The 60,948-nt window shown below is 40.9% G+C and overlaps 1 protein-coding gene across 2 annotated transcripts; it reads right to left on the reverse strand.

The window, feature by feature from the left end:
* Positions 1–8,079: 8,079 nt before the first annotated feature.
* On the reverse strand, positions 8,080–60,299 carry LOC122401002 (homeobox protein dve-1). Of its 2 annotated transcripts, XM_043402851.1 has the most exons (8): positions 60,177–60,299; positions 59,637–59,879; positions 46,221–46,491; positions 15,002–15,144; positions 14,579–14,881; positions 9,751–10,302; positions 9,107–9,487; positions 8,080–8,399 (listed from the first exon to the last, which is right to left on the reverse strand). In XM_043402851.1, exons 2-8 carry the CDS (start codon positions 59,709–59,711, stop codon positions 8,223–8,225), a joined length of 1,902 nt encoding a protein of 633 aa, XP_043258786.1. In that variant the 5' UTR covers positions 59,712–59,879; positions 60,177–60,299; the 3' UTR covers positions 8,080–8,222. The 2 variants fall into 2 exon arrangements, with proteins under 2 accessions (XP_043258786.1, XP_043258783.1); XM_043402848.1 differs by having other exon boundaries at positions 59,637–60,228.
* Between the last annotated feature and the right edge of the window lie 649 nt (positions 60,300–60,948).

Raw genomic sequence — 60,948 nt, forward strand, 5'->3', positions numbered from 1 at the left:
GACACCCGCGGATTCACCGAAGCCCTGGAACCGACCACCACCTAGCCCCCTCCTTCCTTTTCTCCCTCCGTCTTCTTCTTCCGCAGCAGTTTCGTTTCTCCTCGTCCAAGGACGAGTTTCTTCTACCGTATTCCCTGATCCTCGTTTCCTCGATTCCCGCCATTTCTGCGTCACAGTGCCACGAATTTTCCACGCGGTCATTATTTATTGAGATTGCGTGCACACGGCGATTACACCCAGTCGCGGATTAAGGGGGGATTACTACTTCAGGGAAAATGGTTTTATCGTCTTCCACGAAGTCAAAAATTCGACGAATAACTTCATACCGGATGCGGGTGGAATTCTTGTCGAATAATCGAGCAATTATTTATTGCATTCGCGTCACGGTTTCTTTCTAATCCACAAAGATACCAAGCACCGATGCTGTTTTATTAAATTTTGATCTGTTCGTCGCGAAATGCTTCGTTTCATGATCGAGACTTTTATTTCCTGTTATTGTACAGTAATTGGTGTAATCGGAAATAAAATAAGATTCTTAGAATTTCCACGTAAACGTCTTAAATGATAAATATAAATGAAGTTGAGATAAAAATATATTTTGCATCGTAATAATTTTCTTTTTCTCGGTCGCTTCGTCTTTCGTACAATCAATAATTAGGTTAATTGCGGGGCGTGCACCCTCCGCGACTTCCGTTATCTGTATGCGAAACGAAACCACTGTGGCCCTGCTTTTATCCGTTTATCAATTGAGTCTCTCCCGCGGAACTACCCCTGCTAGCCACCTCCGTTCACCCTCCTTTGCAGAGAACGTCGACGGGTCTGTGTTTCGATATTTATGGCTCCCTGTATATTACACGCGAGCTTCAAAGCTACCACTGCCGTTATATATTCGACGTAAAATGTACACTGTCTTCGATTTACAGTCGATCCATACAAACGTTTTCATGGTACAAAAAAGCAATTCACGCTATCGACCTAAAATATAGGAATTAACTTTACAGATATCGCTTTTCTTTCCATAGATTTACAATTTTCAAAACTATCTGAAACTAAGACTTTGCGAAAAAGAGCCCCCAAGAAAGATTCATTATTTGTCAGAGGAATATTTCTTTCGTTCTTGAAAAATAATTCGCATTTCCTCCATAAAATCGTGGTCGAACGCCTAATTTCTAGCTAAATATGATTCTCCGTAAGGGCTGAAAAAATGTTCCTTTGATCCAGTGCATCCAGTTCCCAAATAGCGAAGCTCGGTCGGTTGTTGGGTGCCGATTACGCCGTTTCTTGCGGGGGTGTCTGTACCCGCGTTTCCACGTTCACGTGTGCAGGCATGTATCGGTGATCATGGTCGTGTAGGTGTAGTATAAGCTCCTCCCGTGCTGTGCAAGGCAATACAGATTTATGTAAGTATTTAGCGCAGCCTCTTTGCTTTATCGCGAGGCGCCCAGCTAAGACATCGTCGGCGCGCTACCCATCCCGTTCCTCTGACCGTCCGAAAATTTTCAATTATTTTTTCCATCCCCCCCTTCCAACGATCCTTCGTCCCTTTTCCCGACCAGCATGTCCCGCGGGATCACCGTTGACCGTCGATTATCTTATATCCGTATGTCTGTGGAGAAAGCATCTAGAAACTGATAGTCATCGATTCGTCCATTTTCGCCAAATTCTAGACAGAAATTAAAATCTGATAGTTTTGATATATTTAACAAAGAAGGTTCGAAGCGCAAGAAGTTCATTTTTTGATCGTTGAATAATTTTGGACGGTTTCATCCCCTTTCACGATGGAAAGCACGGATCCCCTGACGTTGTAGAAAGATACATGCGTGGCTTGTCTGCGGTTACGTCCTCCGTCGCGGTCTCAAGGATACGTGTATCGGATCAGGAGGACACGCTTGTACACCAGAACAGGGAGAACTCTGTTTGGCCAATCATGAAAAGACTAAAAGCCATTGGTATCGTATCAACAACCCCTCTGTCGAATCCTGACCTTCCAGCAGAGTGGAACTTAAGCTGTATGGAATTCTAGCTGATCCTCGTAAAAGGGGAACTAATCAGTGTTCTTGAGTCCACTAGACGACACTGAGCCTCATCCGTTTTTGCGTTTCATCGTCGATAACTCTAACAACATCCGTCATCTTTCATAGAAACAAATCTATAAGATTCGAAAATTTCTCACAAAATCACTTCAAAGATCCTGTAATTCCCAAAATTTTATTTTTTAAATCACCACGTTCCCCAGGGCCTCGATCGGTTGTCTTTCAGCCCCCAATCGTCATTGATGTCTCTCGGACGGATTCTCAGACTCGCGAAGATATATAAGTGGTCACACCACGCGAGAAGCGTAAGGAATATAGGATGTTGGTGTTCGGTCGATCTTAATACTGTCTTAAGCCCACCAGAGCACAACATAAATTATGTATCGCTTTGGCGTAAGATGCCTCCAAGATCCCAGGAGCACCTGGTATTCCTACTTCGGTTCACGGTTTCTCTAAGACTTCCTCCGCCTCCATCTTTACCCCTCCGTCTCTGTGGCAGTTTATGCGTTCCGGCACCACCTCCTTCCGCGGGGGTCCCTAAATTTTCTCGAAGTCTATAAGGGTTAAGGAATTAACTGCGGCTGCTAGCCGGACTGCTGCGAGCCTACGGGGTTCTGATACGACTTGGTGCAGGGTGGCTGCTGCCTCCGGGAGCTTAATAGCTCGTGCGAGGGGCAAGCGAAACTGGGATAGGGATGGAGGGACGAGGGCAGCCAGGATCTTCGCCGAAAGCCATTACAAGGATTTCTTTTATTTACGGTCGCGAAAAGAGCTCCTTTGCTGGCCGGGCTAAGTGGTATGATCTTCTCTGCTCGTGACTCTTCTTCTACGATAGATCTTGCCCAATGATCGACTAAGCGGCCACTTTTGGAGGCTTAATGTACTGTCCGATCGTGTAATATTTGGCTATAGATCAATTAAGAGACGGAGCCGGCTTTTCCGCTACCACCGGGATCATTGCGCCACTGGATGGAACGTAACTAGCCAATCTAGGACGTGGCCCGTTAGTTCGTTAATTGTGATTTAAAAATTCTCTCCAACCTGTGACGTAGCTTAAACCGCTTAACCCAGATGAAACATGGACAATTATTTTATTTCAATTCAGTCTCAAATAGTTTACACGTAACAGCGAACAATCGAAATTAATAGTAAAAATCTATCGTCATATATTTATATATTGACATTTTAAGAATGTATTATGCATGCAATTGTAAATAAAATAGTGCAAAAAATAAATTTTTACTTAAAATCGAGCGTATCTTCGCAGATCCACGGTGCTCTTAAAGGGTTAAGAATTCCCGACTGGTAGACTCGGGTCTTCTCCCCTCGGTCTTTGTAGGATTAGAGTTAGCGATTCCGTATGGGTCGATTGTTATAGAAAGGGTTGAAAGTTTCTCCATGAATTTTTTTCTGTCCACGAAATCGTCTCGGAACGATTTTGCGATATTTAACAAACAGAAATGCAATCTTTTAAACGAAATTGCTCGAATACGCGGTCATTGCTATAACAGTTTGAATGCATGAACGCGTTTGCAGTCGAGTCACGAGCGTCGCATGCATCATCAAAAATCTGTCCCCTCCCTGCGGAACAGTTTGAGCAACTTTCTTCCAAGAAAAACCTTTTTCTTTCTTTCGCGCGTGGTCAGGGGCGAGTACCGATAAATTAACGGGATTAATTATCCGACCTTCGGATTAAACGGAGCCGAGGATACGGCCTGCCATTCTCGGCGATCTTCCTGCCACGGCTCATTACTTTCAATCGCTGCTCTTCAACCTTTCTCTCTTTCCTCCCCGCTCGTAATTTTTGCCATAGCTACCGAGGAGGTTCGAGTGGAATTAAAGAATAAGAAAGAGGGGGTCAGGCTTCGTTTATATGACCTCATCTACTACCTCATCGGGCAAAGAAAGACGAAGATTAGGGATAAGCGAAGAGAGAGCAAGGGACGAGGAGAGAGTAGCTGCGTCGTCGACCTCGCCATCCCTTAAGGATTATAAGGCCAATCCTGCGGCTAATTTGCGAGCTCTCGAATTCTCCCTCCAACCGTTCTGCGACTTCGTCTTAACCGAGCTATCGTTTGCCTTTTAACCGTTTCACGGTTGTCTTCTTTGTCTTTCCGCTCTTGCGCCTCGCTGTCGAGGAAGCAGCCGAAATACGATATATTCGCGGCTAACGTTCCGATTTATGAACGTCTATAGCGCGAATCTAGCGAAATGGGCTTCGAATGTAGAGTGCGATTAATTAAAAAAAATCCTAGAATATAAAACTAAGTTTAGGATCAATCGTTTGTATGAAAAACAATGTTAAACATTACGATTTAGAAGACGATAGATTAGCTCTTTTTTTTTATTGGAAATTGCAAAATAAATGTGCAGAATTCATATAGTCGCGTTTACCAAGCATTCGAACCGCACGCCCATAGGCGTTCAACGCAAGGGCAGGAGCGATCGATTCGAGTACCAAGTACACGCAACGCAGAGAAGATAAAATAAATCTTTCTAAGTAACGTACGGAAAGTTTTGTACGTACTTGGGAATAAATAGGTAGATTCGCGTAGCTCCGTCAGCGACAAGGATACGTATGCACGTAAAATAAATATATTCGACGAACAAAAGGGCATATCGATTACCCAGACTCGTGTCCCAATTCTCCTGATCATTATTTCGACTGCACGGTACGGTAGAGCGTAAGATTAGGACACTTTTACTGTTTCCACTGATCGCTTCCAGCGATCTAACCATCCTGGACAACATTATCTACGACGAAACGTCCGGCAGCTGCATGGAAACAGAATAGTTAGGCATATCCTAACCACGGCTGATAGGAGAACAGCGTAGCTCCGCGTTTTCTCTTTCTCTCGATCTCTCTGTCTTGTTCCCCGTTATTATTCAGGAACTTTGCTGACAGCTCTCCGGATAGGCAGATAAGAACGTCCTCTGAATGCCGAAGCGCGCACAATGCTCCTTTGGAACGACGTGTACCCACGTCTCGTGGTTACTTTCCTACCGTACAATCGCGCCGGGGCCAGAGTTTAGTGCGTATCGTGTCGAACCTTGTCCTGAAATCCCGAATTTTCTTTGGTCAGACAGATTCGTCGGCCGTTTCCTGAGTCCTGAACCATTTACCCGATTTTATCGATTCACCGCTTCGCGACGCTCAAAATGGCACGGCAATTAAAATAATACACACAACGACATCGAGTTTTCTGTTTCTTGCGCTTGGACGTCTCGACGAAACAGCCACGATATCTTTTCTTTAAATTATAAACGCTCGAAGGAATTGGGAGCAGAAATAATAAGAAATAAGTAAGAAATTAGACAATGTAATGATAGCGAAGATGAGAATGGTTTGGACTGTATGGATTCAAAGATATATTCTGAAAAATAATAGATAGAAATAATAGAGAACGATAATTACTTAAATAGATAGAAAATACGAGTAATGACAAATGTGATATTTTCTTTTATGGAAAAGTAGTTTTAAAACGTGTTGATCAGAAACCATTGTGTTTACTATGTTCGAATAAAGAGAACAGAAAAGGAGAAATTACAGAAATTCGTCGAAGTTGCAAATGAAATTTTGACACGTTCAATTATGGCAGGGTTGGTTAGTTCGAATTGAAATAGGCGAACGTTAAGAAACTGAACAGAAAGGGGCAGAGTGTCGGTGAAGCATTTCTCATAACGATTTACTACCGAGGGTGTGGTCTAAATTGGTCCCGTGCCAACTGACAAATTAAGATCAGATAGAAGGATGATCCTCGAGGCTGCTGACTTTTAGATTTTCATAAGGCATCGGCCTGCCACCCTACCCAACTTCTTACGTTTCCCTCTGTCCTTTTCGAGCTCAATTTCCTTATCCGTTCAACCAGGCCGCCTTCTCTTTCTCCACCGTCGGATCCTTCTTCTGGATCTCGTTCCTCGAACACGAATCTCTCCGAGAGAAAGACAAATTATCCTGCCAATTAATCAGCGACCACGTGAACCCTAATCGCGAACCAATATATCGAATATTTCTCTATGAAGAGAGAAATCTAAGGAAGGAAAACTTCGTTGAATTTTTTCAACTCGATGATTGTTGAAGATCTTATTCCAAATTCTCGCCCATCCTTTCAATGATACGCTCGATTCAAGAGGCAAAGCTCGATACCAATAACAATAGAGATAACGGCTTCTGGTTTGCGTTCGTATAGACTAGGATAAGAAATGGTCGTAGCAGTCAAGTCGAAATTCGATGTTTTGCGAATGAACGGCAGTCGACCCGCGCGGATCTTTGCAAGTCACTTTAATTGGACAAATCCGCCTATCCTCATTAAATCCAGCCCGACTTTGGTACGATCTCCTCGACGACATCCGTGAATCTCATAAATGACAAGAACAACCCGCTTCGTTTTCCCGCGGCAATGTCGATTCAGACAGAATCCGAGAGTTTCGATATCTTTGCGGATGTAATATCGCAACGGGAGCGAAACATTACCAAAACTTTAAATAACTATATCATTTTATTTAGCTCCAATGCTTTTGTTAGCCTGCATTTACTTAGCTAAACCTTTCTTTTCTTTTTGATAAATAACAAATGAGGCAAACAATTTATTTTATTTTTTAATAGACTCGGTACTTTGTTTTATCCATTTATTTTCAATGGAAATGCACGGATGTTAGTTTCCAAAAATCTTTGGGTGCCCCATCATTTTGTCCAGCAGCGTAACGAACGTTTCGCACGGTTAATTGTGTAACACATAGATTTTAGACGCGAATACTGATAATTTACCATCCGTGTAACCGGTACGTCCTTCGGCTCCTTTGGGAAAGGACTCATTGACTATTGTGACGCTTGAGTTAGGGTTGACTCGACAACAACGCTACGGCCTTATCTTAGAGCGAGATTTCGACTCGGCAGTCTGCGCGTTTCCAGACTTGGAGACAGTATCACATATTTCCACTGTTACGTATACGCGTATCACATCTATTTAGGTTCTGAATATGCATACGAATATTGTATTCGACTGTGTATCGTATTCAATTCTACGTGAAAATGTAGACGAGATCCAGCGACGATATCGGTGCGCGAAACTGTACCAGAGTTCGATCGAAAAGTGAACAAAATCTTGATTAGACGAGATAGGAAAATACGACGTCCATCAGTCTTTGATCTGAGAAGGATAATAAAAGCTTAGATGAAACTGACGACTTAAACATCAGTATGAGGACAGTATGGCGGCGTTTGGAATTTAAAAAACCGCCTTCAGTGATTGGTAAAAGAGTGGTTCAACATTTTAGCGACAAAAATAAATTTAAATAAATGCAAATTACTAAAATAAATCGGTTACTGAAATTTACGACTCACTTTTTCGAAAATTTACGATTCGTAAAGTTTATTTGTTTAAATATACTGAAATATAATTTATGTACTACATATTTGGATTCGAATATTTGGTATTTGAATATTTTATGCAGTGACTACGTACCTGAATATGCGTAATTCTTAAATAGTATGATGTGGACTATCAATCGAGTTCTTCAAATTCTAAATTTTTTATTTTTGTGTGGGATAAAATACTACTTACATTTTTCAACTGTACGTAGGTCATTAACAACAATATTTTTATGAATTCAGATAAAGAGGATAACAAAATCGATAATTGTAACTTGGATGATGAGAATGATGGTAGTAATTATTTTTTAATCAATTTTTAAAAAATATGTGAATAAGCACATTGGGAGGAGATTCTTCTAAAACTGTTATTTCCATAACATAATCTTTGTTCAAAATTTCTCTTAATTACAGAACTCTTCTTCGTTATAGATTCGAAAATGAAAAAGGTTCCAAGGCTTATTTAATTTTTCACGAAGGAAGAAAATAATTAACAAAAGGAACACAAAGATTGGTATGTGAGAAATAGGAAGGAAAGGTAATAGAGGCACTGTGAGTCGTGACATATAGTTTTTATTCGACGTTATTCTCATATGTACATTCATCGAGGTCCATAATAATTATATTAATCGTTATGCAATAATTACAATAAAACTGCAACCCACGAGCGTGGTTACAAGTCAACGATATTAAGGTATAACAGGTCGATTAACGATGTTTACTTCTTCTCCTTCGTTCTCCATTCGTGTTGCGGTACATGGTCGTAATGCATTCTGGCTTCATGGTTGCTTCTAATTTACGTTACTTGAGGGAACGAGCTAGTCTGCATGATACGGATGCGGTTGCGGCGATTCGCCCTCGAACAGCGCCATTTTCAAGCGCTTGCACTTGGCCCGGCGATTCTTGAACCAGAATTGCACGTTTTTTGGCTCCAATCGAGGAAACTTCTGTCGGTAGGGCATCCGATTCAGCTCCTCTGTATATTTCAGAATTAGCTGTGAATTAAGCAGACAGAATCTTCTAAGCAACTTAACTCTTTCTATTTATATCATATTTTGCATACTTCCTCAAAGTACATTCGCGTGTATAGACATGCCTTTCCAAGTTACTTTCCACACACTTTCCATATATTTGCGCGTATATTTACATTAAAAATATAGTTCAAAGCTTTTGAAACATTTTTATACATTTTATATCCACTCTATTTTCGCGTGCTTTTATTAAATTTCACAATTGAAGATACAGTACGTAAACGATATTTGCTATCAATCGTATAAAAAAGGGTAATTGTAGCTTTGTGACCTCTGTTATAATAAAGAATAATTGAAATTGATTAACACGGAAATTCCTGTTTGGGCTCCGTGTCGGAATATTTATTTTTCCAAAGGCGAAATATGATTGGATCGTATAATATTGAAATTTTAATTCCGGAAAGTGAACATTTTTTAGTCGCAGCGTACATATCATAGAAAACTACAAAATTAAAGCGAACGAATTATTATCTACGACGATAAATATTCAATTACCAAAAAGAAATAAATATTGAACCAGGTAAAATCGGTGTGAAATAAAGGTTTTCGAAACACGCAATATTTTCCATCGAACGCGTTACAAATTACTCGTATTGCTACTCGGCCGATATTAATGCGCGACAGTGGCAAATTAACGAGTCGATAGTTAAAAGTTTGAGCGTTCAACTTACCGCGTGACTGGGGTGAGTATTGTTGGTGAACCAAGCCTCGAGCCTCGGCACTTCCGTCACCGGATCGATGAATGTCCGGTTTCTCTTCCTCCTCTCGTCTAGCATGCTGGTGGAACAACCGGCAGGCCCGCGTGGCGGCAAGTAAGGTGACATATACATAATTCCGTGACCGAACATCGGACTGGGTACCAAAGAGAATCCAGGGGGCAGAGGACCGGTCGGTCTGGCCTCCTCGTCCTCTGAACCAGAGGATACTCTAGCGTCCTCTTGCTTCACCGACGATGGCGTAGATGGCGGTGGTTGCTGATCCTCTGGTCTGGTCGTCAAGGATAATGGTCCAACCGGTGGACTTCCGGGCGGGCAGGGCGAGGGAGAGGTAGACTGAAATACAGATTCAAAAATTTCCAAATTAACGCGTTAAACTATCCAAATTTATTTCCCTCGACATCTCAACTTGAGAATTGATTTATGGGTGACGTAACAGTCAGAGAGTCAATAAAAAAATCAGTTCCATTTGAACAACAGAATAGGAGTGGCTAGAGTAGCAAAAGTACAACATTCTAGGAAGTACATTAGGTGTAAAACCTTTGTTTCTCAGAAGAACGATGGTAACGATCACCACTCGTCGATGTTTTCACGCGTACCTGATGCCTGGAATCCTCTTCCTCGTCCGTGCAATCCTCGCTGACGATGCTAGCGCCTCTGGGGCTGAGCCCAGGAGGGCTGTAGCCGTTGACGCCCCTGTTCTCAGCCCTCTTTTGAGCGGCTCTGGCGTTTTTGAACCAGTAGACGACATTGTTGACGTCCAAGGGTTTCCTGCCACGGCGGGACTCCAACGCGTTCAATTCCGAAACGTAGTGTTGTATCTGTTGCCGCGACGGGTGTTGATTCTCCCCGAACCACCGTTGAAGACGCGGTAGCTCCAGTTCGGGATCGAAACTTGTCCTCATCCTAGTTTTATGCGAGTATTGGAGCAACGCCGGATGCGGGGGGCCAATGGCGCTGCCTGCAGGCCCGATCGTGCTACCCCCCTCCGGCTGAGGACTCTGCGTGTGATGATGATGGTGGTGATTCGAGGAAGGCACGATCGGGTTCAGGCCCAAACCCAACTGTTGCTGCTGCAGCCACGACTCGAAGTTACGCTTGGTCTCCTCCGACAACTCGTTTCCACCTCTACATAGAGATAACAATGTCATCTGAAACGGAAACAATACATTGCGCTTGAGTACCAGGTGAATTATTCTGCAACGAGCGTCGGTGTGATTCATCATCCTTAGCCCTTAGTTCCACGATACGTTCATCGATTGGGATTGGAGAAGGACATACATCGCGTAATTATATCGATAATAACGTCGACAATTAGGCTAGATAACAATGCTATTTACAACAACAAACAAAGATTTATTCTTACTTTGTATCGCAACAAATGCTTCTTTATTCTAAGAAGAATTTATTCTCAAAGATAAAGAAAATAAATTTAAAGAGGCTTCATGAATTTCAACGAATTTAAAAAACTGAGTAACAAAGTGTAGGTTATATATATATTCCAGTTGTTTAGAAATAAAATGTGTTGTTGTCAGGTATACAGCATCTAAAGGAATATACAACAGATCCTATAAGTAAATCTTAGATACGCATAAAATAAAAGAAAAAAATACTGAATCGTTTATTTTAGAAAATGTCACAGATACTTAACGACTAGTAAGAAACATCTACAAATTTTTATACATCAATATAATCAATAGTTTCTTGGCAAATGGGGTGTGAAAGATGTACGTCAAAAAAAAAATTGCCGGTCAACAGCTGGAACAAAAATACAAAGAAAATCTTGTTAAGTGTGAGTTTACTCGTACACAGTACTAGAATAAATTTGGAAGATACAGAAGTCACAAAGTAGTGTATCGTTAACGATCTTCGCTAGAATCTTTTTAAATACTAGGCGCTTCTTCGAGAAAAAAAAAATGGGATTACATATCTTAATTATGTTCTTGACTTTGTATCTCTAATCAGTGTAAATAGTGTAATAAACCTCGGTAAACCTCCTTCGTTTCATGATCGTCGTTATAATATGGTGACGAAGTTCTCAACATTCTCAATCTCATTATCCACGTTTCTCATCGGTTTTTACAATATATCTTGTATCTAGACGCATAAATATTCGAGTGAAATTTACATTTAGGGAATACTCTAACGAATAACGAATAGACGAATAGATGCATCCTACGAGCAAAGTTCATTTCATATTTTTGATTGATATTTTCACGAGGAATTCAGCCCTCTGCGACGGGTCGTGCCACGAATAACGAGACGCTCGATATAATCGGAACTCTTGTTTCGTATAATAACGCGGTGGGCGAGCATTAAGATATCGTTGCGATACGTTCGTCTCCGAGGCATTAAAGCGCCCAGATTACGGAAAAGTTTAGACTCGTAGGAAATAGTACGTGGTTTAAGAAACGCGTGCCTTATCTGGACGATGATTTACAAGTACAAACATCTCCGCCCGCGAGGATCAAGCTGCTCGTCGCCACTTTAATAACGCGGTAATCCGTCGCGTATCCGTGGCACCGTGGTAGCGTCAGAAACGACGCAGAACAATTGTTATCCGCCAGGCCTGTCAACCGTTTAAATTCTCATCCGGCGAATTTTACAACCCGGGCACTTAATCATTCAGTCAGCCGCGCGAGACGCTAGGCGGCTGACAGGGCCACGAGATTTCAGAAATCGGTTGATAAACATGTAAACACCGTCGAAAAGACGAGGACGAAACGGGAAAGAAAGAAACGGCCCATCCCGGCTTATCTGACGACACAGCGCTGTAATTCGTGGCCTGATTTGCGCCTATTTATTATTTCCCGATGTCGTAGCAGGCATCAGCTGATCATCCGAGGGGTAGCAGTAAATCAATCGTCGTGGCGAGAGCTGATCAAACACGCTACAACGAATTTCGCGGCGTCGTCGGCACGACGTTCTAGCTCAGACTTCTGCGTAACGAGGAGATTCTTCGCAGATTAGAAACCGGGGACGCGAACTAGGAAAAACAGGAAGAACGTTAGTTCGAGGTTCTGACCTTGTTCCGAGGTCACTGGGTCTTTGAAAGCTTAATTTTTAATTCACGCCGTTCGTAGCATTTATGACGATTTCTGCAGTTTGGAGGCTTCGATTATTTAGCGCTATTTATCCTTTTTTTTTGTAGAGATTAGTGTCGTAATTATGTGGTCGTTAGCGAGTTCTCTATCTTGTATTTGTTTTGGAATACATCGTGTCTTGAGAATAAAAATTAGAAAATGTAACTCAAGATGTAGCATTGAGCCGTTCGTCTCGAAGAAAGGGAAACGTAGATTGTTTTCAGGCGATTTAGTTGCCACGAACATAAATAGTTAGTTACTTATTTCAAATTACAAATAAAAATTAAATTTCTCTAGTACATTTACTTTGAGTAAATGTTTGATGTTAGTTTAGAACAGAAAACTTCCGAACGCGATGGAAATTAGATGGAAGCTGATGGAATTGTCCCCGTTACAAAAGTCAGGAGGACAGTACACTCTGTGGAGAGGCAAAAACGAGTGGTAATCGTGTAAATTCGTCGAGACTTGGTAAATCCACCCGTTGTGTACCGTTGGCTGTAGGAACGGCAGTCTTCGTCGAATGATCGACAGATTAAGTCTCACGTACCTACACGAGCCGGCGGTTCTTCATCACAGCCGTTCGCTATTAGCCGACGGGCCGAAACTCGAACAGGAAACGTCTGTCAGGGAAAATTGGTAATCATAGACCACCGCGAGCGGCATTAAAGTTCGGGGATGGGCAAGTATAGCAGAATCTTCAAAGAGAGTGCACTTAGATAATGCCCGCCCGTAGTGGGGGTGGAACACCCTCCCGCCCTTCTCCTTCTTCCGATATCGAGGGGGCTTTTGATGAAGGCTGCGAATTTGGTTGAGTAAAGGGTAATCCTATCATACGCTATGAGATCTTCATTGCCGTCGAAAGGGCACGCCTGGCGCTGCCCTCGTATGGAAACCGTACGATGATGCTTAAATCTTTCGAGAAACGAAACCCGAACGGATCTTCCTTCTGGATGATCTCCACTTCTTGACGACTGACAATCACAAAAAATTTTCAACGATTTCGCGGATCGTTCAGAACTGGGTTTCGGCGGAGTACTTTTTCGTGGCGGTGGTTCTCGAATTTTGCCTTCTCGCGGACGCTCTTGACACAAATAAAATATGGGGGGGAAATCAGAGGGTTGGTAGAGGATAAAATAAGCAAAGCTATCGTATGAATATACACTTTCGCCCATCAAACATCAGATACATCGGATGTTGTGAAATAAATCGAAATCAATTCTTCGCGTTGCAGAAAAAATACAATATATATTTCAATATTTTACTGAATTCTCTATTAGAACCTCCAGTGCATGTGTACACTTTTTGAATAATTGCCTTTTCTTTCAGTTTTGTTATCAGCCGCCCCAAAACCAGCTTTTTGTTTCACCGTGGGCCGCGTCGTTGTTAACAATAGTGTTTTAATTATCGAAGAATATTCTAAACCGTAAAAAGGAGGGCGAAAAAACGTCATCGCGGTGACTCGAAACCGAGAAAACATTTATTTAAGACGAAGATCAGCGACTTGCGAGCAAGAGTCTACCAAAGATTACCGCAGTGGTTTTCAAAGGTGGAACAAGCGCCAGCGGGAGGACTTCTTAATGAGATTAGGTGCCCCGACGACAAACACTCTCTGGTTAGATTTACATTTTATACATTTTTAAGAGGTCTTACAGCGGGAGTCCTTTCCTCCGCTTGATCCCGAATCATCCTTAAACTTCTCGCTTTAACAGGTTACTCGATCTTAATCTTCGTTTTAAATATCGATTCTCTGCTGATGCACCCATTTTGTAGAACCATTTTTTTGGTCAGTTTAATCGCATGAAAAATATTTAGAGAAAAGAAGACTAGAGATGTATAATTGTAAGGAAGTTCGAAATACAATCGTACTGTCAAATAAAATATACATCGAACTATTCTTTGTTCTACGCCACATTGTGACACATTCGACCGTGGAACAAATGATACGGTGTGAAACAATTAAAAGATCATTAAACTTCATTTTGTTGACCATGCACCAATAAAAGAAGCAGACGAAAATAACGTTGGCTATTTATATAAATATTTCGGAGACGAAAGCTGTCGACGGTTGGATAGAATGTTCCAAAAAAATAATAAAATTAAACGTTCAAACTATTAAGATGTTGATGCAAATTTGGGGACGCAATATTTACTCTTCGACGAATGGTGACAAAATTCAGTTCTAGTTTCATTGAATCGAGGTAACCTAGTGTCAACGCCGCTCAGCTACATTAAAATGTAGCAGAGATAATGTATTCGTGTCATCGCACGATACTCCAGATTGCCGGATGAATTTACAACTCCTCAACGAAATGCCATGCTCTAGAAAAGTGCTAATGAAACTTACCTCGTCTAGGGGGCAACCAGCTGATACTAGAAGCGCGTGACTGTGCAGTAGTAGCAGTCTTAACAATTTGTTTCTAACTTCGGCTGCCGGACTAGGCGGAGGCGGTCTCGATCTGTACACCTCGATCTTCAAAGTCGCAACCGACGTCAGTTCGGCCAAAATGTCGCCCACTGTTAACAGAGGCCCTTCCGCGACCTTCTCCATCGGCAAGGGCTTCCAGTTTCGTATCACGATGCTTCCTCTGGCGCTTGGTATCAGGTCGCTCGAATAACCAAGACGCACCAACGCCTCGCCCACTAAATCCTGCGAAAAAACAAATATTAATAATCTCCTCGCGACCGAAAGATACGAAAGAATTAATTTTTCTCGATAAAAATAGAAATTTAAGACGTAAATTCGAATTTAATTTAAAAATATATTTACTTGGAAAGGCATGGCCACGGGGATGATAACGTACGAATCCGTTTCTACTTGAGGTCTCCGCCAATTCTCACGGGAGTTGCTCACATGACTCTCTACGATGTTGTGAATCGTTTCGACTACACAATGCACAGGTAGATTCTTTCCTGTAACAAAAGTATGCACACATAAAGCTACAAGTTCCGTTTAATAATTGCCTCCTGACGCTTCCGAAAATATTTTAACGAATTTGAAATAAATTGTCGTCGGCGTCTCGGTCTATTTCAAAGAATTTTAGTAATTAATAATTTACGAAGTTTATTCGCGGTAGGCAACGTCGACGAAAACGGATACAAAGGGCAAAACAAGATGGCGTTGCGTATCCTAAGACCACTCGAAGAATCAAGCTAGTTCCGGCTTTGCAGAATTCGACTGACAATAGGCGCGCGCTTTCGCGTTTCGGGATTTGAATTCGAGGGTCCAGATGATTCGCGGAGCTGAAGATCGTCGAGAGAAGTCTAACTCCCGTGCTAAGCATATGCAGATCCACTCGTCTATCCCGAGACAATAAGAGCCGGGCGATGGCACAATAGCTGCGATCCTTGTGTAACCCTGACTTAAGTCCCGGAGTCTATCCCACTCCAGGTCATAATCCCAGACTTCTGCGAAACCGAGGAAATGGAGAACGAGAGGAAGCAACGAAAGAAGGGAAAGGAGGGTATAAACTTGGTTTCGCCGATTCTGTTCGTGGAACGGGCGAAATACTTATTAGCGAAAAATCTCCGCGTCCGCCAATCGAAGAAGAAACGCTATCTGATGGTTTAAATCTCTCTGTAAATCGTACGTTTCGTGTTTGTACGGGGTACACGTGCCTTTGCAGCTTACATCGTGCTTCTGTGTGTTACGCGTTGATATCGAACGCTCTCAGCCAAGCACTGACAAGTCGCCTTACTAAAATTAATTTTAGACGGAAGAAATTTTTATTTTTAACCACGGTTACTATTCGCGTTTATATAAATTACAAATTTATTAAATACCTCGATAATAACGATAATAGGGGGGGGGGGCCCAAAACTATCCATAAAATTCACTAAGGAAAGTTATTTACTTTGTGCATCATTAATTCGAGCATAAATATTCAACGAATATAAATTTCGAAAACTGATGTAAAATTCACGCGATAGAGAGCCAACGCGTTATTACACGACGATAATTCTCGTGGAGTATAATGACAGTCTTCCACATTGCGTCCGTACATATAAATGAAATATAAACTTTAAATATGTGTTACGCGTTGGTTGGCCCATTTAATACATATTATTCCGAAATAGGGGAAAGCACGAATAGCGTTAAATAAAATTACTACGAACGTTCCAAACTGAACGGTGGATAGGTTTTCGAATAATTGAAAGCGCTGTAATAATTTCCATTCTTCGTTGACGCGTGAAACGATTTACACGTTATATCATAAACTGTTAAAGGACGTTATCGATGCCCGGTGATGTAAGGTGCTAAGTCTCCTAGGAAGATGACCAACAAAGGATTTACTGCCGGTGGCGCGATATTAGGTATTAATGCCCTAAACTTCCATCTAATACGCTGGTCACCATAGGATCGACCCCCAGGTTGCATAAGACAGGTCGTACGTAGCGAGCCCGAAGGCTGACCAGTGGCCACCTTAATCCAGAGACGTATAGTTTTCATTAAGGTGCCCCGTCCTGGCGTTGTCTCTGTACCGGGATCAGCTGGTTCAAGGTAGGCTTTTACTCCGCAGATTTGGCCACAGGAGACCGTATTATGCGGTCTGTTTATTAGCGACGTTCCTTGATGCGCAAAGATCCCTCGCCTAACCCCGCTCTGTATGCTCTGCTATTTCTTTCGCCAACGTTCAACGCCTCAAACTATTTATTTCATCGTTACCAAACCATTTTAACCCTCCTACGTTCCTCGATTCAACGTTTGAGGTCTTCAAAAATGTCCCAAATATGGGGTAATTAGTTCTTTCGATTTTGCAATTTAGCTTTACAGTACTTCTCATATCCCTTGTTTCAAAAAAGTTTTATGTCGTGTTAAAATGTTTTTTACAAATTTTGTTTTTGTACTCTTTTTAATCTATTAATCTAATTCATGTATCCTTTTTATTTCTCGTTCTTTTGTTACAACATCGTAGTTTTGGTTTACATGGATCCATCATCCGAAAGATTGATTATTGCATATTTCAACTTTGTCTTCCTGTTAGGAATAATCGTTCTACCGAATCACGAGGAACGAATATAAAAAAACTGCTGATTAATAGTTACGTGTATTAATATTGGTATCGTGTGCTGTAAATCACGCTGTTAACGAACCTTTAGACGAAGATTTCTGCCTCGACTTTGGTACATTTAAAAAGAGAGGACGAGAAGAAAAGTGTCAACCACTCGTCCGCGAAATCTTTAATCTCCACAACCGCAAAGACATTTCTCATTTCTGGTGCAGGCCCTATCGGTCGTCTGGTTATCTCCCCGTTTACGCTGTGAAGGAAGCACGACGGAAGCGTCAGGACGGTTCCTCTTTGACAGTTCTCGCTGCAAGATAAGATTCATCCGAAGGACAACCCTTGAAGAAACGAGACCGTTGCTTCCCTTGATAGATTTCTTTCGTTTCGCGAGGACCGTTACATTTTCAGATCATTAAACGAACAGCTCCTCGCATTCGTAATTATTTTTCAACGATAAGCAAAATCTTTAAAATAACTAAATAGGTATCGTTTCGTTTCCATTGTATTTGTAACAAATTTTGGCCACTATTTACATTTAATAAAAACCATTATATAACGAAAGTCTTCTGTAGGGAAAAGAATACTTACATAAATTTAATAAAGAAATAGATTCCCATCGCGAGGAACATTGTTTTAGAAATTTAGTTGCTGGACGTTGAATTAAGCTGTTACGTGGCGGGGAATTTCCTTTAAATACACTTCGCACGGTTAACGAAGGCCTCGCTCGATAAATTAACGGACTGGTTCCTGCACCCATTGCCAAGTCAGCGGTGCAGATACAAGATAAAAAGTTAGAACATATTTTTCGACACCGCGAGATCACCCTCTTCGTGCTGTCGTGATAATGGGTTCTTTAGTCGTGCACGGGGCTGGCGCGGAAAGAGACGAAAAATCTTTACCGAATAACTTCGTTCCGCGTCTTCGATTCTCCCTTTTGGACGATAATTACCCACAAGATTGGCGAAAGCCTCTCCGAAGCATCCACCGGAAATTCCCACCGCCATTTTAGATTTATCCACATTAATCTTTTTCTACCCTTCGTTTAATAATTTAACCAGATTTCTATACAACACGATGTAGTTCTTATAAAATTTCCAAATCTATTCCCAAATATGGTATTTAAATATTTTGGTGAGTTGAGAAAATTGTTATTCCAATAAAACAATTCGATCGAATTCTAAAATCAGATTTAGCGAGACAAAAAAATTTATAAAGTTTATCCATAATTGATTGAATAATAAATGAACGTATCTAGGAAACACTGCTGGCGATTCGTGCACAATAATTTATTCTTATTCAATTTTCACGAGATCAGGAAACGTCTAGACCGGAATATTCCCTTAAATGCGAATAAATACATCGTGCCTGGAAACTATGTTTAATCCGAAATCGCGTGCAGCAGCGTCGCGTGGATTAAAATAATACATCTGTTCGGATTTTCTGCGAGCACGAGCGGCTGGGTAATGTATGCTCGATCTCGGGGACAAAAATTTACACCTAATCTAACGTTCGACTTCCGGAAGAGGAACGCTATGCAGATAAGTCGTAGCACGACCGGGACTTTGATCCTAAGGTTTCCCCTTCGTCTTGGTGACTCGGTAATCCAAGACGATTCCGCTTAATCTCTCGAAATCGAATCAAGCTATGCTCCGAAGCCTCGTACTAAAGCACAAAACTTGTTAGAATTTCTCTTTTCCAAACTGTCTTTATAAAATTCACCCCAGAAACACTGCAATTGTTCGTAGAGTATCCAAACTCATCGTATATTCGAATACAGAGAAATTTGACGATCGATCCAGTACTGCAAACAGGTGTTTACAGTTACTTATGCTAGATGATATTATTATCTACCGTGAATTCTTAATTTGCGCGACTCGATTGCCGGGAGAAACAGTCTTCTCTTCGCCGTAAATCAATGCGTATTTGTTCAACTGATAATTTCGCTCTATCTGTTATTTTCCAAAAATTGTAAGTCATCAGCATACTCGCGCTCCCGAAGTCTACGTTCGAACGAATCTGTTATTCGCTCGTTTAATAATTGCGAACAATAGTTTAGCTTCGTTCGAAGGTTTCGAAATGCCTCGTAGCGGTTTAAAAAATGAACAAGGTCGCTTACTTCCTTCGTGGATATCTTTAGGAGTTTGAAAGGAAACAGCTTGTACGACTCGTTACATGGATCGCCCTGTACATCGTCCCTTTACACGCATACTAAAAAACTATACTTCAGTTAGTTACTTATTACTAGGTGCCCTGCAATAAGAACTATCATCTTGGTCCTCTACTCCGATGCGCTTAGTCCGCTCAGTTTAGCCTAAAAACTTGGCTGTCGTATTCCATACTGTATCAAGGAACAGTTACCTAAATATTTTATATTTATTTTGTTTATTCAATACCTTCGTTGCTCAAACTTTGAGAAATATGCAAATACAGGGGGTAAAAGTTCAACTAAACTGTTTTTTTAAAAAACTAACCTCAAATCAATTTATCTGCGATTCGTTCTAGAAAATCTAAATTATACGAGTTATAACGAATCGTACAAATAACTGTTAGAGGTTCTTTTTTATATATGAAAAAGAGCGAGGCGAATTTGAAAAATATTTGTAAAAATTTAATAGCGTTTAACGTTAAAATATTTGAAGGGGTTAATGGATAAGCGTTTAACAATTATAATGCGTAGAAGTTACATAGCGATAAATCACGTGACCGTTGGCGCGTGGTGGAAATCACAATCCCTGGAAGTCAACAGCTCTTGGAACTTAGCCTAAGCGCGTGGACCAGAAGGAAAGTGTGGGTGGTTTCGGTATCTGAGGCTGATCCGGCGGATGCCGGCCTTTACAGATAAACGACCAACTCTTTCGAACTCTTTATCTGCTACACCCGTCCTCTCTTTTTCTCTCTCTTTTCCCTTCGACGGTCTCTGTACGACCTTCTTGCGTCGGGCTTTCAATTTCCCTTCTTTCGACGAAAATCCAAACATTTTTTGCACAAAATATTACGTCGCTTTCTTTCTCAAATTCTTGAGTAGTACTTAAATATTTGCAACATTTATAACCTGTCCAGAAATATTCTACGTACGTTACCTCGTGATTATATGTAAACAATATTGTACGATATGATATAGAAACGAACGAAAATGAATGCTTCTAGTGTCGTTTAGATAAAGAAAGGCGATGGATCCGTTAGTGTGTATTTTATAGAAGCCATAAGATATTTGAATATATAAAAGAAAACTTTAAGGGACAGAGCTGAGAAACTGCAAAAAAGCAATTTAAGTACATATGAATATTATGAAGATAACGACGAAATGTAACTAAACGCTTAATCTTGTTAGCTTGCAAACTTAGGTCGTTTTTAAGCAAAATCATCTGTTTTTTTAGTAATCATCTTCATCTAGTTTTATCGTTACGGGGTTTATCGGAGTGATTCTTCATAAAGTTTGCGACACATAGTATTAGAAGTTCGTTTTGCATCGCGCGTGCTCCATTCGCGTGCAAGCAAAGACCGTGTCCGTGAGCTTGCGTGCGATTTAAGCTCTACGGCACCGCTAAACCCGCGTTGGGGCGAAAGCACCAGATAAGACGTAATGAGATAACCTCGCAGCTAGTGTAGCTTATAAGATCACCAGCCACGCGACGAAACCTTCTAAATCTAAGTGTTAGCCGATTCTTAGGGTCCGGATCACGCATCGTGCTGAAAAACACATCTCAATACTGTCTGCGGAAAGCTCACGAATCCCTTCTATTTCCATCAAAACTACAAACGAATCGTCGCTTCTGCACTAAAGACTTCCCATTTTCTAAATGCACAATTAATACGTAAAATCAGAAACCTCAATTTTCTCGCTGGGGTAGATTTAACCCCTTAACATGTTATCAGCACCAAAAAAAAAAAAAAAAACAAACTGGCTTTTTATAAGCGTCGAAGAATTACAATATCTTTGAATATACTTTATAGAAATTTATATAAATAAAATTCTAAAGTCTGTAAAGAGGGTCGGGGTTATCGGGGACACCAATTATGAAACGTTTGTCCCGCTCATACTTGCTTTCGTAATACATTCGAAATTTTTACGCCCAAATGAAGAACCTAAAAAGGCTGCGTGCAATTTCAAACAAATCGATGTTAAAATCGGGGAATACATCTTGCTATAGTATTCCATGGTTGATACACTAGCGACAGGTAGTCATCCCTGCTTCATCGGACGAGGACAAGTCGCGCAATTATCAATCCTTTCGTTTTTCGCCGGCACACTCGAACGTTGGGAGACGCGTTTTGCTCAATAGTCGGTTACTCCCGAAGTATGTGCTGCCGTTGAATGGAAGCAAGGGTGAAAACTTGCCCTAAGACGCTTAGAGAGTAAGCTCTTATACAAGACGGAGAATAAGAGAAGGGCGTCGTTCTCTCCTACCCGCGTCGCTCTTCCCTTGTCGCCGTTTACACACACGCGTATATACACGCGTGATTATACGCACACGCACCGGTACAGATATAAACACACACGTCGCGAGCAGGGAGTTTGTTTTCCAACACTTTCGCGACGGTCCACGGATTTTCATATTGTACCGGGGGGGTTAAGCGACGTTTGTGTGCACGCACTGTGCCCCGAAAGATTAAAATTACTTCGGTAAACTGCGTCGAACGAGAGAAAAGGAACGAGGCCTCGCAAGATACCAGAACCGTAGGAGAGGGGGGTTGGGGGTGGGGAAGGGGGTTGGATGTCTCGTAAATTTCTCAACTAAGGAGCTTAATTTGGATTTTCGGTAACGAGTTATTGTAAGCGGCAACTCATTCTGAAAGGGTGGGGGGTGATTTAGGTGGCACCAAGGACAGGTTCCGGTCGTCTATTACCGGCAGGCGATGAACGGATTATTCGTTGGATCTTGGAAGAGTAATATCGGCGAACTTCTTATCGTTGCTAACCTGTCACTTTTCGGAGCGTCTTTGGCGGTTCGTTTAAATTCCCGCTAAGTCGACGGCAGCGGTCTCTATCGACGGATTTTATTAGATTTAACGTTTGGTCGTGTTTCGATATTTAATTTAACGAAAGATTTATTTCTTGCCGCGGAAATAACGTCGTGCGACATATAGTTGGTCCTCGATAAAACGTTCGAGCACGGAGTCGCTCGTAACGCTTTAACGAGGTCGAGGCGCAAACTTGGCTCTTGGAATTTTCTATTTCAAGCATTGCATTCAAAACGGTGGTTGGAATTAATGCAAACTAAAAACATTCATATTTTGGTGAATTCATTTCGTCGCCCTTGAAGGATCGCGTCCTCCACTTTGGGAAACAGTGGCCCGTAAGAGCACTCGTTACAGGTGAAGAGGTGAGCTAAACAACGCGAAATGATCCACCCTGTGGCTGACAACCTGATTTAGAAACAGGATGGAGTCTTCCACGAAATCCTCAGAAGGAAGAGAGCTGATCCTTCCGGCGACCGGAGAGTCCTGCAGAATGACGTAGTAATCCCGCGGGAGAGCCTCGGCCTTAGCCTTAGCTTAAGCCATAAGGGTTTGCATACATGCGCAGAGAGACCGGCACAAATCAGGATACACACACAAAGAGACGCGCTTGTACACGGCGGTCCGCACGCGTGCTTAAAACACGGATATACGCGCAACACGAACGTTCCTAATCCACGAGGGTTTCAGCAAAACCTAAACCTCCGTCGGCCGTGGAACACTCTGGATTTAGCTATTCCACTTGCTCGGACGATCTGAAATATTTAAGGGAATCGATGAGAGCTTCGTACGTTCCGAGCTAAGATCAAAGACGAGCTGGGGATATGCGGAGGAACTGTAAGACATTCCGCGTTGCGTAAAATCGTAGAATCCTCGGGGACCGGCGAATTCTTCCGTTTGTTTCTCAAAATTTCATGCACGCTTTATCCTCTCGCGGGACCAACGTAGCGAATGGTCCGATAAATTCGTACATACATTCAGTATACAACCTTCGTCACAAAAGTGATTTAAAGTTTACTCGAATACATGCACGTTAGTTTGAGTTTTTTTGAGATAATAATTTTGTAAAATGAGATTTTGCTCATGAAGACAACAACAGATGGACGTGTTTCTAGAACATTGCAAAAATATTTTTAAACAATTCGATGCGAAATACACCCGGGGACAGATCTCAGGGTTTTGGTTGACGTCGTTTCTACGTCTCGGGGCAACATAGAGAGGGTTAATTGAAACACAACAGTCTCGTCGGTTCTTTTAAACAATGAAGGCGTTTTAGGCGACATTGTGCTAAGGCACGTAATCTTCGGGGGTTTCTCGGGAAGTGACGCTGGTCGTAGCGAGCTAAGGTTGGTAAAGGGGAAGGGTCGAAGAAGACACCAGCCACGAGTACGGAATCGGCGATGGAAGGGTGAAGGCTGAGACGGAGGGGTAAAAGGAGAGGGTGAAAGGGCTCCTTAGCGGAGATCTTAGGCAAATCCAGCGTGAAATCGCATCAGGACATCCCCTTGCCAAAACCACCACTTACTCCTACCATCCACGCTTGGTATCCGTGGTATCCGCCTAGGAAAATGCTTATTGCTATCTCTTTTTTAGGCAAACGCGTCCAAGGAATCTGTCGCATCCGATAGATCGCTGAGGAGTCATAAATTTCAATGACTGAAGAATGTAAAATTAATAGAAGAACCTGCGTCGACAGAGGTCTGAAGCCAGGAGCCAGAAAATAAATAAAATTAATATTTGTATCTCGATGGTGTGAAATTACGTGTAACATCATTGTTGGTTTTGATGGCTTAAAAAGTTTCCCATTAACAAGTCGAAGAATGTTACTTTAAATACTTTGGGCGTTAAGCTCGTAATACGCGTGTAGGCGCATTATGCTTCATACTTCATTCAATTTTCGTTATCTCGGGCAATTTTCACCGCGCGAAACGAGCACAAAAGGTTCACCTGGATCTTTAATCGACACGATGCCGCGGTAAAGATGACTTTTGACGACTTGACGGCCGTAAGTCGACAATTATTCAAAGCTCCGCGAGCACTATCTCCGGCGGTCTCTTTCCTCCTTTTCCCCGTTCGTTTTCTTACCAGGGAACCGCTGCCGGGCTCGGCTCTGTTAATCAAAACACGGAGAGAAAAGACATTAAACGCCGCGGAGAGAGTCGTATCTCGCCACGAAATAAAGTTCTAGTCGACCAGGGAAGATAAGGCTCCCCCTTGGCGCTACTTTCTTTCTTCCACTCTTATGGGATCGCTGTCTAAACGCACTCTATTATTACAATACATTCACGGGCGTCGCGTGTGATTTCTTCTCCCACGGAAGATTATGTCGGATCCTATGAAACGGGAAAATGTTTCTGGCGTCAGATAAACCTTAACGGATCGAGGGTTTAATGCACGGCTTACCGCGCGAAAATATCATTTCCTTCCAAGCAAAATGATTGCGCGCGCGAACCAACGCCGATTGTCGCTTGGAATCGTATGCAGTGTTTCGCGGAACAACGTGCTCAAGTATTAGTTGATTGAAAAATTCTGACTTGCTCAGACGTTACGCACGAAGCATACTCGGAACTGGGACAATGTAGGAAAATCAAATAAGAACTGTCAAAACAAGGAATATAATCACAGACGAGGTATACGTTATATTTTCGGTAAAGAATTTTTGTCTCGAAAATGCGATTGTAATTGACCCCCGCAGACAAAAATAATTTTTTCAGAATAAGTTGAAATTTTTTTTTCGTCGAAAAATTTAGGCACCCTGTCGATTTATCTTAAAAATTTGTTTTTGATTTTTAATAAATTTGTTTGACACTGTATGGAAATGTTGTTTAGAACTTTGTTGTAGGTATCCATGAGCTCTACTTCCAAACTAAATTTCAATGGAATCTCTTGACTATTGTAGAAGTTATGATCGTTTGAAAATTGGACAAGTTTTATGGGGGTTTTCTCATTTTACGCGGTTAAAAACCAATTTTTCTAATATTGTTAGAATTTCTACATATTCTTCATCAAAATACGCGTTGTTTGCATTTTGAAACTTTAAAATCCTCCAATCCGTTCAGGAGTTATGATATTTTAAATACACGCATGAAATTTCAGGGCTATATTTGTAACCTCACATTATATTTTCGGAAAAGAATTTTATTCTCGTAAGTGCGTAGGATTCCCAGAGTATGTCTATTGACCAAAAATGATTGCAATCGATCCCCGAAATCGAAAATAATTTTTCCAGAACGATTAAAAATTGTTTTTTTTTCGTCGAAATAAAACCTACTACATATTGAGTTAAGGGCCACGGAATCAGTTAGAAAAAACTCTCCCTATAACACCCTCTTTTTATTTTTTCCATTTTCTCGGAGCTATTTTCTTATTATCCGATTTGTATTATTTATTTCTGATATCGTGAAAAATTCATTGGTCGCGATCCCCCGGCTGGATCTCATAATGGAGCCTCGAAATGTAATGAATTTAAAGCGGAATAAGCGGTGTCACCGTTTGTTCTCTGTCCTTATTCTGCTCCATCAACAAAGATCACAAAGGGGACTAGGAGGGCATTGAATGGTAAGGCGAACGCGAGGAACGTTTTCAACCACGCAAAAACTGAGAGTCGGTCGGTCATCGACGTTTCGGTAAGCCGTTCTCTCGCGTGCATCGTCTTCGATGCGGGCAGGAACTCGAACTAGATCTCTGCGTGAATACATCCAGGTGAATACATAATGTGTAATCCTCGGGGTATGCGGACTCGGCGTCTTAAGCTAATCTTGTTAGGCGTTCTAAGCCTTCGGCTGACCCCGCGGAGCGGGCTTTTAATCCCTTAACACGGCTACGCGCACGAAGATTTTGCATAAGAAAGAAATAGGATTGCCCTGCCCCTGTTCGAAGGTGACGGAGCCATTTTCCGTCTTCTTTCGCTAGCGGGAAGCGCCTTTTTTCCTAGCGAATCGACGTCCCGCCGTACGTTTCGACGAGGAACGGCTCGATTTAAAAAGAAAGCGGCCACGAGGGTTCTCGCGTTCATTTCGTCGCGTGATTTGTTCCGTTTCGACGCTTTAGAACCGTTGCGTTGAATAACTTACGAGAACCTTTGACCCTGAAATGCAGGGGTTGAAAACAGTTGCGATATCGATCCTGAATACGGAACAGTCGTAGAAACTGAAAGGATAGGGTAATAGTTTTACACTGGTGATGACAAAGTGATAGTACACCCTTTCTATACGTAAACAATTTTGTAAATATTTAGTTAAATCTCTATGTTATTATGAATTAATTATGCTATGAACGCAGTTGTTTTTGGAGCTCACTGTTTTGAAATTTCAAGTGGACTAGATGTTGTGGTGATCGAGGAATAATTGTATTTTGTTTAACAATTACAAGTTTTATTTATTAAACAATTTTTGGATCCGTGACTTCCAGTTAGTGTTAAAAAATGTAATTCTAAACAGATTTTTAAATTTATTTTAAACGTTTCGAAGGCCCTATTCGAGAACGAAAATATGTAATTATATATTTAAACAGGAGAAACAGATAATTAAATAATTGTTTGGTTCCATTTATATGTAAATATAGACGATGATAAAGAGGAAATGGTGATCCAATTCGAAAGATGAATTATCAATCACTCGTACAGTGATTCTAAGAGTATCAATTGACGTTCGTCGGAAGAATTAAATGGCGATTAATAAGAATTGACGAAATTGGCGAATAAAAGAACGAACTGACGTTTCTTTTTTTATCCAACTTGGTAGCGAATAAAACTACAAAATTGCATCGTTACATCTTTAGAAAAAACACATCTCTTTCAACATTATTTATTTTTATAAAACTGTTTTATAGTGCTTTGAAATTTAAGTTTTATATGAAATACAGTTTTTTGCATTGCAATTATTCAGTTCTCAGTACTCAGTTCTTAAAATCACAGGTATCGAAAATATCAATCTTTTTTTTAAATTAGTCGTTTATAGTAGCACCGAATTGTTGCTCTTTAAGAAATGAAAACATAGTTTTTAAAAAAAGTTCAGTTTATTTTTGACGAGAGAATCAAAGGATATTTTATATAAAAAAAATTTGTGACTCCAAAGGAAAGAAAAATGTGACTGTATTCGCCGGATAAATAAATATTATAATCTCGTGCGAGCGAATCTGTAAGTATTCGAAGTTTATTCGTATTATCGGAATACCTATAAAACATTCGAATATTAAATTACTCGAATGGTCCCCAGTCCTACTTTCGAGTCGTGGAACTCTTTGTGACTTCGCGCGGATTGCATGCAAAGCATTATTCGTTCGTCCGTGCGCGCCGCGACGCGGAGCAAGACCAGTTAACAAATCCTATTAAAAATACATACAGTTGAAAGTCATCGACGGTGCAGCAGCGAGCTCGATGCCGCCTTACATCTATATTTATAAGAGCCTTAGAACATTAAGGCTTTGGTCGCAGCTGTAATAAATGTACAATGAAGCGCCGCAACTCCGCCTCGGGATAATTAAAAAGGGAGCGAATTCTCAAATTCGGCTCACGCCAAGACCGACGGAGCTTCCTTTTCTTTCTATCTAATCCGACTCGGATTGTTCTTACATCGCGGTAAGAAGACTTCAAAAGAAATGAAATTTTCCCTTTCACGAGGATACCTGTCAAAAACTCGCGGTTGATTTATTAATTCCATTCAGAAGCTTTAAATGTTTCTTTCATCAACATCAGGGCTGTAAATTATATACACAAATCATACATTAACACTAGATTTTTATTGAAAGCCGTCACGTTCATGGTCAGATACAGGTTCATATCATTGCATCGACAAAATTCAATAGAAATTGTTGACAAATAGTATTTACGAGTTCACTAACTCCAAGTATGGGATTTAGTGTTTTATCTAGTGTCGATTTCTTATGGTTCGTTTCTTCGATTTATCTATTACATCCTATCGTTTTTTAAAAAAGATTACAGTTGGTAACGTATGTAGAAACGACTGCGTTAACGTGCTCCAGAATGCCTGATAAATTCGTTGATCCGTCCGTCCTGGAAACTCGCCTTTACCTAGGCCCATCTATTCCATTGATTTTTATTGAAAGCCGTCAACGTTCATGGCCAGATACAGGTTTATATCATTGCACCGACAAAATTCAATACAAATTGTTGACAAATAATATTTACGAGTTCTCTAACTCCAAGTATGGGATTTAGTGTTTTATCTAGTGTTAATTTCTTATCGTTCGTTTCTTCGATTTATCTATTACATCCTATCGTTTTTTAGAAAAGATTACAATTGGTAACATATGTAGAAACGACTGCGTTAACGTGCTCCAGAATGCCCGATAAATTCGTTGATCCGTCCGTCCTAGAAACTCGCCTTTACCTAGGCCCACCTAACCCAATAGACGTCCAAGAATAAACATTTCAACGGTGATTACCGAAAAGACCAAGGGGCACCCATCGATGACATCACCTGCCCCGTTGCGAGTCTGAAAGAGGAGAAAGATAAATCGAAAACAGGATGCAGAGGCGTGGATTTTCGCAGAGGCTAACGTGGGGGCAAGCTCACACAAACGCGAGCCCACCGATACACGGGGAGACTTGGCCCGAGATACGATGAAAAGAGAAAGAGCGAAGGGGTAGGGGGGATCGGTGTATACCTACACGCATCATGGTACACACTGGAGTTAATGCCACTCACACACCGCTCCCACCTTCGGGGATAATCCTACGGGGATATTTTTGATCGTGCAATAATCCCTAATACGATTTACACAGCTCGTGCTCGCAGGGACGCACATATTATTCGCTGACGCATATAGCCGTTCGCGATTCCGCACCTGACCGTCGCCGCGGGCGTAACTTTCGTCCTGGAAGAATTTTTACAACCAAACCGACCGCATCGTTTCCTCCACGATCGATGCTGCTCGAACAAAAGGCCATAAATTTTTAAAAGAAAATATTTGCCAAGTTGTGTCCGGCGTGGAGCCGTTTGACGACTCCGGAGTTCAAACCAAGTCAAATGTTTCATCAAACTTGAGAAAATTCAATCTGCACTAAAGATTGAACAGCTTGTTTGTTTTGATTTAGGTAAGAATTGGAAAGTGTGAGTTGAAGGGTTAGAGTTGAAAGAAGTTGGAAATGGAATGATAGAAAATGAGAAAATTAGCTATCAGAAGGGTGCTACAATTTTAAATTATATCTTCCAGTACGTAGCGACGTTGAAAAAGCAGGACACTCGTTGGCATTAAAGGATTACTATAATAAAGCACTTTTAAGCGTATAACGTAAATTCCACACATACGTAAGACAGAACCGCGATAAATGTATCCTCAATTTTTGCACAAAATTTCTTTCCTTCACTCGATTCGCAAAAGGTACAGTAGCTCATTAGGGGGTAATCAAAGCTGAAAATACGTAATACCTTTTATTTAAAACATAATTTATTCATTTATTGCTCATCCATGAAAAAAATGTGCACATATTTACATAATGGACACGTAATTATTTAAAAATATATAGACTACAGCGTAAACCAACATTTTTGTTGCTTGGAAACAATAATTCAAACAAAAAGTATCTTTTACAAATTCAATTTTCAATTTTCGAAAAATTCATTCAACGTATTATTAAAGTTTTCTAAATTTCATTAAACAACGAAATCGATAATTTTAAAATGTATTCATATAGAAATTGATACAAATATTTCGTTTCGCATTTTTTTTACAATTTCTCAATAAAGTTTTCTCGTATACCATTATTTTCTCAATTTTGCTCGTAAAATATACTGGCAATGTTTTGCGGGGAAGAATCTGGGTCACGCAGTATGTAACGATAGTGAAGAAATTGTACGCTGGATCCGTACGAAATACGACGTGTTGTGCAGGTCGACGTAGGACCGCAAGGGGTTAAAGATCGATAGGACTGGAGGCATCGATTAAAACATAGCGGCTAATCGGACGGGCAAAGCGAAGAAGCCGAGCGGCACTCAACAGTTGTTAGCCGCTCGGATAAAGATAAGTGTCGACCCTTCTTCTTCTTCTGCGTCTTCTTCGTAATGTTCCTCTTCTCGGGCGACGCGGCACGAAGATTAAGCCGGCAGCCGTGGCCGGTGACCCGTGAAGATAACTGGCCAGTATATTCCTAAAGCCGTCGATCGGTTCGTCGTCCATGCACTTCTCGTAAGCCGCGACTTTTTTATCAACCCCCTTCGTGCGCGTTGCGTCGCCGGCTTTCGGATATCCGATGCGCCGTTCGTTGCACTTTCAGCCGCACGCGCTCCACACGACGAGGAATCGCCAGCCAGATAACGCACTCGTCGACACCAAACGGAACAGACACACTACGCGAAGAACCTCTGGCGTGGTTGTTGCGAAATTTTCTCGATGTCGATTTAAAACGTAACAAACTTGAGCGATCAGTGTTCTTGCTAAGATTCCAATAATATCGCGTTTCTCTCGCGGTGATAAATTTTACGTTTCTAAAACGGTAAGAAGGAATGTCGTCGTATCGCGAAATTATCCTCATCCCCCTGTATCGGCAGGAATCGCGCTTTTATAATGGACACTTGAAACACCGGTGCCCGTGTACATACTTGCGTTACTTTTTACACGTACGTCCGTGATTATTTTGCAACGCGCACACGTACGGGGCGCACGGACGCGGACCTGCACACAGCACCACGGAAGTGCGCTTTTAATCCTTGAGCTAAAAATCAATAGCGTGGCCCCTCGATGGCTAAAACCTCCCCCGGGATAAGCTCGCGCTGGGACCGTAGTTAAATAAATCCTGGATCAAAGGATAAGTCCTACCTCCGCTCTCTTTTTTCATACACACGCTTTTTCCTCCCTTCCGTTCTCTGCGCCCTCTCCCTCTGCCTTCGCCGTCCATTCTGCGCCGCGGATTATTCCGAAGATCGTAAATTATGAATCTTAACCAGGTCGACCCAGGGAAATTGTATCCTTTTCCCTTTCGCCCTTTCTCCCTGCTAGAGGCTGAGCAGGAAGATCGAGATTTGTGGCGATTCCCCGGGTTAGACGAAGTTAAGATCGTGTTCCGTGCTTCTTTTTTACCCCCGGCCTTTTCGACGCCATCTTTGCGCCTCTTTTTATTTCGCTACGTACGAACGCGCTTCGTTTGCTCGTGCATGTCGCAGGACGAGCCTTAATCTCAGATTATTTCGTCCTGCCCCGAGGATCAGGGATTAATTCGAGGAAGAGTCGACTTATTTGCGAGCGACGACCCGCGAATTTATTACGGTTTTGCACACTTTGAACGCGGAAAACGTTACGCGATCGGTCCCGAGCGTCGCGCGAATTCCTTCGACCGATCTCGATTTTTCGATAAACGTCCGGCGTAAACATCGCGCGCAACGAAGAAGAAACGAAATATCGTGCGCGAAAGTCATCGGAAAATTGAATAATACAATTTTCCTGTATCCCAGCGAACTCTCCTCAAAAGGAATTTAAATGTATGGGAGAAAATGAAACGGGCTGGTAGCAGGACTCGCCCCGTAGGCTTTTAAGGATAAGCGAATCCTTAAGTCAGCAGGAAAGTATAAAAGAAACCGAAAAGCTACGGCGGCAGGTTGGTTGGTCGGTATCCTGTTTCGGTTGGAATCAAAGGGCTTTCCGTACCAGGATTCTATACGCAGGAATCGCAGCGTCGTCCTACATCGCCCGAAGGATCGCGCCGAAGAACACGCAGGATCATCCTGGATTTAGACGGAGTATAAGGGGTTTTATTATCAGGAGTCTATGAGCGTTAAAGGAATCGTTCGCATCCTCTATCTCCATGGTTATTTTCGCGGATTCGATCAATTTATTTAAGTCTCGTTGATAAAGGTTCTAACTTCGAAATGTACGATAATCGTAACCCTGTTCCTATTTGGAAAGAAACTAAATTCTAGTCACAAATATACATATGCAGAGTTTAATTATTCTTTGGAACGTATTTACTCAAGTGGGCGAAATTTATATTGCACAGTAAACGTTGGATATATGATCAGATTGATCTACAGCATAAAAGCTCAGTGTTCATTCCCACCATTGACACGCCAGAAAGTTCTTCTCTTTTACTCGCTGTTCTTTTCCACATTCGACAGGTGACTGTGTTTCTATAATCACAATCAATCCATGAAACGTAGTTAAAAGTTTTCAAACATCCGAAGAATCCAAACTCAATGATTCAAACTGAGACTTCTACTAATGTATAAGAGGATATCCACGGGTACCTTATCGACGTAAGTGCAGTTGTTTGTTTAGCAAGGGAGCGAAGGGAGTTAGAAAAAGTTATCGACGCAAGGGTACGGGGGATCACGTTTCCACGAATTTATCTAGATTTACCAGGAGTATCGTCATCAGAACCGTATGGATACCCTTCTTTGTCCTACTCAACGCAAGTGGGTACTGACCTGCATCAACCGGTCCGGAAGGATCTGAAGAGATCCTCGGGTGTTCTGTAACCCTGATAATCTCCTCTACGTACAACCCCTCTGAATCGCCACCAACTTGGTGTAGGGACGTGCGTACACGAGTTCGAACGCACCGTTTATTCTCGCGCCTGTGGTGGACGGCGCCATTTCTGTTGGATTTCCCGCCTTATCGCACGGGAATGTAGGTAAGGCGACCGTGTGACCTCTCTATCCCAGGAGAGTAGGATCGTCGGGAAGGATTGACAAGGAACCACCAGCTTATGCCAAAGGTCCTCGAAAGTCTGAAGGTCATTCATAAGCGACCCATACACGGTGGAGGTTTACTGGAGGCTTGCTCGTAGCGTTTTACCGCCTTTCTCGAGAAAAAGACCAACGCGAAGGACGATCGGCCAAACTCGTAGGTAGACCTTCGCTGATACGACTAATCCAACGCATGGTTCCAAGAGAATCGTAGAACGATTATGGTAAATCTTTTGACGGAGATTTTTTAAGGTCGTCGATGTTCTAGCGAGTTCACGTTATCCCTCCACTTGTTGGAAATTACTTGAGTCACTTATATTCGACGCGAGTTTACGCTTATCTTTTTATAGTTTTCAGGGTTTTCATCTTCTTCATTATTTATCGAGGTCTTGATAAAGACGGCTGCAAACGCGACCCGAATCGGACTATTTTGAGTTAGATAGCAATGCACTTAGCAACGACACTTGCAAATGTTAGGAAGATTGTAAACAAACGATGGATTTACGTGAGAATTATTGATTCGTTGGAAAATAGAGGGATGATAAACGATATTACTCATTACTATCGTTACTTATCTCAGCCTAACCCTAACTGGATCACGTTGTTTCTTACCAGTCTGTCGGAATTAATGTCAGGAAACTTATTTATACTTTCTTCTTATCTTTGCTTTTTGCCAAAGTACATTGATCAAATTTACCGAAGAAATCCACCAAGCATTATTGTAACACGAAGATTTAAATTGATATTGAATCGAAAACCGTAAGAACCATCGATTAAAACATTGTCGATACAACTTGAGACGTTGTATAGCCAGAGATATGAGAAAAAATAGTTTGTGTGATAATTTCGACTGTTCCTCCGCTAATCTTGGATTAAATAATCCCCACGATTATACAATCTTAACGTTTTGCTTGCTAAAGACGCTTCAAGGATTAGTGAGTCTAAGTATTAAATGACGGGATTATACATATAATCCAGCAGATTATTTAGAGCAGGATTAGGCGTATGTCAGAAACGGGGTATTTAATTAGATGTCAGTGCGTGCTGTTGCGAGCCTCATCATCAATAAAATATACTTATTAAAATACAACGATGCTCTCCAATATTGTTATCGTTCGTCGAATAAAACATGTTTCGTAATATAATATTGGAAAAATGAGATACTCCAATGTCTTCATGATTTATTCGATAAAATGACTTTTAATCCGCATGTAGTAATGTTAAAATTCTACCGATAGGAAATCCCGACGATTATTAACATTTTGATGTGCAAATAATTAGGAGAACAACGAAACACGATTCGTATGATCCGTAGGGATTTATCCACAGAGAGGAAGAAGAATAAATACAGTATCGAAAGCAGAAAGAAAGAGAGAGCTTGTAGGGTGCGTAGCGAAGCCCGTGCGTAAAGACGAGACGTCCTGCGATCCTGCTATCCTGGTCGTCAGGGTTCTACAAAAGCCCTTATTTGGGTCACGAACTATTTTCTGAGTACAAGAGGGGGAAGGGGGTTACACATAGATACGTTATTTTCTTTTTGGTTTTGGTTTTGTTACTTTATCAAGAAATGTTAAAAGTCGTTTATGAGAGAGCGTAAGATTGAACGAAAAGACTTACAATTATTAAATAAGTAATATCAAAGGATATATAAAATTTTGCAAGGAAACAAAAGGTGCTATAAGGCTTGGAGCGTGGTCCTTGGCACCCTTGATAAGCATTATGCGAATCTGAACAGGACACGGGGCCAACACACCTACCCGTCTCTTCTACAACCCCGTCCACGAAAATAAGGTGCCAGGTATCGAATAAAGGACTCATTTACATATTTTTCGGCTATGAAAGGATACCTCGGGCTACCAAGAATAAGGACGGGATAGTTCCTAGTAGCTTATGCGCGCCTCGTACAAGGGACGTCTAGTAGGCCTACAAATTATTAGACTTCGATCGATACAGGTGTGTGGAAAGCTTGGAAGCGCGCCTGTGCGTTCAAAACAACAGGAATACGAACAAGTGAATAGGACTGACCAACAATGTGTGTAAACTACTTGAAAAAATAATTAAGATTGAAGAGATTAAACAGAAGAAAGATACAGAAAAACTCTTTGGACTCGTACTAGACAATAACTTGGACCTCACTTATGAGATACTCGAAGGATTCGTGCTTGAAAAAACTAAACGTCATCAAAGGACTAGCCAGGAATAACTGGGGTCCATGAGGTTATCTTAAAAACGTATCTTTCCTAAAGTTGTGTCTGTCTAACGTCTGCCAAATCAAACACATTCATATGTTCTGTCAAAACTTAATCCACTCTGAAGCATGTATAAAACAGCAACTGCCAAGATTAGCGCAATCTATACAATAATCTATAAACCATACATGAATGTATAATAATTCAGACCCTATCAAATCCACTAAAAAAAGAAGCATATTAACCATTCACATTCAACTTAACAACAAGAGCAAAAATATAATCTTGGTGCCCTCCCGCCAGCAAATAATCGGAAACGAGAAAACAAACATCAGTGCTAAAAAAAAGAGTGGCAGATCCATAGATCGAGTCGACAAAGATCGTACGTGTATAACGTGAAAGGGGAGAGGACCCAAGTTTGGGGAAACGTTGAAAGTCAAACAAATGGGGAGCACTTTCTTTGCTGACGTTTGCCTAGGTCTTGCAGAAGTTTCAGAAGGGAAAAAAAGGGTAGGGAATGACCCTTGAGCATTAGGATCGCAGAACAAGGATCGCAGGACGAGCGCTCCTGCGTTCCAAGATGACAGGCACGTCTGGAAGCCTGGAAATTCGCGAGGATCAGGCCTTCATATTCCGCGAAGTCGCGACTAGCGAAACCTACTTTCGCTACTCCTACGAGCCTGATGTCCATGTCCGCTGTTTATCCCAATTCTCGCATTGGAGATTACTCGAATATCCGCGAAATCCATCGACGGACAGGGTCGTTCATCCATTTCCTATGGGAACTGTGCTAACGTCCAGACATGGAATCTTAAACCCTAACCGTTCGTCATTTTTGTTGACGTCAGACGCAACAGGCTGGAGGAACGGCTCCTGCAAAGATACGCGCCAAGAAGGACCTCCACGTGACTGTATCCACGCGCTAGTTCTGTTATCCTGACACGAGAAACTCGCCGCAACAATTTGTCGAGAAGTTTCCGAACACATGGCAAGCGTGCTCATGTTTCCTCGAAAATTGACAAATATTTATTGCGGCCAATGCTCGAGGAACGTCGCAAAACTTGTGATTCGTACGAAGAAACCACAAACAGTACGCTCACTGAGGTGCCAATATTCTAATTATTATATTAACCCTTAAGTGGACTCTCAATCTCAATTTATTCGATGTTGATTTTTTTACCAAATTGGTAAATGGAAATTAACATTCCTTTAAAGCATTTAAAAAATAATGAACTAATGGGATAATTACTTTGATATGTATTAAACAATTATTAGTTTAATCCATTTATGGGTTAACCTAACACAACATTCCGAGAAACATTTTTTACCGCTATTCAAATTTTTCTCAAAGTCTTGCGTTATTATAATTTTTCATCGGAAAGAATATTTGTAAAAGCTTACGAACGATTTAATATTATTTTAGGTGCCAATGTTCTACTTATAGGGCTTCGTAACTTTGGACAAATGTTTATTTTAGTAAAAAAGATTTTTTCCTGTTTGATAAAGTATATAGTTTAACACAACATACAGAAAATAAACAGGAGTTTAGAAAATGTTACGATCGGGCACTCAAGGGCTTAAATGAAAATTTGTTCGATTATTTTTAAATAATAAATTAGGTGTAATTCCCTCGTGCAATTTCGAAAATATTTGACTCTACAGAAATTAATACTATTTTACGTATCAATGTATTTTTTGTCGACGGGAACGTTTATATCGAACCTTGAAAATGATAGTTTATCTGTTTTTTTTATTGAAAATCGCACAGTAACTGGCGACGAACCGAAGTGCCGTTTAGAGAATCAAGGCCAGTAAACTTTCTATGTGTCGTTTATTACTATGTATTCAAGATTACGCATTTCGATGATAAATACATACGATCCATGGATTTATCATCGTGGTACGACTGCGAGGTTTTAGACTCTCTAATCCCGAGATTCGTTTCAGGGACAAAATGGCGGGATTATACAAAACCCAGATCATTTAATCTAGGATTAAGATTATGGCCACAGACTGGAGGGCCTTCGCGAACGTATTCTCGTATTTTTCTTCTGCGAGAAGAGAAACGTTGGTGATAAAATCCATATGGGACTCCATGAGTTAATGCGCCAAGGGAGATTGTTCCGCCGGAGAAATAAGGTTTTATAAATATTTGAGTTTTATCTGCAAACGGTACCAATTAAATCGCGAACATTTTTGCCACGCAGAAATTCTTAATTATTCTCTTTTAAATATAACAATAGCGTTGCTACTTATATTTTCTATTTTAATTATAATAGAAAATAAGTTTAATGATTGAATTAAGTAGTACACTTATGTTTCGATTCACCGTCGACCAGATGTAATTGAATAGATTTAGTTTTATCGTGATGTTATGGTTCACAAAATCGGTAAAATTGTCATTGTATTCTTGAATCAGATAATCTAGAGCAGCTCTGTATTCTTTTATGTTGCACATCCTTTGTTTCGTCTCTTCGCCTAATGTGCTTTGCTATCACAATCGTCTTCAACCGCGTCTACAATTAAGTCGTAAAGGCGGACAACGAATCTGGCGCCAGTTGATGCCTTCTATAACGATACGCGACGACTTTACCTGCACCGGAGTTACCGGATATTCCAACACTCTGAACGTTTCCTCTTGCAAACCGGTTAGTCTCTTATGAATTTTCTTGCAAATCAACACTCTTTACCCTGAGTAATAATTCCATCAATTACAAGCTTTCGTTTCTAATTTATATTCGACGTAAGAAACGTCAGCAGCAACTAAGACCCTCACGGTTGACGAATAAATTAATTTACGATTAATTTTATTAACTAAAAATTGAATCAGTCGGAATTGTTATACTTCTCGAAGCGCCAGAGAAACGAATGATCAATTTGATCGTCGATCGTAGCAGACAATTTACGATTAATTCAATAGCCGATCGTCGTGAACAATTACCGATTAATATAATCTTTAATCGTCGTGAACGATTGACGACTATCCGTTTCAACAGTAATCGACAATCACTACTTTGATTAAATTTTGCCCGACGTTGCATCCAATGCAACGTCGAATGGACAGAGCAAACAAACTATTGATAGAAAAGACTTCGGCGTTCGCTCGTCCGTAATTTCGAAATTTAATCATCGGCATCGCTCAATGTCGTTTATAAAAATATTGTGTACGAATGTATGATTTTCGAAACCGTATCAAAGAATAAAAATAGGACCTGCTCTCTTTTTCTGGTGCAAGTAGAGAAAAGTATTATACTTTTCCTATAAAACGAGTTTATTGTTACACCGCTAAAAATTTTCTTTGGGAAATTTTGAGTAAATATGTTGACTAGTATACTGGTGAATACATAGGTTGAGATATTAAATAATAAGAGTAAACGTAGAAAAATACGATTTTATCAATATTCTATATCAAACTACCCCTTTAACTCTTTCACGTTTCAGTCGTTGTTGGTTTCACTTCGACGCTTCGCGCCAAAATTTAAGTAGCGATGTTCCTTTCTCGGAATCAAAAAATTGATGAATATTTGTTTAACAAGAGGATATCGCAGTGATCCTCGATTATTATTAGATCCTCGTTGATCGTGTCGCTTCCGTTGGAGCGTAGGAGCCCGCAAAAACCCCGGAATCGCGCTTCCGGGTAGCGTGTAAACAAACAGAAACCACAAAACCAACGATCGTCGGCCGTGGCGTCGGGCGTCGGGCGTCGGAATTGCGTCGTGACTCTTTCGCGCCGTCCAATATTTTCCCTTGAAACCGAAGCGGCCGTGTACATCCGTGCCTCCACCTCGCACACAAAGAGGATATCTTTCGAATCGTCCGTAGAATTCCCGACGTATCAGGACGGGATGTAAAGCTTCCTGGGGGATGAGCCGCTTAGCCTCTAAACCTTGTGTGCTCTGCCATAGTCCTCTCCCCTTTCAGCCGCCACCCTTGATCCACCCCCGCCCGACGTTCGCTGCGCCACCCTTTTGTACGAACGGACCATCATCCGCGGCCGCGTTAGGTGTGCGTCGGTACGTGTGCACGCATACGCGATCCAGAGAGCGTATATACCACCCTACACGGGGATTATCCAGGTTCTATATTCGTGGGGATTATCTTCGGCCGTTGCATCGATGTATGCTTCGCGCAGACGGCTTTGTGTGCGTGTAGCCAAATCCTTTGGCGCCGCGGCCTGGTTCTCCAACCCCGTGTCCTGACGCGCGGCCACACCACCATACTTCTCTCTCTGTGCGCGCAAGTGCGAACGCGTGTGTGCATAAGAGCACCTACAGTTGCGTTAATATTCGGACACCATACGGGGACTTTCAACTTTGTTGATTCACACCGTTCACAAAAAGTATTTCCCTCAAATACACCCTAAGAAGCACACCTCGACACACGCATGGAATTTTAATATAAATTATTCACTTTCGAACGCGAAAACATAACATACGTAGTGCTATGTAAAGTACTATAACCGTCTCAGAAGAAGGCAACATAATACATAGAAGCTTCTTTAAACATATCAAACTGTAAACTTGACTCTGAGTCGCTAATAACCTGCACTTGATGGTTGATACCCAACTAAAAAAAGAAATTTGCTTAAATCTTTGCATATACATATATATGTATATAAAAAATTAGTCCTTTTCTAGATCCACAATGTTTGCCTGCTAATGAATATTCAGTCCACCAGTTTTTCCAACCAAATCAGTCTACTCTACGAATATCTTCTTCAAAGAAACCTAGCCATCACAATGAAGTTTAAAAATATTCTACGAACGCGTGGTTCAAATCGAAATGAAAATCCATGAGAAACGTTAGGATTTTATTTCTATAGTTCGGTGTCCAGGTTATTTCGTGAAAATTTTTACTTCGGTCGTAAACGGTTTGAAGTGAGTAACTGCACGTTTCAGTCACTCGGTTTGACCGGGACTCTCCGTTTCGCGTTCCTCGCGAATGTACTGGTATAACTCGCTCTGCGAAAGGATACGCGTCGTCCTAGATGTGTGCATTGGTGATTCGGTACGCGTGTATACGTACATAGCCGAACCTGGGATTAATCCGGGATTATTGGTCGAGTGTGCGCCGCCCGCCGTCTAAATCGGAAATCCAACGCATACAACTCAGCTAATCCTAACCCCCGAACCTCTCTACGCCGCGCAGCCCCTGCTCGCGCTATCCGTGTTCCACTCTTGGCGTATCTTGTGTGTTCGACGACATTCGGTGCACCGTTCGGCCCAGGGTCTGCACGAAAGTGCACCGGCCAGATTTCTCGTTCGTTTTGCACAGATAAAGTGTACGCGGTAGAACAAATACAGCCATCTCGTAAAAACTGCCACGGTGATAAATAAAGATGGACAACATTTTGCGATGGGTAACTACCGATATTTCCTGTTGCTAACGTAACTCATCGATATCCATTTTATACTGGATTACCATTAAACGCAGATCGAGCGAATATTCAATTTTTTTTTTGTTTAGAATATTTATTACGGAGAACTTAATATCTTTAGAAGGTAAACAAAAGTTCCAATTACCGATGACACTTTTTATACAGCACCTCGATTTTTTCTTTAAAAAGAATGGTACGTATTTATCCATTTTCATCCGGGAGCCCCCTTGAACAGATTGTTATATTTATTCTGCTAACTATATCGTTCCGAAGTTTTCGCCACCGTCCGATTCGTCGGGTTAACGATACGCCGTGCTAATAAAGCGCTTTATCGTTCAGATAAACCCGGCCGAATTTCGCGGGAATTTTCAGGCAATTTCGATTAAATTTGACGAATATAGGTCCCGACGAAACGTAACCGAACAGATCGCAATTTCGGATAAATAATTTAATCGCGGGTACATATATTCCTTTTCACGCGGGCATTGTTCGCGAACGAGGCATCTCGAAAGATCCATTTATAGGCAGGCTAATCCTGCGAGCACGTTTATTAACGCGTTTGTGTCTCTTTCGATTAAAGGAACGGTTTGTATCAACGGATCTTTCGCATTTGGAGAATGTATGTGGGCACCGGTAATGTATCGTTAATGCGATTAATGTATAACGTTCGCGGAAATTCTGTTTAGCGATTTCCATATGGGGGCCGAACCCCGAGATGTTTCGAACAATCCTTTCGAAAAGCTTGGATTCTTCGAGCGCAAATAAGCTAGCTTTAAACGAACCGTCAGGCGTTCTTAATGATACCGATGACATCACGAATCTAAGCGTGCAATGCGCATTTACCGAGTCGTAAGTGTTTTCCAAGTGGATGTTGAAGTTCCGCTATGTTCCGAGTTAAAGATAAATGATGCTCGTCGTCGCGACGGGTGCCAACGATACTTCGTAGTTTAACACCGAGAACGTGCCGTTCGAGCAGGCCTATAGAATTTTGATAGCGAACCAGACACGAAGCTCTGTCCCAAGAATAATTTAAATCAAATAAATCCTGTTCCAGATACTCCTAGAATGCATGTAACAAAAAAGGAAAGACATGCAACGAGGTTAGAGAAAAGTTTAGTAAGTGATGAACTTTAAACGAGTTTCATTCTATGTTTACTTTATATTTTTTTTTAATGAATCGTCTATAGGATGAAGATTAGGAGCGTGAGAAATTTACACGGAAGAATAGAAACTTGGAATGCTGTGCAGAGATAGTGTCGCGTGAAATTCTATTTATAATTATTCAATACATGTTATCGCTTTACTATTCTTGACTGAATACGATATAAGTTCCTTGTCAATCACCGAAATAGATAGGCACTTCGTAGATACCTCGTGTAACTTCCGAGTATGCATCAAGCATGTTGCCGCACATGTTCTTCCTACTATTATTCTACGTGGAAAAGATTGCGCTATTACGTTCCAAATTGGGATTTCATGACTCGGTGCTAATTAAATTTTCTCGATTGAACCCGAATTCGGGGAACTCATATAGATTATGATTAGACTCTAACAGAGAAGGGAGGATATTCTTAACACAGAACCTACCGACACTTCATGTATACATTCCTACCAGGACTATTCATTTTCAATTATATAAACAATTTTATAATCCAACTTCGTCGTAGACCAGTCGTATAATCAATAGGAATTGCTGAAACCTCTTTGGGTATGTAGCGTCAAAGTAAATGTGAAAATAAAGATAGAAGACAACATAAATAATAATAGTTGATATGCTCATCGAATAGGGGATGAAATACCCTTTAAAATGAGCGCTTGTACGAGTCGATAGCTTTATTAGTTCCGGAGATATGAGAAATTTAATTTCAAGTCCCAAGCGTTTGTTTACGTTTCACTGACGCGAGGCGAATGAACTCGCGCGCGTGACAATAGTAAACAGTGTCTCGACTCACGTGCGAGAGAGAGGACGACACGTTAGACGAAGACAGAGACTGTCGAATTAAAAAAATTATCCCTTTACATAAACTCTGATATCTCCAAAACGGAAAGTCGAATCGACAAAAACCAAAAACTATTTTAAATAGTTTCGAAACTGCGCGCGTGTAAATTTAACTATTTTTAATACGCGTTGTTAGATCGTTTATAACCAGAATTTGATGCCAATTTTTGTTTAGTTTTTTACAAATAAATATAAATTGTTCAACCAGTTATTTGGCCGGTCGTGGTAGGTTTAGAGAGTAAAAGTTCGAGAAAGATGGAAAGAGCCGTAAAAAAAATTGAACAGAATAAAATCAGGATATATAATAATATTAAATAATCTGTGAATATTCTAAATCTATGGTTACGTTAATATGGAAACAAATACACGACGTGTATGAAATATTTCATAAATTAATATAATCAGATCAATATTTCATTTTGCATAAGTGCGTGTATTCTGCATACGTTTTGCATACGTTTTTCGTATTTGCATACGTCATAAATACGTGAAATCCGCGGTCTAATAAATACATTTGAATCGAAAAAGGTCATGGTTGAGCTGATTTTCACGAAGAAAGCCTCGATAATCCATCGGCAATATTGCAATGTCGATGTAATTTATAATATAAAAATTTAAATTTTCGCTAGTGGACGAAATTGTTATTTTTTATTTGCTGTGGTTAATAGGTTGCAGTGTAGTAGGCTACTTGTTGTTGTGAAATTGTTGAATATTAGGTCGTGTAAAGTTGTAATTATTCCGATACGGTGAACTTAACTGCGAAGCAACGTTAGGGGCGCTCGAACGGAGCGATTCAAATCTGCTGAACGGCAAACAAAAGCGTAAAGGATCAGAAGTTCGGTTTCCAGGGCCGCAGCAATCCGAACGGAGTTGGAGAAAGGGTTAAATGTCGTAACGAGTTCAATCGTATGCTGGCAAGACGGTGTACTGCATGTTCGCAGATCGCTTGGCATAGTCAGGGATTCGAATTTAATCCGGATTAGTTCGTAAGGGTCACAATATCCTGCCCTCTTCGTGCTCGCCCCTTACATGCAGGCACACAGAGACTCTCGAATCTCGTACAGGTAAATCCGAAACACATGCACACCCACCCCATTATCCTAAGTCGCAATTGTCGTACTTTCAAGGCAACCGAGAAGAAGATTTTCCAAATCCAACCCCCGTTTTCTCTATGTCCAAGGGCAATGGACACTTTAAACAAATTTACAAAAATCAAAAACATTTTTTAATTAACGTTCCGGCTTCAAAATCTTTGTGATGGGAGTCTCCACAAAAAAGAAAGGAAAATTTCTGCTTTCGAAATACGCGATTTTATATTTCATCAAACTTAAGGTGAAAATATATTAAAAAAGCAATGATTAACGTTACTACGTATAATTTTGCTTGGTCTTTCATTGTTTAACAATTCGAGGAGGGTTCGTATTTGAACCGGTACCCAAAGGATGAGTTTCTGCTTCCAAGGACAAAAATTTCTCTGAAACGTCCTCGAACGTCTCCAAATAATCGTCGTGTCTTTCAGAAGCGGCTAGTTACGAAATTGTTCTGGCTGGTCGCACGCGAACAGTTTTTCTCGTCGATTTTAAGGTTTCGCGGAATTTCGAGGGTCTTAAAAAATCGAAGACGACAGGGACGGTCGAGATAAGGAGGGACGGAGAGGCGGGAAAAGGAGCCGCGTGCTCAAGGTCGAGAATTAGTCCTGACGGGCGGAAGATTTAAGGAGAATCCTTCGGAATCCGTAGATTTAGGAAGTGCGTGCCTCCGCCTCTTCTCACCTCTTCGCCTTCCTTTCCCCTTCGTCATTCGAAATTCGAGAGGCAAATATGTACTTTTGCTCCCTGCATGTCGACGTTAGTCGCTTTCTTCCATAAAGTCACGACCATCGAAACTCCAATAAGATAACGAACAGTTGTCGAATCCGTATTAAAATTTACCTTACAGCGTTGTTATACCTTTATAACAAAATGTATCTAAATTTCCAAATTTCCAATGCAACCATTATGACGAAAATCAAGTCAATTTTCCTTTTTTAATTCGACGCTGTCATCTTCTTCCAGATAATTCTAGAAACAAACTCGTTTCCACGAAACGGTTGAATGTTTACAAAGGGTGTTCGATGCTCGAGTATTCAAATTCTATTTGTTCGAGAGACCAGGGAACCTTTCAAATACTCATCGTAGTTTCTCAAGTTAGAATCTCGTGGAAAGAATTTTTTACTCGGGTGAAACTGTGGGAAAAATCTGTCGTTACGTTCCATTTGCTCTTCACGGTGTTACGACGCGAGTAAGACGAATTTTTTTTATGAAAGATTGAGATTTTTATGGGACGAGGAAACGTAGTGTTCGATAGTATCCAGAAAAAGTAAAAAATGGTAGGTAAATTTTGATCAAACAAGATCGATACGTCTCGAAGTCGCACGCGTTTACTCTGGTTTTCATTCGCCCTGGCAAATGGACGCGTGCAAATTGTTTCCACCGCATTATCGAGGATCAAGGAAATTCCGCCGATAGTCTATCTCGTTTACGAGCTTTAACGACCCCTCCGTGCGACCTCCGGCGTCTACGCACGCGGACTCTTGGCCGTCCTCGACGGAAACTCGCGTTACGTACACGGAATCCAAGTCTGTGTTTCGTGTGTTCCGTGCATTAACGGTTCCACTCTTCTTCAAACACTGTCGCCGGATTATTTTTAATGTTCTCAAACGACGCGTACAAATAACAGAAAGAGATCCTTAACCATGATAAAATGTTTAAATACTCGCACCTAATTAAAAGAAATAATTTTTTAAGGCACAAATATTACGTAGAGGCGAATATTCGAAATTGCGTTCGTTTTCTTGAAATTAATTTCCAAAGAGGACTTTATTCATGATTCACGAAAAACGTGCAGCTGTCAGAGTGTTCAGATTCTACATACAACGTTACAAAACTCATAAATATTATTTGCTAGATGACCAATTAAAAGAGAACCCCTATCTTGTAAACGTAATGTTAAATTGAAGTAAATTGAAAGCGTCAACGCGGGGTTGTCGTCGAAATTAGGTACCGTTACCTTAATCGGCTGGAATCGCTATTGCAGGATGCATCAGCGTGACACATCGGTGGGTCATCTAGACTGCATTTGCCGAGCGTTGATAATCCCGAGTCGGGTTCATGACGCAAACACGTTAAAGTTGTTTTCGCACGGCCCGACATCGTAAGGGTGACTTAATTCGCTCGGCGCCGAAGATTTACGGCCGGGGGCACAAACACGTGAGCGATTCTACGAGATTCGGGATAATGGGGCGAGTAATGTTCTCGTGGAAAATGCAGGTGAAACGAAAAACGAGCGGAAGAAAGAAAAAAAGGGGTCCGTTGGAACGCGGGACGAGATCCCGGCGAAACGATTTGTTTAAACGAACGGCGCTAATGCGCGTATCTTTGGAAACACGGGCACTTGTTGCGTGCTGGAATAATAGTTCGCCTGATGTTCGTAGCAATTAAGAAGCTCTCATTCTTTGATTTAAGAAACGGGCGGAGTTCAGACCTGGACGATATTTATTTCAGTTTTTTAATGCGTCTCGATTGGTCTTAGGTTCTTCGTTCGTTCGTACCAAAGAGGACAAGTCTAATCGACCATCTGATATTCGTTTGACACTCTGTAGAGAAAAACAATGAGAAAATATGGGAGTCTGTAGCAGCCGTATCGGTTGGATCCTTTTTCCAGTTTTGCATCGACTGTTGTTCGAAGAGCATGGCGGAACGATTCCCTCGTCTTTCATTCGTTCCGGCAATTTAATATTCATCGAGTCACAGAAGATGAAAAATAAAAGTTGAAACTCACCCGTGCTGGAGGCGGACTTGCTGAGATCGAATCCTTCCTGCTTGGGGCTGGTGTTCGCTTCTTGTTTCGGGTGCTGATTGTGCGCGGAAAATGGCGTGTGGGGCGCGCTCAGAGTCGTCTGGGATTGATGAGGATGCACCGACGGATGCTGAACAGTATTCTGCGGCTGGGACTGTTGGGATTGATGCGACTGGGGGCTCCTCGGTAACGAGGACACGCTGCTAGGCCTCGAAGGTGGAGAGGCCTTGTGCGTCAATGCCAAAGCTTGGCTCTGTAACAGTTTCAACATTTTATTTAATACACCTCATACGTGCAATTTTCCCCAATTGGACGCGACGTTCGTCTTCTGGTTGCAAAATATCGCATACAATCGTAGACAAGAGGATAAGGCGCCTCAAGATTACCAACGAATAAAATAAGTCGCCCAGTCTGTTTGTTATTTATACCAAAAAAAAAGTGGAAATTAGCGTGGACAAAATGTCTCAACATTTGGAATGCAAGCTAACAGAAGTATTGGAATTAAATAAAATTGCATGGTTTTTATAAATTTTCTCAATATTAATCTTTGTTCCTTAAGTTGTTCACTTTTGACGTTTTAAAAAAAATTTGAATAATAATTCAAGGTGAAATTTCATCCATTTAATAATTTTGAATTTCGGCTCGCGTGATTACCTCACCGGCGACCGGGATGTTAATCTAACTTAACGTAGCCTAATCTAACATAATCGTTGGATTAAGTTAGGTCAGGTTAGATTAATATCCGAACCGCCGTGAGATAGACGGTATCCAAGACGAAATTCAAAATCATTACCTGTATGTTAACTCATTTCAAATGTTCAAAATATGATATGTAACATAGAAAATATTTTTTTAATAAGTCAAAAACTAAAGCCAACCGACTTTAAAATAATATTTCAATGTTTACATACTACGTTTCACTTCTTCAAGAAAATGGTTCTTCTTTATTCGCGAACAATAAGGATAATTCGCGCCATAACCTAGCAATACGAAGTGTTATTTTGGCCGCCAGCAACGGAAAACAAGAAAACATCGTATGAATTATAATAGAACCGCGTACGCCTCACTACCAAATGCAAAGTATGTCAAGGATTTTCAGTGCAGATTAAGGACAACCCTGGATTTGTATTATTCCTGCGGAGATTACCGCGCGCGCGGTTTTTCGCGTCTTACGAACGAGCAGTAAAATAAGAATAAAAATCCCCATTGTGTTTATTATTCTGGAAAGAGTACCGTGAAGGATTCTTAAGAAAGCACACGTTTCCGCGTAAACGTGCTCAACGTCAGTATTTCTAATTTAACTAGCCAGCATATCTAAACTAATCGAAATTACAGTTACATTAACCGCAAAGACGTCATACGGACTTGGGTATGGTGAATAGCGAAGTGTGCATCGGCTGAAATCGTGAAAGAGAGGAAAGAAACAGTGTAAGAGTGAAAGTAGGTTGAAAAGGTTTAAGGGAAGGCAAGAATATTTAACCACAAAAAAGAATAGAAATAGAGGAAATAGTGATAGGATCTAAGTCAGGTTAAATTGCCAAAGGCAAACAGCCGGTGAAACGTACAAAGATTTCATACCTTTGAAAGAAAATAATAGACGTTGAAGATACGTCTTTGTCGAGTAATAAATAATTTAAGAGTTTTGTAGCATCGATGCTTACTAATGAAGATGTCTAATTGTTTAAGCCTCGAAAACCTTAATTCGGCCCTGACCGTTGGCAATCATCCTCCGCGCGGAATAGGAAATCAAGTAAATAAAGTAGAATCTCCCAGTCGATTGTCCGCGTTTAAGAATAGACGTAAAGAGAACAACGTAATGATTTCATCGTTAATACCGATGAGCGTTATACTGTCTGAACATAGTCGAATCTGCGACGATTCGGTCGTATCGAACGAGCCGGATGATCTAAGCGTTGTCGCCGATGAAATCTGAACACGTGCTCAATTCCGACAGCGGCCTGCTAAGACATAAGCGCGGACTTAGATTTATGTATGAGTGAACTGAACTTAACACTAACGGCTAAGCCGTTCACGGTGTTAACGAGGGTCAAGTGGGCCCAGAATGCGACAATCCTACACTACACGACCAAAGTGCGAAATGCACCGCGCCGGTTTTCGTCGTCTGGAAACTGGATCGTCGATGACGCTTCCGTGGAACTGGCCAACAGCCTTTTCCTAGATACACCGAACATTATTGTCCCCTTTTAACACACGTCTGTCTATCTCGCTCCAAATATATTCGGGTCACAAAATTACATGAAAATAAGACACGGTACAAATTAATTTCGCAACTGTTTTGATTTAGTAAGGTACTTGATTTACTAGTGGGGAAATAAGGTTTCTTCGTATGGTTCCATTGAGGAGCCATGAAATTCATGATTTGATCCCAAATTTATTTTGAGTAATTAATTTTAGTTCATATATATTTCCCCAAATATTGTTATTGATAAATACGCAAGGAAAAAACAAGCTTTGCATCCATTTAAATCGATCTTGTCGAGTATCCTTGAAAATAAATATTTATATTAAAATTGTTTATTCAATATAGAGAGGTATAGAGATTTCAATAGATACATTAAAGATTTTCGTATTATTTCAAGTATAAATTAATCGATGATATCCATTAATTGATTAAGCAACGCGGACCATGAAGTACTTGTAAATATAGATCATGAAATTTTGCTACTTCATTGCGAATAGTATTTTGCTTTTTTCTAGATTAACAGATCCAGCTTTAGATAAGATTATGCGAAATCATGAAAAATCTACGATCTGATAAAAACTTAAGTCAACACTTTTTAATCGTATAATTTCTAAAGAGTTTGCGTGTTCCCAAGCGAATTATTCGGATCGAATTCATTCAATTTATACATATACAGCGATTCTTTGTACAATCAACCAATACGTATGATTATTTTAAAATTAATCATAATTTTAACGCGTTACCATGTGATTGTTTTTTATTTTTAATAAAACATTCGCTTTCTAACGCCGATCGTTTTATAATATTCATTATAAGAAACATGAAATGAATATCAAATGACAGAATCGACAGATGATAAAACGAAATTTAATTATTCTTTAAAATCTCGATTATATAATACTGGTCTAAAGCGTTCATGATTCCAAAAACGATTCAAACGCGGCACGCGATACAAAAAAAGATAATTTTACGAAGATATTTGTTTCGAACAAAACACGCGCCGTGGTAGTTAAACAGGATTGGGTGGCCAAAAGTGTAAGACAAGGCAATTATCGAATTTTTGTAGAGTTCGACGTTCACGAACGTCACATTGTACGATAACGTCATTAATAGATTAGCATTATTCGCGTTAAAACGTCGCCGGATTATCCGAATATCTAGCCCACGGATTAATTCGGATAATCAAGATTTCACCGTATTTAGCGATTCATTTCTATAAATAACACTACGCGTTTCCATTTTGATGCCAATATTATGCGCGAACGCGCACATTATCAGTTCCGTACCAAATGCATTCCGATGAAAGTTAGTCTAGATCGGGAATGATTAATTCTCGTGGCTAGCTCCTCCGCTAGAAAGGCATTTATTATTTTTCTAAGTACAATTTTCAAACAAAACATTTTCGACTAACAGAGGTATACGTAATTTGCCTATAAACTTATACGATTTGGTAATCAATAAGATACAGAAATAAATCATCGATTTCGTTAATTAAATCATTTTCGTCTCTAGCGTATACTTATTTCTCGGGGTCTTCGTTAATCGTTTATCGAATCGTCGATTGTTTAATCGTAGAGAATGATTTGTGTCCTTCATCGAAACGATCGATTTAACCTCCGAATAACGAGCGGATTTTGGCCGAAATATTCGACGATCGTCGATCGACACGGAGAGAATCGAGCTCGGGTCGGTGATTTTTTCACTGGTCCGGACTGTACCGGGGTACCAGCTACTGTTTCGGGAGCTGCTTCAAGGTATGCACTCGCAAAAAACACGTCAGACTGCTGAAGACCCAGGCTCGGGAGCAACAGCGAGCGAGAACCAGCGGCGAAGAAAGAGGACCGACCGGAGTATGGGGACGTGGAAGAGGAAAGCACGACGAGGATGAGGATCGAGCGACGGACGAGGGAGGAGGACGAGGATACTGACACCGGCGTATAAAGAAGCGGACGATGGGAGGAAGCCGTGGCCCTAAGGTAAGCGTGAATTGGAAGAGGATGACGGGTCCTTGGCTCGCTTCCACGCGAGGAATGAGGATGAACGCGAGCCTGCAAGCAGGAACGCATAAGAAGGGGCAACAGGTGGATGGGGTTAGCGGCTTATCCGGCTAACGCCCCAAGTGATATCGCGGTAACTTCGACGCGATGCGAAAAGGGGATGCACCGATCTGCCGGCGAAGCTGCTCCTCGCGTTGCTTCTCCTTTTCCTGCTATTTTCGAACCGGCAAAAACCACGGCTACAACTATTCCGATGTTCTATACAGGGCCACTTCGACAATCGCCTTTACCTGGGAATAAATTACTAGAAATTCACGAGGAATAATTCAATTCTATACGTTGCACGAGATTATCATCGACTTGCAAATTCTTTAGCTTCGATGTGGCTTTATGGCCTAAGCAGCGAAAATATGAATCGTTTGTATTTTAGTTATAGGGTAACTTCGCCCAATAGCATGTGTTGTCTGTGATATCTTGACTATGCAACAAGTGAGAGAGAAATGAACAGTTTTTGGTTACTTTGAATATTTTTTTTGCTTGAGGGAAGACATGATTGTTTGGAACTGCATGATCATTGCTGATCTTATCCAACGCATCGAAGGTTTAAATATTAGTAGAAACGTTTCATTGCCATTTGTCGAAGATATATTGCCAACGGATTTATCAGGCCAACAACGATTACAAAACACGGCTAAAATTGTTACATAATATTTAGATAAGAAAATAAATTTGTTAAAATGACAGGAAATCCGAATTTAAATTCCATCGAGATAAATTGAATAGATATCGATTTATAAGACATGACAAGTTTAAAAATAGTTTCTAATGGTACGATTTATGCTATGTATCCTTTTGCATATTTGTAAAACACGATTCACCTTCTTTATATTAATCTTTGCACCAACACTTTTGAACACTTGCCTCGCAGGCATCTTGGAATTTGATGCTGGTCTCGATATTGCACGTTTATTGCGAGCAATTAAACTTTATGGATGCCCAGGACTCTCTTCTACCGCGATTTTCAGGACTTTTTGCGGATATCTGTACTCTGGGACAGAGTACGTATAAAGTTTTTTATTTCGAATCATCGATATTGCGAACCCGATAAAAGTCCTGCTCGTTTTTTTGTGGAAGACAATACAGAAAGCTTGGAATATTTTATAATTTACATGTTTAAACGTGCAATATACATAAAGTATTATCATCACAGTACAACAAGCATCAGAAATTGATCTGACTTTATACGTTAATATCGATTTACCAAAAAGACGATCGCAACCATCGATAACACTTTCTACAACAACATGATAACGGATTTGCGAAAATAAAGTTTTCTGATCATCCGTACAATTTCGAGCATCGAAACTGACGTTAAAATAAAATTTTCTTCCGACGAGAACTCAAACATCAACACTGGAACTACTGGAAATCTTGTAAAATATTTACTCGACTGAATTTTTGCAAATTTAACGCTTATTCCCATCACTATCGTTTTAATTTCTTTGGTACAAATAAATACACTATAATTTGTCGGTGGTTCTTAAGAAAGTTTCCCTCGAACGTCAAATAATTATTCGACCTTTTTCGTATCAAAATAAATACATTTTTTACAAATCTGAACGTGACGTTTAAATTCCAAATTTCTATTAGAGTGAAAAACAATTTCGAGACCGTCTATGCACCGCGACGCGGCCACGCATCGCTGACGGCGCGAAGAAAACCTAATCAAAAAGTAGAAAAAAGACTCGACCCCCGTATGCAAAACGCAACATCGCCACGAATTAATGCTAGCATCGTAAACAGCAGTTCGACATCGTTTATCGGCGGATCAGCTTATCTACCGGGTGGAACACAGATACGCGTCGTCGGCGTTTCCTGCTCGGGTGTTTCCCGTTAAGACGATAACCTTAATCGTGGACCGATGTAAAATTCCGCGCTGGTCCTTGTAACGATCGAGGGCCACTGGAATTCCGGGAATTTATTTCCAGACGAATTTTTGTCGCGTCCTCCTAACGAGCTTACGTAAGTTCGAACCAGAAACGGCCGGGGGCCACGATATTCGACAATTGAACGTAGGTCCGTTTCGGCGCACTCCTCGCGTTAGCCTCAATAACGCTCTAAATCAGAGGTCAGCAAACTTTTTCTGGGAAGGATCGAATAATACTTTAATCTTTGCCAGCCAACGCGAAATATCCAGAAACTTTTTGTCCGGATTTCGTTCGAATCGGACCAAGTTCCGATCTATGCAACCATGAGAGGCGTAAAAGCGTTTTAAAATTATAGACCTTCAAGCTTTACAGTATTCATCAATTTTTACCAGAGGTAAATATTTTTGTTTTAATTAATTTGATATACCGTATGAAATTCGTATGAGTGATCGATTGGGAACAGAATAAGAATATGGCATTTCTCAATCTTTAAATATTATATTTTGTCTACATGGACAGACGTTGACTGTACAGCTCTATTTTAGAAGTACGTACCCAAGTTGTACTAAAAAATGAAGAGACTATGTACGTAATTGATAAGTTAAGTGACTCCAGAAAGGAGCAGATAGGTTCTACTCAGCTAATCCACTCATTAAAAAATCGACGTACATCGAACGGAGCTTCTTCCAATATTTCATACAATTGACTGCTCAAGAAATTGACCTAAGATCGGCCTGTTAATCTCCTATCAAGGAAAGCAGGTCCAATTACATTATCACCAATTATCCCTTCCCATTCGTTTACACTGTATTGTTGTTGGTGACTCAATTGAAGAATAGAACGTGAATTTTCTTCGTCCCGATAACGAGTATTCAGATGATCAACGAATACATCGATGTGAGAGAATATACAAAACTATTTCTTAAATTTACCCCTAATTTATAGAATCTAAATACTCTAGATCAGACATAGAAAAATTAACCTTTCTTGATATTGCGATTATATTAATGCATCAAAAGTCAACGTTTTCGATCAGATTTCGGTACTGTCAAAAATTCCGCGTCTAAATTCTGGTACCGCCTCTGTTCTGGTCCGAACCAATGTATCCGTGGCGCGTAAATTGCCGTGCACACCATCCGAGCCACTTTATTATTTCTTCGAACTTCGCGTTTTATTTCTACCACCTGGACCCGCTGATTTTCGTAGGACCCTCGCGTCCTCTGCACGAAACGATCTCGCTAACCTCTTCCAACATGAATTATCGACGCTGTACTGCAAATTTCTCGAACCCTTTCGGGCCTGGAATTTAGCGCGACTCTCGGCCAGGTTTCGCTAAGAATTTATTACGAAGCAGCTTTATACAAATTGTAAACGTTGATACGAAATATTGAGACATTAAGAAACGTTAGGACACAAAATTACTGCACGTTTGTCTTATTTAAAATTATATTTATTTCGAACGAGTACGAAGTATTCGATGGAGGGATTTCACGATAGAACTATGATCATGTGCGATTAACAAGGACCAGATTAATGGAAAAGCCTTACGGTTCGCGTAATAATATACGTTTCAATCCTGTCGAAGATAACCGCCTTGGGAGATTAATGAAAAACCCGCGTATGGACTATATTTCATACGTTCAGATTACAAACAGGGAACGTTTAAAAGTCGAAGCGCTCAATTCAGTTCCTGAATCGTACGTTTCGGCTTCTTTTAACGGTGACAATATTTCACTGTTTATTAACGTAAGAACCAGTTTACAAGTCAGCGACACGGGGTAAACTGGTTCTCAGCTTTTTCTCAAATATTTTGCAACCCGCCTCGCCTCCAAATCGCTGACCAAGTCTTCGTCGTGAACTTGAATTGAAACGCAACAGCAGAGTGGGGCGGAGCCTGAGAAAATTGGGAGTAAAGTAAAAACACAGATATCATGGAATAAATCTATTTAAAAAAAATTCTTTTAAAGGAAATAGATACAATCTGTTAACACTAGATTTACGGAAGCCATATTTAAAATTGCAGAACGCGTAAATATTATTTTTTAACAACTTATTGTTGAATTTGTTTTGATACATATTCTAATTAAAAGAAAAATCGTATTTTAAGGTAATCGTCAACATGAAAGGTATCTATAAATATACGTGTGATCAATGCCAGAAAATCTAGTGTTAAAATTATTTATCGTCGATGTTAACGTTTCAGGCTAAATACTTTTGCACGAAATTGTAATGCAGTTTACTAAAGACAATAAGAATTACGTAAATAGACGTAAATGATAAAATAAGAGGGATGATCCCTTTTAATTGGACTGAATATAATGCATATGTACAAATTACAATCTGATCGCCACCAACTTTCCACCCTTATTTATATATATTTTAAGGAGGAATATTTTTCGTAACGAAATAGTAATTTATCGCTGATAATCGCAGAATAGCGGGACACTTGGGAGCTTTATACAGCGAAAAGGCGATGTAATATCTTTCTTTATCGAGCATCAATAGAGTGGAACGAAATGTCTCCGCGGTAGGCGTTAATCGTGCACCATTCTAATCAGGCTTATCTGAATATCAGATGACCGATATCCACGTACAATAATTGTTTCTCTTTCAACGCTAGATAATCCACGGGATTGATGCTTCCACCGATCACATTACGTAAATTGCTCGTTATGCTACCAGCTGGATATCGACTTTCACTCGTTTCAAAAAACATGCACGTTGAAAACAAAAAAGTTTCGATCGTTCGTGGAATAAAAGTCATCCTCCGCGTCGTGTATCGTGAATCGGGGCGGATCCTGAAGACTTACTTCGGTGAAACGGAACGAAATGCATAAAACTATATTTCTGAATTTTGTTTCTAGTTTATTTATCGATATTTCAATTAAATTAGTCCACGCTCGAAAAAGACTTGTTTACTTGAAATAAGAGATATTCGTCCCTCCAAAGGTCAACTTATTTTTCTATCGCTAGTTTATAAGCTCGCGTTTATTATTTTCTAAATTCTAACGTAATCTAGATACGTTTTCCTCTACCAACGATAATTATTCGACACGCGTCGAACAAACGAAGGAGTCCATTTTCTTTTTAGTTTAGAATGAGCTCGTTGCCAAAGTATTTCTCGTAATTTATATGCCCGGTGGAAATGAGACATCAACGACGCGACCGTTGGGAAAGTTACGCACGATGTACCGCTAAATATCAACATTGTCATAAATATTAATGAGATATTTAGGTTATGTCCGATGGGACGATAGCGTGATAGAAAGACGGGGTAAGGAACGGTCAAGGAAAAGGACGCGAAAAGTTCTACGTGCATTTGATGTATCGGCTTCGGTGGCCGGATAGATGGATTACAATCATTCCGGTAGCTGGGGTGGTCAAATACCGTGACCATGCGTGTCTCAAAGCTATCCTTGGACGTACATGTACGCACTTTCGAGTGCACACGTGGCTCCGATGCGTGCACGATGTGGGCCCCTGCAACCAACTACGGCAAGGACGCGACTTTGACTCACAGAATGCCTCCGACCGATGCTCGAATTTTCAAACGCAGATAACGAACTTGCGTTATCTTCGGATCCAACATCTTGTTACGCCACCTCGCAGTAGGCCACGATACGTTCCCAAGTCGTCAAAAAATAATTTACCAATTCCAACGAAGGCAAAACGTATGCTGACATTTGGAAATTTTTCCACACCATACCAAACGTCTCATATAAATTTTGCATAGGTGCAATCAAAGTACCTACTTTGAACACTATTTTTGGTGAATAATAAAATGTTAATTTATATCTATAAAAAATATAACCGAATTTTCTTGTCGCGCGATGGGGTTGATTTCTCCGAATTTGTTTGAAACATTTCTTATTCATACGTTTAACGAATTATTTATTTTTTGGAGCGTTTCTGATATTTCTATAAGAAAAATAAAACGCTTTAATGCGATCGTATCGTAAACATCTGTACATTTACACGCAGGGGTACATTATTAATTCATATACATATACCTTCGTCCTAACGACCAAAGAAGAATACAAGCATGGTACTAGAATTGCGATATTATATACAGGGTGCACCGCTTGAACCGTCCACTCTGATTATATTCGTTGTTGGATCTAGGTGCTTTTGCTTTTGGCACATTTACAAAGAAATTAAAAATGCTCCACCAACGACGAACAATAATTCAAAGTTGGGTAAATTATCGGTTGTTTTGCGTACGTTGAACACACAATAGATTTTAAATGGCCCAAAGGAGGAAATCTAACGGATTGGGATCAGGAGACCGTGGCGGTCATGCGTTGGATCCACCTCGCCCTATCCATCGGTTTGCGAAGGTGTTGTTCAGGAATGTACTCGATGCACGATAGAAATGTGGCCGTAACACCGTCGTGCATGAACCACAAATTACTTTTGACGTGCATCGTGCAATAATTCTTAAAGCCTGCTCTGCAAAAAGCCAAGATAAACAGTCCCATTTAGTCTAGTTGGAAGAAAGACTGGTGCTGAAAAACACCATCCCCCACAATTCCACGCATTAACGGAAAATTTATAAATTAAATTAAATAAAGTGTTAAACGTTTCAGAACAACGAACAAGTCTGCGTTTAAATTCTTTTGGCAAAATTCATACTTTTCAAAGGTTGCAAATGTTATATGCTTTTGTGGACCTTCTACGAATATTTGGGAAATAGAATTTTTCTTTTTATTAAAATTGTCCGCGGATAGTGGATAACGAACGATGGTCGGGGCGCGCGGGTCAGAAATGAAAATCAGAAGTTCCCGACGATCAAAAGATCGACCGGTCAATGGAGATGCGGTCTTGTTGCACCGAATGCCAGAACGCGAACGTGGTCGTGGCACAGGAAGAAGGCAGGGGCACATCCGTATCGTGGTCAGAACCCGTGACCCCCCGTACGTACACGTGTAAAGGTACGTATGCTCATCCACGTAACACACACGATCCGCGGTTTTACCAAGGATTATCTCCCAACCCTCCCTCTGCCAACGCCCCGGTTAACGCTCGGAAATTTTAGAACGTCGAATCGTATATACGCTTTTATGGTCTTGACTTCCTACGCCAACGTTAACGTCTCCCCCCACCCCCGCGCTTCGAAAGATTCACGTTTCAGAAAGCGTCGACCGTTGTCGATTCTCGCGAAAATGTTCACCCGATGGGTTTCCCTCAAGACTGAACTTGTTAAACTTTTTTCTATTCGAATATTAAATTTAATATCAGGCTTGTACGAAATATAAAGAACGTTTAGAAATAAATTATTATTCCTCGGTGTAGTATGTTTTAAATATGAGCATAAGAAATTTATTCACAACGTTGATACGTATAGTGAAGTAATTTATAATATTGATTTCTTCCCAGTTTCTTATGTAAAAACAACTGTAAACTGCATCTATATTTTTATGAAGCATACAGTCGATATATTTTGATTAATTCTTTTTCAATAAGATAGGAAGTTATCCCGAAACGTTATAAATTGCTTGTTCAACCAAAATGAAATCTGTTTTGTTGCCTTACGTCGTAAACAGAAGCTAGAATTTATCGATCGTCTTAGGTCGTAAATTGATAACAGCGGATGATATTTTAAAATGGAGTATTAACAATAAGCGATTAAGAGAAGTTATACGGATTATTTTCAACGATCTGAAGTAGTATACGTGGCTCATAAAAAAAATTAGATAAGTGTCATCGACCTATTGCTGGATCGTTAGTATATCAACAGCAAATCTTGTTATTGCTCTCTAAAATATGTATAATATATTCTTGTAATCGAAGATCTCGTCTTGGATTTTTCGATAGGTTTTCAAAAAATTCACGGATGTTCGAGTGTCAATTGTTATACACGGTGTTAAGGAGAAAGGAATTTCTTGCAAGGCAAGTGCACATTACTCTCGGAAAAAGATTCTCAGTTCGTCATGCATTGTTTCCTATTTTATAACACGAATAATCATGACAGCTGCGTGACTTTAATAAACTCAGCACTCCGAGAGAGATAAGTCAACGTCAAAATGTTCAACGTTGCCTTACAAAGTTCGCAGCTGACGTAACTGAAAATTGAACCAACGGTGAATCGTAACATTCGAAAACCGTTTAGCCTCCGAAGCTTCTGACCTTTAATAAATTTAAAATTTTATAGCAAACTGTGGGAATCGTCGAGGAAATGTATGCAAGGCACGCACATGCATTATTTCCATTAAGTGCATCGAGATTTGTGAAGGTATATTTAACAGTTTCAGTCATGCAGTCGGGGACAAAATTAAGTGGACACACGGTGGAAATTGTATTCGAATCTAATCAAAACAGCATTACCGATGTAAAAACAAATTTTATTACATATCCCACGTGGTACATAGAATATTCGATCATTAATTGAAATCAACATTAACATTAGTGTATAAATAAGTTGTGTTTATTTAACAGGATTGCAAATTGCAAACAGACAAAATTATATAGATATGATGAATATTATAATCAATTTGCAAATAATATTTATGTACTGCTATAGTCCTTCCCTGGAACTATTGTTTCTAAGCTGACTCGATCGGATTTAAATCCTGTTTCAGTGGTGGCCATTTAAATGATATTGGAATTGTTAGAAAGTTCTGTATTTTTTTTAGCTTCGTCGATGATCGTCCATCAAACTTTACAGTTGCAATAAATTAGTTCCTTCTGACGTATCAATTCTGCTCAGAATTACATTTGCATACATGCTTTAGCAAAATCTAAACGTCTCTTCTTATTTGTTCGATCGATGAATGGCATCAGCTGGACAGTACTTCAATTTTCGTTATATAGTTTTCACAGACACGTTTAATTCTACTTCACGATGATGTAATTTACGTGGTTTTTTACCACAGCCTCTTAAACTCTCGACACTATTGTAATAAATAATTTTTATAAACCATTTCGACTGCACTTTTTGGCACTCCACATCGCGGATTCTTCGCGAATTCAAAGAAACAATTCAGCGATTTACGAGCAAACTGATCGAGTACGCCAAGATGCAGCGGAAAGTGGCAAATTGATATCGAGGAATTAACTCGGCGATGAATCGAATGTGCTCGAGAGGGCAGAAATTGGTAGGGTAGCAAATTGGCTGTGTAATGGTACAGGGGTTGGTTTTCTCGACGATGCCACTCACAGACGCCAGTGTTTGCATAGCGTTACGATCGTTTCCCCGGTGCGTTCGTTGCAAGAAAATAAAACCAGAGTGATTAGGAGGCCATCTAGGTAGCGACAATGATATATGATTTACCTGTACTTGATCCGTTTTCGTGTTAGCAGCCATCCATGCCTCTACAAACGTGTCCATAGCGCTCTGAAAATCCATTCCCTCGTAGAGAGTCTCTCAATAATTGTCCCGGGACTCGGAAGTCACCGCCATTTCTTTTCTTTTTTAACTTCACACTGTCACCTATTGCTTCGACGATTCTCACCGACTTTTTTTTTATTTTATCAGTTCCTACGCGTCATTCATCCGGCGAAGTTCTTCAATTCGCTACACAAATACGTCCCGATGTCACAGCCATACTTTCACGCATAGATTCATACTTTGCCCCCTATCCGCTACGACGTTACAAATTAATTCGCTAATATCATGCAGGACATGCGCCTCGAGTCTCGCGTTGCGAGCGCGACCAATCGAATCTGTTCACGCGTTTGAAAATCGACTCCTCGAAACCGACCGATCGCAATCGATTCGACATCTGTGGAATAATATCAATACCGAGCGGATTCGAAGGGACGCGTACACGTGTCGACGCGTACTCGAAAGCCGATCGAAACCGGCACTCACGTGGAACCCGATTCCGCGCTAAACCGTGCTAAATCGTTTCTTGGAGCGTCCGGTCGCGGGAACACTATCGGCGAAAAAGTACTTTCTCATTCGTGTACAAATTTCTGTATAGGAACAGATTTGGCCAACGTTTCTCGAACAGCAAGCTCTCGCCACCAACTCGAACAATCGTCACAGTTCCGTCGACGAAGTCTCATCGAGTCCTCGGGATCACTCCATAAAGACCGCGAGTAACAGTACACGAAAGCGCCAACGGCCCCTCGACTGTCAATGTCTCGACATCGTTCAACGTACACTGTCCGCGATCATGCATCCCGGTGATCTCGATTTTCCCCAATCCACGCTCGTCGAACGAACGTCCATCGTCATTCGATCGATCGATCGACGATCAGGCGATTTCCCTTAAGGTCCCGACCTCGAGGCGGTCCGATCGCAAACATACGCGACGCTGAAATAGAGACACGAGCCGCGAGAACGACACATTCGTATGGGACGGCGTTCGAGCCGCGACTGTGCATGCCGTGGCGTCGCGGCGCTGGTTCTGCCCCTACGACGCCCTACCCGCCGTCGTTGTCACCCCACCACCGCGGCGGCCACCATCGCCCACAGAGCGGAGGACCATCCTGGTCCTCACTCGGATGGTTCACCCTCAAACCCTACGGAGCTGCCTTCGTCATCCGTGCACTCTCTACTTTCTCTCTCTCGTCATCTCGTTGATCCTCTCCTCCCGTCTTCTCCCGCCTCCGCCTCCCTCACTCTCTCTCTCTCTTTC

The sequence above is a fragment of the Colletes gigas genome, unplaced genomic scaffold, assembly GCF_013123115.1.
Source record: "Colletes gigas isolate AHSC1104 unplaced genomic scaffold, ASM1312311v1 Colletes_gigas_Sc00021, whole genome shotgun sequence".
Lineage (NCBI taxonomy): Eukaryota > Metazoa > Arthropoda > Insecta > Hymenoptera > Colletidae > Colletes > Colletes gigas.

What these genes read in the sequence shown, in the direction of transcription:
- LOC122401002 (XM_043402851.1), bottom strand. Translation starts at nt 59,711, where the DNA reads ATGGATTTTCAGAGCGCTATGGACACGTTTGTAGAGGCATGGATGGCT. An exon ending in CAAGTCCGCCTCCAGCACGG is followed by an intron (nt 15,145 to 46,220) that starts GTGAGTTTCAAC and finishes CTTTTGTTACAG; the next exon opens with GAAAGAATCTACCTGTGCAT. An exon ending in AAGAGGATTCCAGGCATCAG is followed by an intron (nt 9,488 to 9,750) that starts GTACGCGTGAAA and finishes TCTGTATTTCAG; the next exon opens with TCTACCTCTCCCTCGCCCTG.